The 71777-nt window shown below is 44.1% G+C and overlaps 1 protein-coding gene, 1 long non-coding RNA gene and 1 pseudogene across 5 annotated transcripts; 1 reads left to right on the top strand and 2 right to left on the bottom strand.

The window, feature by feature from the left end:
* Nucleotides 1–41174: 41174 nt before the first annotated feature.
* Nucleotides 41175–44852, bottom strand: LOC308567628. Its single transcript, XR_014000351.1, has 2 exons — nucleotides 44584–44852; nucleotides 41175–41982 (listed from the first exon to the last, which is right to left on the bottom strand). It is a non-coding gene; the product is annotated as an uncharacterized lncRNA (long non-coding RNA).
* Nucleotides 44853–45025: 173 nt separating this feature from the next.
* KBTBD8 (kelch repeat and BTB domain containing 8) lies at nucleotides 45026–56815 on the top strand. 3 transcript variants are annotated; one of them, XM_081159854.1, is made up of 4 exons: nucleotides 45055–45093; nucleotides 45697–45907; nucleotides 49556–50670; nucleotides 53528–56815. In XM_081159854.1, exons 1-4 carry the CDS (start codon nucleotides 45078–45080, stop codon nucleotides 53989–53991), a joined length of 1806 nt encoding a protein of 601 aa, XP_081015980.1. In that variant the 5' UTR covers nucleotides 45055–45077; the 3' UTR covers nucleotides 53992–56815. The 3 variants fall into 3 exon arrangements, with proteins under 3 accessions (XP_081015981.1, XP_081015980.1, XP_081015982.1); XM_081159855.1 differs by lacking the exon at nucleotides 45697–45907 and having other exon boundaries at nucleotides 45026–45093; XM_081159856.1 differs by lacking the exons at nucleotides 45055–45093; nucleotides 45697–45907 and adding an exon at nucleotides 48033–48090.
* A 6173-nt stretch (nucleotides 56816–62988) lies between these two features.
* On the bottom strand, nucleotides 62989–63436 carry LOC308568167 (U1 small nuclear ribonucleoprotein C pseudogene; annotated as a pseudogene). The gene has a single exon. The product of its transcript is annotated as a U1 small nuclear ribonucleoprotein C pseudogene (transcript).
* Between the last annotated feature and the right edge of the window lie 8341 nt (nucleotides 63437–71777).

Genomic DNA, 71777 nt, shown 5'->3' with positions numbered 1-71777 from the left:
CAACTGATAGGATCATCATCAATTTTTTTTTATCGGCAGTTTTGACTCATACCTAACTTGTAGAGCTGATAGAGTAGGCAGTTCGACAGGAACAGAGCAGGATCGATGCGCCAGGTGCAGAAGGTCTCCAGGGCAGAAAGCCCTGGTGCCTAGTAAGGGGCAAAACTGGGAACACAAGTATTGTAGTGTGGAACCTCACCCCCAGGGTGACCTTTCCTCCCCTGGCATGTCTCTAGTTGTGTGGTTTAGCCCTCCTGAGAGGAGGAACAGAGGGCTGGAGAATAGCCTCACACAACTCCCATACAAGCCCTTCCATACCACTCCCTTAAGCATTAAGCCTTCAGAACAATGAGCTTCTGGCCCACATCAAATAATCTTAGGAACAAAGCTGAAGGTCTGTTGACCACAGAGACAGAGTTTCCATCAAACTACAGACAACATCCAGGCCTCAGTTGTGTTTCGGCTCCAGGCTCAGAGACAGCAGAGAAACCAGATGAACAGACACCATGGCTGACGTCAGACCAGCTGCAATGACTAATCACCCCCTACCCTAGCTCAGACCAATCAATGGAGACCATGACCCTGAAAAAATAAACCTGGGAAGCTGATGAATATTCTATTGAGGTCCTCCTCTGAGACCTCCCCTAAAATCCCTGCTTTTGGAAACAGATAAAACCCCTTAAGATGAAGGACCCAGTGAAGCTCACTCCCTCCTTAGAGCTCGCCCATACCTTTCCCCTCCCTTCTTTCCCCAGGGCTCCTTTCCTCCTCCCTTCTCCCAGGCAGGTTTCCTTTGCCTGTCTTTCTCCTAAGCTCCAAGGGCCCTCTTTTGCCTCTGTAACTTGTTTCCTGGACCCACGCAGCCCAGTGGGCTCACTTCTCCCACAGCTCACTTCTACCCTGTGACTTTCTAAATAACTTTTGCTTGTACTTGAGTTCCTTGGCTCTGAATTCTTTTCTCAGCCTAACTCAAGGACCGAGGTCTAACATCTGGTGCCGTTTGCTGTAAGCGGAACGTGTGTACAGATATGCCTGAAGAAGGAAAGTTGTCACCCACGGCCAAATAAAGATCTTTTTTTCTCTCCAAATACTTCTGTCTTTCTTGCTTAGAAGAATAAGAGGAGAGGAACAAAGGGAATCTTAATTACTTTCCATGAATATGCTGTTATTCTGCAGTCAGCTGCCTCACACTGCAAACCCAAGTTGAGGCTAAACAAAGATACTCATTCATTTATTGTAGTTCCAGCTATTGAAGGGAAGGTTAACTATGAGATGCTGCAAGATTGGCAAAGTTCCACTTGAATTTTTATGAGGACTCTCAGCGAGTTGTAAATGGTGTAGAGCCTTGAAACACTCAGTGAGAGTGTTTCAAAAACATCACTATTGAAAATCATATTGCAAGAGCAAAATCATACTGCAAGAGCAACACTTAACAATTATGTTGAAAGAAACACTCCCGACTACAACATAAAACTTCAGCCAGACAAAGATAAAATTGTCAAATGAAAATTTGGTCATCTAAATAACACTGTACCATGTAGAATACTTCACTTTTATTGAAAGGGACAGTGATGCTGGAAGAAAGAGCCTTTAGAAGCTGACAGACTGCATTTGAACCCTAGTCTCACCACTTCTCAAGCGTTTGACGCTGCTTAACTTAGTAATTTAGTGAGTTTTCCGAGAGCCAACCTGCTCATCTATAAAATGAGGCTAATTAAAGCTCCTTACTCAGCAGCACCCTGTAGATGCTACGATTTCTTCCTTTCCCTTTTACATTAATAAATATATTTACACATAGCAGCTACATATAATAAATAAATTAAATATAGGAAAGATTTGGGAAAGACCAGTGAAATATTTTTCTTCTTTATCCATTAAAAAAACATGGAAGATTGGAGAGGTTACCTGCCCTGCCCAGAGTCATGGCCAAGAAGTGGGTCAAGGATTTGTCCTCAGACCTTCCCTCTCCCCAAGTAAAAAGCTCTTCTCATCCATTTTCTAGTAGAAAATGGAGCCAAAGGACTTGTACAATTCCTATGTGATGAGGAATCTGAAACTCCTCCAACAAAATACTTTCCTCTACGTACCCCATCCCAAAAGTTTATCAGTTTAGTTAGCACTTTATACAGCGAGCTGTTACTCGTCCTGTGCAATCTTACTGGTTCAGAAAACCAGCTCCTGTGCACCAATGAGAAGGTCTGCTTCTCTTTAGGTAAAGTGGGTGTCCTTACACCCGGTCCCCAGGTTCTAAAACCCTCTGCCTCCTGTCTAAAGGTACCACCATTGGCTCTTTAAACAGAGCTGAGGAGCCCGCTGGGTGGTACATCCAGGGAGAACCTTTGACCCCCGGGGTCAGACTCTGGGCAGTGTGTCAGGCAAGGGCACAGCAGACTCAAAACCCAAAGAACGGCTGAGAGCTCGAACCCCTTCCTTGTATGTTTCAAAGCTCAGGAATATGGGAGGAGGGGCGTCTGCAGTCCTACGGGCCCCCTTCCTTTCTCATCTGCCCTCCCTCACCCTGCGTGCCCTCACCCCACTCCCTTTCCCCCCAAAGCAGCCAGCTTTCTCTCCCCCAGTCCTCCGTTTGTGCCTTTCTCTGGCCTTCATCATGTAGATTTACAAGGCACTCTTTCCTGCAATGACAGGGTTTCTCTTTAGGATGTCACCGGAGCTGGGGATGTGCGGAGGCTGAGGAGCCCTTCGGAGCAGGACGGACACCAGCCCCTCTGCGCTGCCCTGAGCATCAGCGCTCGTGGGGAGGGTGAGAAGGGAGCTCTGGGGACGAGCGGTTGGGACGGGAGGCCCCCCTGAGCAGTCACTAGTCAATAAGGGCGCAGGCGGAGAGCGGGGACCTCGCCTCTGCTGCCACATTTGGGGAGAAATTATTCAAGATACGGAAGTAATCGGGCCAGTTGGTGGCCTTTCTTTCGCTTGGGGCCCCTCCCTTGGGGAACGAAGGCTCCTTTTGATTTTGAGTCCCGATTTCTCAAAGCTAGAAGCCGTGCCCCCCGCCGTGTGGCTCCACGGTGGGCAACACCCCCGGGAGGGGTTGCAGCGCCCCTGGTGAGGCCGAACCACCTCTCCTTCCTCTTTTGGGGTGGGATTAGGACAGTGAGCATGCCTGGGAGGCAGAGTGGTCATCAGAAGCGCTGAGCCGACTGGACGTGGCCCCTGAGTAAGGCCGGTGCCCTGGAGGGCGGGCAGGCAGATGATGGGGGGGCTTTCTCCAGGGGCTGGCTTCCTTCCTTCCCTTTTCTTTGAGAGGGACGGAGCCCGGCCGCGCCCGGAGCTGCAGGCAGGCTTCCTAGCTGGTAGGTCGCAGGGACGCTGTGCCCCATCAGCAGTGACCTGACAGGGACGCTCCTTTGAGGCCCAGATCCGCACCCCACGGGGCGTGCCAGCGAGAGCAGGCGCCGCTTCCTGAGCAGTTGCTGGCTGTGGATCTGATAACCAACAGCCGGGTCACCCACCGCTCCCGGGCGTGTCTGCTGCCAGGCAGGTCAGCGGGGCCTCTGCTGGGCCCTCCCCGTCCGGCCTCATGCAGGGTAAGTCACGCTCCCACCCCCCGCCCATCCGAAGGGCAGCGCTGCGCGGGTCTTAGCGTACTCACGGGCCTGTGCGGTCACCACCACCAGGCTCAGAGCTCCTCGCGGCCCAAATGGGACCCGTGCCCACGCGGTCCCTAGCCGCTTCCCCGTGACCTCTGACCTCTCAGCAGCCCCTCACTTAGACTTTTTGATGCTGCATAATGGGATCCTTTCAACTCCTGCTTTTTGAACCGATGAAAGGGAATCTGTAGCTCAGTGCGGAGGGCAGGGTTAGGGCAGGGTTAGGGCAGGGTTGGGGCAGGGTTGGGGCAGGGTTGGGGCAGGGTTGGGGCAGGGTTAGGGCAGGGTTGGGGCGGGGTTGGGGCGGGGTTAGGGCAGGGTTGGGGCGGGGTTAGGGCAGGGTTAGGGCAGGGTTAGGGCAAGGTTAGGACAGGGTCAAGCACGCAGGGCAGACGCGAAGCATCTGGGAGGACAGACCCGAATTCAAGCCCTGGCCCAGTACGTACCAGCTGGGTGCTTTCAGGTAAGTTAACCGCTTGGAATCTGTTTCTCCCCTACTGGATGGGAGTGAAGTGATAAAAGCAAGCCGGCTTCATGGGTTTGTTCTTGGTATTCAGTGAGGAGGCATAGCAAACACCAAACTGCTTCCCGGACATCCTAAGTGCTCACTACGTTACGTCACTGTATTTGTTCTTATTCTTCCAGAACCCGCAGAATGGATCCCAGTTTACATAATAACTCAACCGGCTCAGCTTAGCAGTTTCACTTTACCTCTGCGAGGTGACTGGCATTGTCACCTGAGAGGTCAGCTGTGAGAATGGCTTTAGAGCCAGTTCTGCAGGAGCTGGGTGCCAGGCCACAGCGGGTGGGGAGTGACTGAGACCAGCCTGCTGATCAGGTCAGCTCGCGTCCCTCCGAGCCATGAGCCTTCTGCTCAGCTGCTCGTCACTGAGTTCTATTGAAATCATTTCGTGATCCCCAGTAAGTTACTCCCTAACTGTGTGTAAGAAAATTAACTTAAATTCAAAAAGAATTCATACGTTCAAATATATCTAGAGCCCAAGAAATTTTAGTGTAGCCACAGCTATCATTTGTAGCTTAGTTTGACTATTGAGCACTTGATGTGTGGCCAGTTCAAGTAGGTGTAAGATACACCTGGAATTTGGGAGATTCGGTACAGGAAAAAATATCTCCTGAGTATTTCTTATATTGACTACATGTTCAAATGATACTATTTTAGACACACGGGGTTAAATAAAATGTGTTGTTACAATGATTTTCACCTATTTCTTTTTCATTTTAAAAAAATGTGGCTCCAAAAAAAGTTAAAATTGCAGACATGTCTCATGTTATGTGTCCCTAGAATCTCTGATCTCTGGCACCTTTCCCAGACTCTCATTCTTTTCCCCAGTCAGGCACTTCAACTCTCAGCCCTGTTCCTCCTAAACACCCCCGAATGTCCCTACCACAGGGCCTTTGCAGTTTCCGTCTCCTCAGTCTGGAACGCTCTTCCCCTCATTTCCCACCGGTTACTTTTTCCTGTCATTCAGGACCTCTTGCCATGACCTAGCCACTCCCCGGGGACAGCATCACCATCGCTCTGCATGCCTGGGCCCTGCTTTACTCTCCTTTATAACAGTTCAACTGGTATTGGCTCCTCGGTCATTGCTCTGTTTATATTAAAGTGAAATAAATGGATTGCTGAGTGAAGGGGGTTATTGTGTATTTTGTAACCAACTTTTTGGGTAATGCCCAATTTTTAAAAGAAAGTTTGCCCCCCTAGTTGGACCATTTCATCTCTCAGCCTTGACATTTCAAACCTGCCTGAGCTCCCTCCACATTTGTGCCCCGTCTTTGTTAGGATGAAGGGTCAGCTTGTAGCTGAAGTGTCATCACAAGGTCTTTTCCCGCAAAAGGGATGTCCACTGTTCCTGCCCCGCGCTGGGGCTCCAGTCCTCTCCCATCTCAGGTGCTGAAGTCTCCTCTCCATCTGCGTCCTTTGCTGTAAGTGACAGTAGAGGGCAGCAGAGTCCTTTCCAGGGGGCATTTTGAGCAAAGACCAACTGAGATTTCGGGCTGCGCACAGTTAAAGAAATTGCAGGGAGAAATTGCTAATGAGTCCCGTCAAGTGGAGGATGACTGGCTGCGGCAGCTTCCTCCATCTCTAATTATATAGATGGTGCAAACTTCTGAGGGGACGGAATTTGCATACCCAGAAGTTAGAGTATTATAACAACCTTGTCTGAAAAGAACTGTAGTCATTATTATTTCTTTTTCTCTTCCCCGACCTTCTTATTAAACATTTATTTTATCTGGCTTTTTATTTCCTCCTTTCCATTTTATTTATAGTTGAAGCGTTGGCTAAAGGGTTGTGGAGCTAGACTAAGCTGATTGGTGGACTCAGACTTATTTGGTCTGTATCTCATCCTGGACTGCCCTTCAAGAATGAAAACCAGCTTCTCGTGGCACGTCATTCCCGTGTTTACCCGCCAGGACCACGCTGAGGAGCAGACGATTTAACTCTGACTTTCCACATGACTGAGAAATGTGTCTTCACTAACCATTATCATTAAACATTGAAAAGTGTTGCCCGGCCGGGCGTGGCTCAGCGGTTGAGCGTTGACCTGGGATCCAGGCGATCAGGGTTCGATTCCCGGTCAGGGCACATGCCCGGGTTGCGGGCTGCAGCCGATCAATGACTCTCTCATCATTGATGTTTCTGTCTCTCTCTCTCTTCCTTTCCTCTCTCTGAAATCAATAAAGACATATTTAAAACAACAACAACAACAACAAAACAACATTGAAAAGTTTCAATACAAAGCAAATATGTTGGACAAGTGATGAATAACCCTCTGGGAGTGGGGCAGACACCATGCTTGTAGATTTTTCAGCCCTGCTAGTCTGTTGGACTGATATGCTTCCTGAGAATATAAGAAGAAAGATCCAACTTCCCAAAAAGTATTTTTAAAGCCCAATAGATGCTGAAGGTGCCAGTAAAGAATTACAACGTGTCTTGGTCAGTAGTAATTTTAGAGTTAATTCTTAGCTAGAAACATCAGTAAACCAGCAGCTTACCTGTGTTTTGCCTGCTTAATTTCTTTTTATCTTTACTTTTTAACTTTCATTATATTTACTAAAAAATAAAAATAAAAAAAATCACAATTATTTCTTCATCTCTGTATTTCATGGACAAAAAATAGCTTAGAAAATGTCAGTTGACCTTGGCATGTTGGTCGTGAAAGTCATCAGCGAGATGTGACAGGAGCTTCCTCCACTGGCTGTACTCCTTTGGATCCCCCCTACATGCTAGTTTGTGTATCTCAGTAACAGAATTTTGACTCATAACTGAATCTATTCTCAAATCGAGCCCCACTGTTTTGATACCTAGTACTTACATGGGTATCTGTTTTCATGTTCTGGTTGCTTTTGTTATGAATGTTACATTCTCTAAAAACTGCTGAGAAAAAACGGCTTAGGGCAGGAGGAGAGAGCCTTGGCTTTGCTAAGCCATAATCATAGTCACTACGCCGATGGCCACTGGGAGATTCTGTCGCTGTTTATGGCCACACCAATCAGTCTCAGCCTGGATTGTCTGGGCTTTGTTTGAACTTGAGACTTAACTTTGAGCTCTAGGTTTTGAAAATCACTCAGTCTCAGGAACACAACTTTAGGAAACTGGATTCTCAAGAGATGGCAATAGGTAGTGCTGATGCCTTTTAGCTGGAGAGAGGGTTAAAGAGTTCCCCCCGCTGGGAGTGTGTACCGTCGGAGCCTCTGAACCTAAAAGCGCTCCCAAAGGCAGGGAAGCCATATGAAGGAGGCTGAAAACAGGTTTCAGTTATTACACATATGAGCTGCTGAGAGGAGAAAGCTGCAAGGCAAACAAAGTCGTTGTGAGATAAGCATCCTGTTCAGTCGATGAAGATCCTGTCAGGGAAAAACTCTATTTTCACTTATAATAATTCTATGCAACACACATAAACCAACCAGCTCTTGTTCAAAAACCTAATCCAGGGTTTAGCAGTGAGAAAAAAATCTGTGCATTCTGAATCCGCCCAGGGGGCGAGAAGAACCGAATTGTGGTGTGAACCCTATTGATGTGAACCCAGGACACTGAAGCAGGTACCCAGTGAAAACCCAGCGGCCCCGCTCTGTCGCAGCTGTGGCCGCAAACGGAGCCAAAGGAGAGAGGCTGCCTCGGGCCTGGCGGAGTTCAGAAAGGTCAGGAACACGGAACAAAGAACTTAACACATTTGCTTAACCAATAATCACAGCACAGTGTGGTAGGTACAAGAACCAAAATACGGGCAAACCGGTTCAGGAACAGGAACAAGGAGGAGACAACTTCTGAAAATAATCTCGCAGAACTACCCCCTCAAAGCAGCTCGACCTGGAAATCAACCAGCGTATCGACACTCACACAGAGTGGGCGCTGTAACTTCAGACCAGTTTCGAGCGCGATTTTCTTTATAATGAAGTCCCAATAATTTAGTTTTTATGGCTCTTTGGGATTCCAGTTTTATGAAGTCAGTATATGAGTTCTCCCAGAAGACATCTTATTATTTTGGAGTTCTTTCACAGCACCTAACACAGGGCCAGCACGCGACAAAAATTTTGGAGCTAAATTAAATTTAAATATGTCCTTATAAGTCAGATGAAGTGAAATGTTAGTCATTGGTAATATTTGAAGCAAAACTGGATAGAGTACTAAAAAAAGGAAAATTGTATATGTCCCATGTGCCAAAACTGCATTAAATACGCTATTTAGGACTAAAAAGATAACCTTACAATTTCCACCATTTGATACAGATTTATTGTATTTTGGGCAGAAAATATGTAACAGATAACTAAAGATCAGAAAACTCTGATGCAAGAGATGAATTTGTCATTTGTTTGAGTAATTTTTTCCTTTATACAAATAGGACTAGATCGCAAAGCATGGATTTATCTAGGATGGTCTGGTCTTAGGTTCAAATGAAGCCTGAAAAGATTTCAGTAATGAATTCTTTTTCTCTTGTAATGAATGTATGACTTTCAGAGTTGCAGCTTTAGGCTTTGCTTAATTGGGGTGAAAAATGCCCCGTCTAAAGCATCAGCTAGAGGATGGGGAATTCATGTGGGGTGGCAGCGGTGGCTCCCCCTCCAAACCCTCTCCCAACTGACATCTCGTGGATTCATGCCAACGACATCCAACTGAGATTGGGTTTTCCAGATGGTTTTCTGTTCTTTAAAACAGAAGCTCTTAGATCAACTGTTCTCCATGCAAGGAGCTGCCCAAGCCACCACGTAAGCACCCCTCCGCTCTGCCAGAAGCCCGTGTGTCTGCGGTGGGATCCCAGCTCCCTGTGCCCTCGCCGTGCAGTTAGCACCTCATTCGCCCTGAGTAGCGTCACAGCAGACGTGCTGGGTCTGCACTCCTCAGATACAGGGCAGCTTATAGAGGCTCCAAGACGTGAGAACACACATGAAATGCACAGACTTAGCTCCTCCATCAACTAGTGATACCGGTCTCCCCGTGTAATTTTTCCGCTCCAGGCATGGTGTTTGCAAAAGCTGAAGAAGATGCTGTTTCTTTCCTGCACCTGCCCTCTGTGGGTACTTTAAACTGCTGACTCTAGCGAAAACCATCACCCATTCAGACTGGGCACCACCAACAACGATTCCCTGGGGGCACATTACAGACAAGATTTGAGAGTGTTCTGATCCTGAATTCTGAAACAAACATTTAAGGAGTGTCTACTGCCCTAAAGATATAGTAGTCAAAGCACGGGGCAATATACATAAATTTACAATCTTCTTTCAGAAAACTTACAATTAGGTGCAGAGACAAATGATACACAGAAAAATGTAACCAGTGTTTTGGGGCATATTTCACAAGTACTGGCGGCAGGCGTTGGACCTCAGCTCTGGGAGGGCAGGGTGTGTGTTTGTCACTGTCTGTCCTTAGCTCCTGGAACAGTAACAGGCACACACTTATGCTCACTATAAATATAAATGTTTTTGAGTGAATGAGCAGCACAGGCTACAGGGGACAGTGCAGTTCATGGGAGACACCTGTCTGGAGGGAGAGGTCCTCAAAGGCGCTATGGCAGAGGGGAGACTTGAGCTGATCCTTCAATGACAGAGCGTTTAAAGGCGGGCTTATTAATTGTAGTGCCCTATTTATTCAATGTCTTCTACATGCCAGGTACTGGGGCAGGGCAGAGCAAAAAGCAAACCTCTAGGACGGTCCCAAGAATGTCACTCACAGTCTAAACGTCTGTCCTGTGTGCTAAATATTCCCTATAATTCAGAATATGTATAGAAAGGCAAAACTAGAGTGAAATAATTAACAGTCACTCTGAAAACAGATGGTGCAGCTGCAGAAAAGGAGGGTGCAAAGTGCCTTTCGCGCCGGCCACTCCCTTTCACTGCTTTCTAAACACTGTCCTGGGAAGGAGTGGAAATTTAGAAGGACAGGCGCCGCCTTCTTTGTCACTGCCTGTGGAAGGGTCCCTCCGCCTTTGTCTTGCAGCCTGCAGGCGGGTCCCGCATTAGGCATGGTTGTCTGGCCTGGCTGCCTCCCACGCCTCACCCATTCCCAACCCCCACCCCAAAGTCAATGAACCGCAACATCCACACACGCACTGGCTGTTCGAGCTCCTGCAAAATCGACTTTCGTTTGTTCTTAGTCACTTATCTTGCAAATCTAAAAATTACCCAGGTGGCTATGGGCTTTGGCGATTTAGGAGGTAACTGAGAGGCCAGAAAAATACAGATACAGAGAGGAGGTCTGAAATCTCTCCACCACTAGCTCTGGAAGTAGGAAAGCCAGATGCGAGGTGCCAGATTTCTGATGGAAGGAACCTCTCACCATTCTTAGTGCTCTAGGCAGCTAAGCGTGTCATCTGGCATCTTGGTTGTGGCAATTTAATGCAGATTGTTTTTCCATGTTGCTAGACTCATGCTTTGAAAATATATTTTACAATATGTAAATGTGCATGTATGCACAATATGTGTGTATGTATGTATATAATATGTATATCTTTTGCTCTCTCTGCCTCTGCTGTTTGGCTTTACTTGGAAGCACAGTGAACTTGGGAAGCCTGGGTGGCACACTGTTAAGGCGCTGAGCTTGAGAGTCCAAAAGATCTTGGTTCAATACAAGTCTTCTGAGTTCTACAAGCGGTCAGAACGCCTATGTTCCCATCTATAGATGGAGGATATCAACACAGCCCTCAGAGGACTGTTGTGACAACTAGGGGAAATTTAGATGGGATCACCCAGGGTGCTACTCACAGTCCCCAGGTAGTGCGCATGCTAACAAAAGTTAGCTGGTATTATGATTGCTCTCTTTTGTTTCCCAGTTTTGAGCCTGACTTCAAATTAATCACCTTAGTCTGGGTTTCTTGGTTGTTTATCCTAACTAGTTAGACCAAACACTTTAGCAGGATTTCTCAACCTTGACATCTTGGACCAGATCATTCTTTCTTGTGGGGCTGTGCTGTGCCTTGTAGTCTTTAGCAGTATCTCTGGTCTCTACTCACTAAATGCCAGTAGCAATCATTCCCCCAACCAATTGTGACAATCAAATCTGTCTCTAGACACTGACATGCATCCTTTGCAGGTCAAAATAACCCCTGTTTGAGCTCCACTGTGTTGGAGTCATACTTGACTCCTCCCTTTTGTGCATATTCTTTCACCTAATCCATCAACAAACCCTGTTAGCTCTATTTTGAAAATGATCCTTTTCCTGCTCTTTCCACTGTTTCCACCTTAGTCCAAGCCACCGACATCTCCCCTCCGAGTTACTGCCTTCGTCTCCTGCTGGTCTGCTCGCCCCCTAGCCCACCCCTCCACCTTCACTCATTTCCGGCCATACTGGCCTCCTGACTGCTCCTTAAACCCAGAGACAGGCTCCCACTTTGCTGAGAACCCAGTAAAGTTTTCCTAGTAGGAACGGCATTTGAATTTATAATCTATTCCATCGTATCCCCTGCTTTACCTCCCCTGGGAAACGTTACATCCTTGGGTAATCTATCCACTCATCCCTCCCTCTTTCCCTCTGGTTCTTCTCTGCGTCCCCAGCATGCTACCCGGCACACTGAAATTCAGAAAATGTTTGATAAATGGATAAACAAGTGAGTTATACGTGTGTAAAGGTGCAATGAGCTCAAACAGTAAACTGCTACAAAAATAACTTCCATTTAGTGCTGGGACGTCTTAGGCTTTTAGGCTTCTCCTGCCACCATCCCGCGCCTCGCTGACCTCACGCCTCCCTCTCGCTTGGCCGGCCAGCTGCTGCCTTGCAGCGTATCAGACGCAATGGATATAAAGGAGTGAAAACTCAAGAAGCTGCTTGGCGGCATCAGAATGGTTGGAAAGAAGCTCTAAAGTAAGTTGAAAAGAGAACTTTAAGAGAAAAATGCTTAAAGTTACATGGAAGCACCCTGAGCTGAGCAGAACAACTAGCTACGTGGAATGACACCTGAGCCACACAGAGCAGTCATCCAAAGCTGTCACCTCTGTGCCTGTGACGCAGCTGGAGGTATCCTGAGCCGGATGTACACTCAGTCAGGACCTCTGGCCGAGACCTCTTAGTCTAATTCATAGTAAAATACTGTTGTTTATTGAGCAACTGCCCTTAAACCACGGACCCTCACATAAAGCCTTTATACAGAAAAAAACCTAAGATTCAGAGAAGATAGTGACTTGCCCAGCTGGAGGCGGGGTTGTCATGCTGTTTACTGGGCAATGTCTCTCACGAACAGTAAGTAAAAGCAGGTACAAAGCGTTGTGAGAACTTAAAGGAGGGGTAACTGAGGGAGAGTTGGGGACGTCTTCTTGGATGGCTGTTACCTGGTATTTGCTCTATTGAAAAAATTGTAATATCCAGACCTGATGACAATATTTTCTACCATCCTATTGTGCACCCGAAGGGGCAGAGGTGCAATCTTACTGTTTTGTTTCATGTGGGAACCCAAGGCTGTATGTAGAAATGATTTGGGGGTGACATTTCCAGAAGAATTTATTCACCCTAACAAAAGTCTGTTTCGTGAGACCTCTCTTTTATCCTAACACAATAACAAAAATGCTTGGTGCTCAAAGTTCACTACCGATTGCTACAGAAAACAAAGCCAGGGCACTGAGGAAGACGGGCCCATCTTTTCTCCTCACCAAATGTGGCTCAACTGATAGAAACTGGTTTATTTGCGCTGGGTTTGAGATCAGACACTTGAGCCTTACGAGGATGAAAGGCAGGTCACAATGCCCCTGGCCTGGATAATGAGAGTCGTTTGTAACGGCTCTTCTAAGCCTTTCTGTTAAGTGTGAAGATAAGCTTTTTCTTTTTTTCTTCCTTAATCACAGCTCACTATGACTCCCCTTTGAACAGTCCCCCAAACTGGACGGTTCCACTGTTTGATTCCACACTGGGGGCTTTGGAAGGCGGTCGCTGTGAGTCTTAGGCCTACTGTGCTATTCAGCGCCGCCCTACTGATGACAAGGTTGAAGCCTAGGAGGCTATTTCTAATTTCTGAGGGGTCTGTTTACCACTTAATTTCCTTTTCATCAAATGTTATTTACTGGGTAAGTCCAATCAGCTGCTTTGGTATTGCAGCTTGCTGTGATTCTACAGATAATAAATGTCAGCACGGGGAGGCTAAGAGGCCTGGGCCATAAATTTAATAATTTTGTTTGTTTGAAATTGGCTTCACTTTCTTTCATCACACTGTCTCACAGCGGGCAAGACCCTTACTCGGCCATCGTGATGAGATTCTTGGGGTCCCTGTTAGTGTCTCTAGGATTTGTCGTGTTGCAAGAGAAGGAAAGATTTGAAAGACCTAAGAAACAAAGCAATCTATTACTTGCCCTTAAAATCATATTAAGTTTTGTGTTTTACAGGTACAGTAGGCAAATTAATGTGCACTCTGTCAAAGACATAGGAGCAAAGATGCTAAATTAATATGTCACATAAAGCTTAGCAAGAAAGAATCATTTCTACTTGGAAGGTAGGAAGATTAAAGTGGAAGTCACAGAGGGCAAATATGTGAAGGCAAGTCACAGTGGCCTCCTCTACACCACAGGAACCGTTGTGCAGGAACCAAGCATTCTTGCACCGGAGCTCAGACACAGCTCAGAATCCTTCTCAGCACAGCCCACCAGGAGGCCACTGCCAGTCTCGAGCTGCCGTGCCCAATGAAAAGTTCACCCATTTCTGATCTCTTAGGTCAGTTATCCCGAAATTCAGGGACAGTTCCAGGTCAATCCAGGAAGCTGCCTTAGAGGTGCCACACTAAAATAATCTAACAGAATGGGGAATTCTAAGTAATTGTTTCAGTGTTGGTGGCATCCAGACTCATAAATACAATGACCACACACCCTGGTTCTCCTGAGTCAGACCCGGTTTTTACCTGCTGTCCTGCATTATCTGTCAACAAGAGAAGTGTTCTGGTGTGGCCTATAGGATAGGGCTGCCAGACAAAATACAAAATGCCAAATATTGCATGGGACATACCTATACTAAAACTTTTTTCATTGCTTATTTGAAATTCAAGTTTAATTTAGTTTCCTATATTTTAATTTGCTAAACCTGACATCCCTATTAACCCTATGCAATGGCATTAAGGGTCACGCCCCTGCCTACCACTCTGTTGTCACCTCTCCTAGCCCCCTCTGCCCCAGCCCCCCTTGTCCTCATATACCCTGAACATTCAGGCTCATTCCCTCCTCTGGACCTGCACCAGCTCTTAGATCTCTCTCTCTCACCTTCTCACCTTCAGATCAACTAGGTTTCAGTAGATGTCAGAAAGACCTTCTCTGATCTCCCAGCAAAAGAAGCCCTATGCCTTCCTTTCTTCTGTCACTATAGAAAATAGCCTGGTTTTTATGGCCATCTTTCTTTCCCCATTAGGGTAGATTTTCTATGGGATCAGGGGACCTTGTCTTCCTAGACCCCTGCTGGGGTGGCGCATATATGCCTAGAGCAATGTTTGGAACACAGAAGATACTCAATAACTAACCATGGAATGTTAAATGGACACATACATGTGCATCAAAACGCAGTGTCCTGAGTGTCTTGGGCTCAGGACCATTCTTTAGAAGGCCTGAGTCTGAGCTATTTGCAAATGTGCAGTGTCAGTGCATGTGGTAATGGTTTCATAACATATGTGAATGAAGGAACCACAGAAATCATTTCTTTCTTTTTTTTTTTAAACCTATCTTTATTGATTTCAGAGAGAGGAAAGGAGGGGGAGAGAGAGAGAGAGAGAAACATCAATGATGAGACAGTGACTGATCGGCTGCCTCCTGCACGCCCCCAGCTAGGGATAGAGCCCGCAACCTGGGCATGTGCCCTGACCGGGAATCGAACCCCGATCTCTTGGATCCTAGGTCGATGCTGAACAGCTGAGCGACGCCTGGCCGGGCCAGAAATTATTTCATCTAGGAGGTTTCCTCACCACCATCAAACGCTGATTATATTTACATAGAAACAGACTCAATCCATGCAGCAGGGGGAGAGCCTGCAGAGGTATACTTGCCAGGATCTCCAGTTCCAACTGCTGACAGGAAATAATCTTTTTTAAAGCTTGCCACACAAAAAAGGGACATTCCTGCATCGTCATATCTCCTTTCCCTCTAGCAGAAGCAAAGATTAATAAAGTTAATAAAAATATTTAAAAAAATAAAATGTTAAGGGCATGGAAATGTGTGGTGATATATGTGTGAAAATGTCTAAAACAGGAACTAAAGTCATTGTGTAAGTTTCTAAAAATCTACTTGGGTGGGTGTTAAGCTGTTAAAAAACATTTTTAAAAATGGGGACTATGAGATGATTCCACGCATCCTTTAGATGGATATGTATGCATGAAGCCAGTCTCTAATTCTACATGCAAATGAACACACGCAGATACACACTCTTGAAGTAAAATTCCGCTTCCCTTAAACAAAAGTATGAAATGTATATTTAAAACTTCAAGCACCATATTCTCCTCTGATTTGCATTCTTCTGTGTGTTTTATTTTAAAACGAGCCGCCCCCTCCTCACTGATGCTGCAGATAATTTTAATGAGCACAAGCCGCCCTGCGGATCCAGGCTCCGCACTGACCTGGGGCTGAAACCAGGACCATCCTGGGTGCCACCCTGGCCTGGCCCCCGTCAGGGCGCGGACCCTCTGGTGACAGCTATAATGCGGACACAGGTGAGCTCCACTCCACGCGGATCTGAGTGGAGCTAAGTTACCACGCTCCCTTACTGCAGAAAACATTTTGAGTTAGGACCTAAACTAATTTCTATAGTGCAAAAATTTAAGTGCTATCCAGTAAGATTTTCAGACTTAAGTGAAATCGATATAGTGGTTAATTTTATGTCTTCTGATTTACTTCTCAATTTCACTCACATACATGTGAAGTTCCTAGCTAGAGAGACCATTTTGCAAGTGATTTGCTAATTATAAGTAATCAGCTCATGGTTCTACAAAGAGAGCTCTGCACACCCTGCCTTCAGTGACACCTAAATCTGCTGCAGGGAAGGTGCAGCGAAGCGCAACTGGAGGCTGGTGGCGGGAGCAGCGGGTGAGCGCGGCGCCTGCTTCCCTCGGCTGCGGGGACCGCTCGCTCGCCCAGAAGGGCCCTGCCCCGAGCGCAGGGCCTCTGCTTGGCCAGGCCACGGGGGCGCTTCTGTCCGCGCGGCTCTCCAACCGAGCGCACCTCTAGCCTGCACTGTCGCCAAGACTGGGCACGGATTCAGGACGGCACCGCTCACTTTATTCTCAGGCTGTTCAGCACTGTAGTGAAATTCAACACGAGGGCCGCAGCCGCAGCGCTCAGGCGCCGCAGGAACGACGGCCACCGCTAGTCTCCGCCGTCCTCGGTCTCGGCGGGGAGGGAGCGTTAGGCGGAGGCGCGGAGCGACGGAGCCGGGCGGGCGCGGGCGGGGGCGGGGAGAGACGAAGCGGACGCGGGCGGGACGGAGCCGGAGCGGGCGGGCAGGGGCGGGGAGAGACGGGGTGGGCGCGGGCGGGACGGAGCCGGAGCGGGCGGGCAGGGGCGCGGAGAGACGGGGCGGGCGGGACGGAGCCAGAGAGGGTGGGGCGGGGGTGGGGCGGGGGTGGGGGCGCGGCCTCGGGCGCGGGCGGGGAGAGACGGAGCCTGGCGGGCGCTTGCGAGGCGGAGCCGGAGCGGGCGAGCCGGGGCGGGGAGAGACGGGGCGGGCGGGCCGGGGCGGGGAGAGACGGGGCGGGCGGGCCGGGGCGGGGAGAGACGGGGCGGGCGGGCCGGGGCGGGGAGAGACGGGGCGGGCGGGCCGGGGCGCAATCGGGCCGCGCAGCCTCGCGCCTGCAGGCGGACGCGCTCGCGACGCCTCCGGCCGCGCGCCAATCGGTCCCCAAGCGCGCAGCGCTCTGCGCAAAGGCGCCCCGCTTCTCAAGGGCGTTTTCCCCACCGAGTTGAGCATATTACAGTCTTGTTTTAATACCGAATATTGGTCTTTGGCAATTTTTGTGTGCGAAATCGAAATTTAGCATTTATTTCTCCAGGCTTCAATCATTACGATAATTAAAATAACAAAAGACCGTTAACGGAAACATTTCTTTTTGGTCTATGTTTTTACTTATAAAGATTTACATAAAGTCCAATTTAATGAGTAATTCCAAAGCTTACAAAAATAAGCATATATTTTTGCGGCTTTATTGGGACATGGTGGGGACGCGGCAGCGCGAGGTGAGGGCCCCGGGCGCCTGGACCCCGGCTGCAGAAGGACCCGCCGCAGCAGAGCCAACCCCTGCGTCGCTGCGCTCAGCTACATTTCTTTTTCATGGTGAGAGCATTTAAGATCTACTATCTTAGCAATTTTCAAGTATATCCTACAGTATCATTAACTAAAACTCACTCGTCTTTTAACTGGAAGTTTGTACCTTTTGACCAAGATCTCATTTCTCAGCTCCAACCTCTTGTAACCACCATGTTAGTATTTCTATTATATGGGCTTTTTAATACACATATAAGTGATAGTATGCAGTATTTGTCTAAGGAGTACATTTTGGTCCAGTATTACACATTATATTTCTTTTTTTAAATCCTCACTGAGGACATTTTTCCCACTGCTTTTCAGAGAGTGGAAGGGAGGGAGCGAGAGAAATCCACGTGAGAGAGAGAATTCCGCGTGAGAGAGAGGAATCCATGTGAGAGAGAGAATTCCACGTGAGAGAGAGGAATCCATGTGAGAGAGGAATCCACGTGAGAGAATCCACGTGAGAGAGAGGAATCCACGTGAGAGAGAAATCCACGTGAGAGGGAGGAATCCACGTGAGAGGGAGGGATCCACGTGAGAGAGAAATCCACGTGAGAGAGGAATCCACGTGAGAGGGAGAAATCCACGTGAGAGGGAGAAATCCACGTGAGAGAGAGGAATCCATGTGAGAGAGAGGAATCCACGTGAGAGAGACACATCCATGGGCTGCCTCCCGCATGCGCCCTGACCGGGGCTGGGGATGGAGCCTACAACGCAGATAGTGCCCTTGGCTGGAATTGAACCCGGAACCCCTCAGTCCGCAGGCCCACAATCTAACCACTGAGCCAAACAGGCTAGGGCCATTTTTATTTTTAAGTTTTATTTTAAAACGAATCCAAACTTTCAAGAGTTGCAAGTACCATAGAAGGAACTTTTTTCTCTTGAGCCACTTGAGAATAAATCACTGGCCCCATGGCCTCAGAGTGTACTTCCCAGAAACAAGGACATGCTCCTATATAATCATAATACACACAAAAAACTGGGACATTAATATAGTCATATTACTACCCTCTAATCCTCACACCCTATTCAAGTTCCTCCAGCTACCCCAGTAATGACCGTTATTGCAAAACAACCCAGTTAAGAATGGAACTTTCCCGGCCGGGTGTGGCTCAGCCGTTGAGCCTCGACCTAGGATCCAGGAGATCGGGCTTCGATCCCCGGTCAGGGCACATGCCCGGGTTGCGGGCTCGATCAATGACTCTCTCGTCATTGATGTTTCTCTCTCTCTCCCCCTCCTTTCCTCTCTCTGAAATCAATAAAGATATGTTTTTTTAAAAAAAAGAATGGAATGTTATATCTAGTCATATGTCTCTTTAGTTTCTCTCAGTCTGAAACAGTTCCCCTGCACTTTAAAAACCTTTCTTGACTTTGACACTTTTAAAGATTACAGCAGCTATTTTGTTGGCTCTCCCTTGGTTTGTGTTTGTCTGACGTTTCCTCATGATTAGATTCGAGTTATGAGTCTTCAGCAGGATCTGGGATGTTGTACTGTTTTCACTGCACCCATCAGAAGTCACATGACTTCTCTTCATCTCATTACTGATGATGTTGACCTTCATCACGTGGATACGGTAGCCTCTGCCAGATTTCTCCACTGTAAAGTTGCTCTTTTTTTCTTTGTAATTTGTAACTATTTGGAGGAGGTACTTTGAACCCATTAAATATCTAATTCTTCATCAAACTTTCAATTCATTCACTTATTTATGTCAGTATGATATCGGGTTTCCTGTTTTATGCAATGGGTTATAATCTGTCACTGTCCTTATTTATTTTGGTGGTCACTTTATCCCAGATTTGGCCCTCAGAGCCCCTTCAGACCACACGCCCCATTACTCTTTGAGCACTCCCTTGTTTCAGCACAAAGATGTTCCAGGCTCACTTTTTACTTTGCCTGCCCCAGCCCCAGAACCAGCCAATCCTGTAGGAAGCCCTGGTTCATTTGAGTGGGGAATAGTATAAAGATGCCAAGGTTCAGGCGCTAGCTGTGCTCAGTGCTACTGGGGTGTTGCTACTTGCCAGACTTCTCAGTGGACAGAGCCAGGGAACACGAACAGGTAAACACACATAAATTCACATGTGTACCAATGTAAGTGTGTATACATAGATACATATATTTACATCCATCTATATGTATGTGTATATTTATATCTACCTGTATAGATGATATTTCTCTATGTATGGATTTTATATGTATCTACATGTTGAAATCTACAAATTCATATCCATACATTGACTTTTACTCCAATATCACAGGATTCATTCTAGTCGTCTCCATTTCTATATCTGAATTTTCCTTTTTAGGGTGTGAGAAACCAGGCTTCCATAATACTCATTTGGTCCGTGCCCCTCTGCGTAACTAATTTCATTGCCACCCCGCCAACATCATGTCCTCACCCAGCATGGGCTCTGACACCCCATGCCAGATCACCCTGTGTGCAAACACCTTCCTCACCCCACGTTAAGAAGCCACCCCATTCCCATGGGACCCATATCTTCTTCTACATGGGCTCTGACAACAGGCTGACCCTTGGCAAGAATCCCTCCTCACCGCACTTGGGCTTCACACCCTGTGCCAGGCCTTCCAAATCCGTGGATGCCACCTTCACCCTGCCGGGCTCTGACTGCCCCTGCTGCCCACACCCACCTGGCGGCCTCTTCACCTTGCTGGTCTTCCCTGTGCGAGGCCCGCCTTGCTGTGCCTGACCCACCTGCCTGCAGCCTGGACCGTCAGGGGAGGGAAGAAAATGGAAAGAAAGGGAAAAGTTAGAGCTACTAGATTCTTTAAAAAGTTTTTAAATTAAAATTTCCTTTGTAATCAAGACACTAGCAAAGAAGTCTTTGTTACACACTTGCAAACAACAAAGTAATATTCGCATCTAGTGAAAATTTGGGCAGCTCCAAGGACCTCAGTGTCCCCACCCCACCCCTGGTTCCACTTGTGCACACACAGACCTACGAAAGCACAAAGGGGGATTATACTGTATTAACTGGTCTACCACTCTTTTCTCCTCTCATTACATAGATCTTGGAGATATTTCTATGGCTGCACAGCACACTTATTTTAATGCTTGCATAACATTAAGCATGTTTGAATTATGAGTGAACACCAGTCTCCTATGGATGCACACACATCCTGCTGTTTCCACCCTTGCTTCCCATAAGCACTGCTGCGCTGTACAGCCATGTGGAAATATCTTTGGGTATGTGTCTATTTACATTTTCAACTTTTAAAAGCTTATTTAGTCTTAAAATAAAGTAGCTTAAATAAACAGGAACATGAAATTCAGGCTACTTAAAAGGTATTGTGTGCTATCCTGTGAATTCACTTTCTGATCTCGAAAAGGGCATAAAAGATCATTCTGTCCAAACACCAGATTCTGCATGCATCTCCCTTTACAACAGAGGAAGGGGGCTCCAGGCGAAAGGTCAAAGCAATGCATTGACAAAGCCAGTGCTGGCACCCGGGGGTCCCCACGCTGCACCCAGGAGTGAGCACCCAGGAGCGAATGCGCGCTGCGCTCGGGAGGGCACGGTGCCCCATTCTAGAGCCGGAGTCCTCTGCGCTCCCCGCCTGCCGGTGCTCATCACCGGGGACCCTGGAGCCGAAATCAACTTCAGCTTCTTGCACCTGCTCCCTTCACCTCCCGGGATAAATCAGTGGCTGTTTGCAGCACGTAGTTATCACCATTGTCCCCAAACACGTCACACGTAATGAAAGGCCAGATCAACAGGAAAGGGAAAGATCGGTAGAGACACAACCGAAGCCAGGGCCTTACAGGTGAGCCATCCAGGGAGGGGGTGAAAAATGAAACAAAACAAAAGAGGCACCAGTGGTTCAAAGGGGCAAATTGCCTCGTAAGGACTGAGAGAAAAGTCCTCCGGGGTGCGGGAGACACAAAGGGACCTGGGGGCTTCTGAGATACGTCCAGTTCCTAGACAGGATCTGGAATTAGAAACTTAGAAACGCCCAGCGAGAAGCGAAAGGTAGACGGCTTCTCCTCCTCTCCCTGAAACATTTCACCCGCGCGTCAGGTTATTTCCCTCTAGACCGTCTCACATCTCAAACTGAGCAGTTCCAGTTAATTGCATTAATTAACCCTTAGCCTAAATCGTTATTCATTATGTGTTCCTTTCAGCTAAAAACTGAGAAAGAAAATAACATAGGGATAAAGCACAGGGCATATCCTCACAGGGAAAACTCCCATCACAGCAAAACAATTAGTTAATAAATTGAACTAAATTACCATGGTCCCCAACCTAACTTATGAAAAAGGAAATACATCTATCTTTAAAACGTTTTTAATACACATCAGAAGTTGAAGCTTCATGTCTCGTATCATAGAAATAGTAACCTGCAGGAATTTTTAAGTACATTTTTTTACAACTCTAAAATATACCAACTCAAGTTTTTGATGTTTCTTAGGGTGGTAACGGCCTCCGGGGGGGGGGGGGGACTGCACTGTTCCTTGTGGTTTCCTTCCATCCTGCCCACACATTTATAAATAGTTCCTTTATTAAACACTCCTCAAGTTTTTTCCTTTATTAAACACTCCTCGAGTTACCCCAATTCCCAGTGTGCCACCTGTCTCCTGCTGGGACCCTTGCTGATGCAGAATGTGAATGTGGAATGTCCTTCTAGGCAGTGTGGCTGTAAAGGGACAGGCAGTGATAGGTAAGAGTAGAGGAAGCAACTGGGTGAAATAGGTTTTGTGGGGTTTTTTCTTTCAATCTGTTAGAACGTGTGCATCATATCATGTTACTTAGAGTGAAGAAACAGAAAGCCACCTTTTAAAAAATTCTTAAAATGACATCTGGCTCTAGCTTTACTTGCCAAGGTTAGGAGAAGCTCTTTAGAGTTACCCTGGGCTTGCAAGGTCCAGGAGAAAGGGGCAAACCTTGAATTTCTGTCCCTGGGCAATACTAAGGCAGTGGTTCCTTCCCGAGGGCTTCTCCACCCAAGTCCTGCACCTCCTGGGATGGACCGTGCCTCAGGCGACCACCACACGCAGGCAGGGCAGCCATCCTCCTGTTCCCAGCAGCTGGAATCCATTTCTCGCCATCTCTGGCCTAGGCAACCAAAATGGATTCTCAGTGGATTCCAGATGGGTGGACAGAACATCCAGTATTTTCTCTCAGACCATCTTCCAGGGAGCCCCAAGATCTAATTCTAACAGCGGGTCTGATCATATCACTCTTCCCCTACTACATTAACTCACATTGACTTTAAAACAGAAGTTTGAAAGGAAAGGTTGCTTACCCCCTGCCTCCAGCCTCTCGTTCTTGCCTTACCTTTGGTCCTTCCTCACCAACAACTGTCTATATTTCAACTTTACCAAGCTGCTGACCATCCCTGAATGCCTGAGTAACAGAAGAAGCTAAACATGGTGAGCGTCTTAATGTGTTACTCACTGTGCCCTGAGTTTGGTATGTATCTCATTGAATGCACACGATCGGCAAGGAGGTGGAGGTTCAGGGGCATTAGTGGTTCACCCAAGGTTTTCTTACCAAGCCTTGAATGCCAGGTTCTTGAGCCATAGAAATGAGCATTGAATCAGCACAAAATCAAGCAGATAGTGTCCTGGAAAGAGCTTGTGCGCAGGGAGTGCACCAGGAAAGGGAGGTTGCGCTCCGCGAGGGGTTCCTGTGGATGGACTAGAGAGGCCCTCGGGTGGGGTTCCTGTGGATGGGCTAGAGAGGGCCTCGGGTGGGCTGGGGGCTTGGGAACCAGGGCGAGGTCAGTTGTCCCATCACTGTCATCGGCGGTGGTTGATCCCAGGGTGATCATAAGATGTCGTCCATGGTCAGTGGGTCTGTAAAATAATGCTTGTGAAATAATCTAGTTACCATTTAATTGACAAAACAGCTATTTTGCAGAACTTGATGCTAAGAAGGATGTCATCTTTATGCATTCTTTCCTTCAAGGATGTGGTTAGGTGAATTTCAACTATGAAATTTTATTGAAAGCAAGGAGTCAGGCCTCCAAGATGAAGCTCTTTTAGTCAAGTGAAGTCCACCGTCTCAGCTTGAGAGCCGGCAAGTGGTGGCGCAGTGCTGAGTGGGGCCCAGGCTTTCTGACACGCTGTGACCGCCAAGGTTCAGAGCCACCCCGCCGAAGCTCTCTGACCCGAATGTTCTTTCCCCCCTTTCTCCGCCTGGCAGAACCTCTGCTTCCTTAGAGCCAAGCCTGGGTCCCATCTCCCTGGATCCTTCCGTGGCCACTGCAGGCAGGGCAGGTCCCCCTCTCCCTCGGGCCCCACGGACGTTCAGCGCCTCCCTGCCGCAGTTTCGTCGCACGGCACCCTTGTTACCTGCATTTGCGTCAGTCTGTGATTTCTCATTGCAGGGGCTTTGGGCGAATCAGCACTGAATGTGTAGTAGTCATTTTCTGTCCTCAGCTCTTGCCCGGGGCCTGGTGAGTATAAGATGCTCCATCCATATTTGATGAGGAAAGAAGGAATGGAATGGAGAAAACATGTTTGCCCAGTAGGAAATTTTCCGACCATGCACTACATAATCATGCTAAGTAAAGGGATGGGCCATATGTACATGACACTGGGAATAAAAGATTTATTAAAATGTCGGTGAAAATAACATTTAATGAAAATAGTATTAAAAATAGTGACAAAAAGTACATCATGCTATATGGTTTTGAGATATTAACTCTATTTCCCAAAATTGACCCAGAATATAGAATTCCTGAATTAAGGTAAGAAAGCCTAGCAAAAGAGATAATTTTTTTTTCACATAAGGAAAAAGATAAGATATGAGAAAACAAAGAGAAGAGACTTGTGAAAACAAAAGACTAAAAGAAGGATTAATTATTTAAGATCAGAGCTGACTTCTCTAAGACACTAAAACTCAAATCAGAATTTTAAAAATTGGATTATAGTGATTATATATTATTTTTATGATGATTGAGATGAATAAGAATTAGCAGAAAATAACAATTAGAGTCAAAATTGTTATTTTCAGTGTTCTAATCTAAAATTAAAAGAAGAAAGGAAATAAAATATATTAACAACTGTGTATTAGAAACTCAAAGTACGTAGTATTAGTAAAATATCACTTGAGAAGTGTGGAATAAAATGATTTCTTTCTGAGGGGTAGAGTAAAATTCACTTGCTCCTGAACCCAACATGAGCCACGGTATAAAGAAATGTCCCTCTGCTATCTCTGTGAATATTGAATGAAAAACTGCAGCACTGAGAAGCTAATGCCAAATCAAACCACTAAAGTAGTCATTATTACAAAGATATACTATTCAAAGTTCAATACACCGTCTTCCCACTGATTGCATTAAGTATGAAATAAAAACCAACAACCCTCAAAGCAGAACTGTCAGTATCGGAGGTTTGTGAACAGCAGCCCAGCAGTTAGAAAACAGGAGTGCTGCTGACCCCAAAACAAGATCTGCTTAGGAAAGAACATGAAGGTGATAATTTGTAAAGTTATTTTTCACTTAATTAAGGAGTAAGAGAATCCAGGACAATTATTTTAACCTTGCATATATGTATTCGGTTGATTTCAAGAATCTTCTTAAAAGTAACCAAGTACAAACAGGCATATTTTTACCTCGAAGCTGAGGCCCTGAGCTAATTACCATAAAGCGAGTGTGCTCGATGTGAGTGTTTTATCCAAAGAGAGCTGAAGAACCTTTGTCTGTGGAACCCAGCTTCCGACTCCAGGGCTCTGAATATGTGCCACGATTATAAAACAAGTGCATTCAGGGTGGCGAGTGACTCCAGTTACTGATTTTGTTCACTAGGACAAAACAAGACAGCTTGGTTCCAGGGGCAACACCAACAAAACTGTCACCAGGTAATTAATGCTCCATTTGGGGAAAACATTCTGTTGCAAACTACTTGATGAGACCCAGTCAGGTCAGGGTAGACTGCGTTGAACAGGTCTTGTTTGTAAACCTTTTTAATAAGGATGTTGTAACACACTTCCCTATTCCTGCTTTAAAATCCAGGACCTAAAAGTAAGATAATTATTTTAAATGCTAATCACGCATTCCCCCCAGTATATTCACTAAAATCCGTCTTGAGCTTAACACCAAATTTCTACCGCCATCCTCTTTAGTAAAGATTAGTAGCCTAAAAATATGTGGTTTGAAAAAGAAGTGAAATGTTTGCTTATTTATGTTTCTAGTTCATTGTTTCACTGGTTTTTCATTCAATTCCTATTTCTTGAGCATTCGCTGAGGATGCAGGGAGCGTGCTAAGGACAGAGGACAGAGCTGTGAGCGAGACAGGCTCCATCTCTGCTCCCCTGGAGCTTACAGGCTGATGGGGCAGGCAGATGGGAAAGGGTATTTGCACAAAGATCCATTTCTCCCCTGCAGGATGGTGAAAGAGAAACCTCTCAGGATTTGGAACCAGGCAAACCTGAAATAAGATCCTGCCTAGCAGTAAGCTTGTTAGCACATTTACTTCCTTATTTTCAGCAAAACAGGGACTGTGACCCACCATGGAGAATTCTTCTAAGGATGAACCGGGCTAGTGCCTGGGGAAGGCCCGGCAATTAACAGGTATTCAAGTCATCCCCTGTTCCTCCCTTACTTGCATCCCTTCCCCCTAATTTTCTGTCCACATAATACTAAGTAACAAAAATTTGACAGTGAAAAACCTTTTCCTCTATTAAAGTTGAGAAGTTATTTAATTAAAAAAACTCACTTCAAAAGTTAAAATAATTTTCTTAGTTAATGAAAAAGCTATCTATATTGAGAATAAGTGTATATTGAACTTTGTTATCAAGCTCCTTGTCTAGTCTCAGTGCCATTCAATTTCCTGACAATTGAAAACTCTTAAAAAAAGAATTAAATTTTCACTGCCTTAGGGAAAACTAGGTTTTATATTCAACACAACAAAGCTCACAGAAAGCAAAGAATGAAGTACATACACTCTGCACTATTTCCTCTTAGGTATAAGCAAACCAAGTTTATGGAATTAGAATTATTTAGGCTATGCAATCAATATAAATTTGGACAAAGACAATGCATTTAATGCATTTGAGGCAATTATTAGTACTTTATAATAATAACAATTTTTGTTTGTTTACAGGGTTGTTGAGTAAAATAAAATATTAATCTTTATTAGAAGTGTTCGTGTATATTAAATATTCTCCAGGGTTTTCTTTAACTGTATCTTTAAGACATTAAGCAGAAGGCAATCTTGCAGGTTATATTATAAAGAATGACAACCATACTCATCCTGACCTCTTTTCAGGCACCGACAATGCTTTCCTACACCTGTAAACTTAACTGAGCATTGTTGTCATAACTAGTTAGCAAATATTAATAATAGGAAGAGAGCAAAGGGAGGCCAGGCATAAGCACGGTCATTGGGCAGCTTCACCAGGGAGCTGCAACTTCACCCTCCCCAGGGAACCACTGGCCCACTCCCTGCCAATCACTCAGGGAACACAAAGGGGGGATGGGTGCATGCACAGTGAAGTCGGGGTGACATAGAGAAGGGGCTCGTCTGGGAAAAAGATAGAAAAAAAGACGGTTGGCTAGGGGGTAGAGCCACGGCAAACGCGGGAAGCCTTGGAAGGTTAAAATCCGAAGACAGAGGAGCTCTCTCTCGCTTGCTCACTCATGCACCCCTGTTCCCCACTTGCTCTGTGACCCGCACTGGCCCGTGCGCTAGCCCGCCATGTGAACTTAGCAGCCACAGGCCCGTGGCCACGCGGACCCCACACGCAATGGACTGCAGCTGGGAACACAGGCTAACCTGGCCAGATGCTGGACTGGACTGTGCTTTAATATGGAGCAGAGACTTCGGCAGTGGCCTTGATCTTAGCCCTGCTGAAGAAAGCTTGGACTTCTTCCATGGCCGGTGGAGGGAAATGGGACCTTGGAAACCAGGGGTTTAATTCCACACAAATAAATATCACTCATTCTTCCATGGGGGCCTCAGGAAATTCTTTTCCCTGTGGCCTCCACTTCCACCAGTAACAGGTGGGGACACAGAGGGCACCCCACCAATAACATGAATATTCAACTTTATTACAGTTCATTTTGAGATGACCTTCCCTGGAAGAAGGCTTAGCATTTTGCTCATAATCTAAATTTCCAGTGAAGAAAAGAATCCTCTGCCTTTTCTTCTTGAGATATAAAAAAAGAAAACAGATGTCATAACTTCAGGAAAAGAGCACCCTGTTATAGGAAGGGAACTTTAAGAGATAACTCAGACCAATTCCCTTTTATGGTGATGAGAAAACTCAGGATTAAGGTCTTAATTCAAGTCAGTATCAGAGTCAGGGCTGGAGCCCCGTCTGTGGTCCAGATATGTGGGTGGCTCTCAGAGTGTGGTGCGTGTGTGTGTATATGTGTGCATACGTGTGTGTGCACACACATGCACGGGAGGGCAAATGTGTGTGTGCAGTCTTGTGCGTATCTACTTCTTTTGTGTATTGAATATAAACACTTCAAAATGTCTGCTTTAATTAAAGTGGGAAGAGAATTTCACTATTATCTCAAAGTAGTTTTGAATCCAAGTTTTAGGGCTCACACGTGTGCTTCTGGCATCCCACAAACACTTTTTAAAATTTCTTATATCTTTTTAACAATGTTTAAAAATTATTTTAAATTGAACAACTGTGTTATATATCAAATTTTAACACATTAGAAACTGTTAATGCATAAATATTTGCTGCTCAGTTAACTAGCTTTTCTGCAGACCTTAGAATAAAGCAGGTGTCACAAAGCAAATGACATCAGGGACCTAGGAGGTCATGTGAGGGACTGGAGGCAGTGAGGACCCCAGTGAATTGGAGCTCGCAGCCCTGGCTAACCCAGGCAATGAATGGACTGTTGCCTGAGGAAACAGAGCCAATGTTGCCACATCTCAATTCTTTCAAGTAAAGAATAGAACTCCATATCTTTATGAAATTATAAAAACAGAAAAAAATAAGTAGTTAAGAACCCAATCAGTGACCACTTTCATTATCACCTGCTCTAGGTAAGTGGGTTACTAACCATAAGGTGCAAAAGGCAATCAAAGGAAGGAGGACTCCAGAAAGTCCTGAGTCTCAATGCATCTCTGTCATGTAGGAGCTTCCTGACCACCTGCAGTACCTACATCAAAGGAGACTCAGTTTGCACCTGCCGAGTAGAGAACCTCAGTGCCAACTCAGGGACCGAGTGCGAAGTAGGTAAGACAATGCACGCAGGCACTGTGGCAGAGCGGCACACATTCAGTGAGCCCCTCGTTATCATTGTCATTATTTATTTTGGGACTGTTTCTTCAGGGCCACACTGAATTGAGTCGATGCACTATAACCCCATAAGCAACAAGTGAACATTCTATGTGAAAAACAAGAAAAAAATCCTAAATAAGTTCATATCTTTGGGCGTTTAATACAAATGGTTTTGTAAAAAAATTTAATTCCTTTAATGTACTTGGAAGTTAAAAGTCAATGCTTTTATAAACATACTATGCAGATAATATAAAATAATATATCTACAGAAAGAGAAATTATATGATGAGATTCCCAGCATGGAAGTTTGAGTGGCTCTGGTCACTTAGGTAGTAACTGGCAAAACCTGCCTGAATTTTTTTTTTTTAATATAATTTATTGATTTCAGAGAGAGGAAGGGAGAGGAAGAGAGAGAGAAAGACAGAAACATCAATGATGAGAGAGTCGTCATTGATCAGCCGCCTCCTGCACGCTTCCTGCTGGGTATCGAGCCCACAACCCGGGCATGTGCCCTGACCGGGAATCGAACCTCAATCTCCTGGATCCTAGGTCAATGTTTGACCACTGAGCCACGCCCAGCCTAGTTCTGCCTGAATTCTTGAAGCTGCAAATGCTGTTGGCCCTTCTAGACTCTGTAAAGCTATCATTTTCAGGTTAACTTTTCTGGATATATTTGCATGTGATTTTAAAATTTTCTTCAACATCAGACTTGAATAATTTGGGAAACTTTTCTTTCCCCCACCAAACTACAGATAATCATCTGTTTCAACAAAGTTTCTCAATAAAAAGTTTCCCATTTGTAAGAAGTGACATTGTTAACATTTAGAAGACCCATGGCCTATTAGAGTTTTCTGTTTCCACCAGCCAGAGGTGCCCAGGCCAGATCCACTGTGTCACGTGGGGTAATCAAAAAAGGCACCCCCATTTCTCAAGGAGTTTAGAGTCAACATAGGAAAATGAGTTAGAAGTTATAAGAAAACTTTGTAAAGCCACTATAAATATAAGCTTGTGCACAAAACAGTTAATTATAATAGTAAGTGAGGCGTACCAATTTAAAGTGACTTAAAAGAGAGATTTAAAAGATGGGGATTTAAGCAGTGCTTTTGCTGTTTAGATTCCAGCCCATTTGTAATTTTTTAGGCATGCTTCCTTAATAAATATAAATATACAACAGTAATCATCACAGTAATTATACAGAGGTAAACCCTTTCCTCTGCAAAGCTCAGCAGTCAAAGAAACACACCTGCAAAGACCTGAATGACACGTACAATAGTCAGAAGCTCGAGGAGACTCCAGTGGGATGAAAATGAGAAGTTAGGGGCTTCCCTGTATCTGTAAAAGGGACAATGGCTATATTCTCTGTATGTCCCCCAATGAAGGACAGAGCATCATCTTTTCCTCAAAATGTTCACTGAACACTGGTATCTAAGACTGAAGGCTAAAATGGCCCTGGAGCTTTCCCACTTCCTTTTTGTCCAACATAATGCTTATGGTATAAAAGGACCAATTTCTGAGCAGCCAGATGACAGAGAACACAGGTGAGATTCTTCCGAGAAGCCAGATGACAGGGACCACAGGTGAGATTCTTCTGAAGAGCCTGCATTGTGTTGTCAAAGGGCTGACTCTGAAATCGAAATTGATTCCAAGGAGTTCATATTTATACAAATATATCTGAAACCCACCTCAGTTTAGTTTCATTCCTTGATTCACTGGAGTATCAAACTCATTTTCCAAAAGTGCAAGACCTTGACTATTTTATCATCTTATCTTATCTTATCTTATCTTATCTTACATTATCTTATCTTATCATCTTATCTTTATTGTTGAGAGTATTACAGGTGTCCCATTCCCCCCCCAATTGACCCTCTCCACTTCTCTCCCACCCCCTCCCCAGGCCTTCACCCCGTCATTGACTGTGTCCATGGGTTATGCATACATGCATATAACTTCTTTGGTTAATCTCTTCCCACCCTCCACCCCCCTGATTGTCTGTTGCCTGCGTCAATGTCTCTGGATCTATTTAGTTCATCAGATTTTGTTCATTAGCTTCTTCTTAAAAAAGACCCTTCAACATTTCCTGTAGTGCTGGTCTGGTGGTGATGAACTCCTTTAGCTTTTTCTTATCTGTGAAGCTCTTTATTTGACCTTCAATTCTAAATGATAGCTTTGCTGGGTAGAGCAATTTGGTTGTAGTTCCATGTTTTTTATCACTTTGAATATTTCTTGCCACTCCCTTCTGGCCTGCAAGGTTTCTGTTGAGAAATCAGCTGACAGTCATATGGGTGCTCCCTTGTAGGTAACTAACTGCTTTTCTCTTGCTGCTTTTAAGATTCTCTCTTTGTTTTTAATTAACCTTTGGCACTTTAATGATGATGTGTCTTGCTGTGGGCCTCTTTGGGCTCCTCTTGTTTGGGATCCTCTGTGCTTCCTGGACTTGTAAGTCGATTTTTTAAAAAGGTGAAAAACCCCCGGAGAGGACTAACCTTTAATACTACATAAAGAATAAGCCTTGCAAAAGACAACCAGCTTCCTAGTGTACAGAAGAGAAATGGTTTTCCCAAAACTTAGCCAGTTTTATCAGTGAACGTCCTGCTTCCCTGGAGAGCCCTCAGTCCCAGGCAAACCAGGACTGGCGGTCAATCTGTGCCACTACACTACACACTGTGGCATTTGATGAGGTCACACCGAGCCCCTCTCTGGTTCCTGCACACAGCCCTTCCTCCTCGCTCCTGGGCTTTCCCCTGGCCTCTTCTCCTTCTCCAGTCTTGTGTTCAAGTCCTTCTCATTTTCAGTGTCCCCATCACTAAAGCTTGATGATGATGTCATCTGTTTTTAATCACATTACTAAAAGCTAACCTGTACTGAAACTACTGAAGCACGGGTGGGGTTTTCCCAGCTGTTTTACCAGTCCCAGGAGGGAAGGGTGGCTCCCTTCAGCTGAGGCATCTCCAGAGACACACTGGCCTGAGGTCTGTGGGCCCATTTCCTTCCAGCGAGTGATGGTGCACCCACTGTCACATGTGTTTTCAGAGGTGCTACCTATAGTGGAAGTTTGTATTTTTAAGTGACATAATTTTAAATTTATATACATTGTTACCTTACTGTGTACACTCCCTATTATGTCACCTTTGGCTAATTCTTAATCACTGACATCTATTTAATGCTGCCTATCTTGTAGCACTTTGATGGAGATTAAAAATCACGTATGTAAAGTACTTTGCAAAGTTCCTGGCACATAGCAAATGTCTGGTATGTGTTCACTGTTTTTATTAAGAGAAGGTCTAGAAATACAGAAGGCCTCTGATAAATGAAGACAAGGAAGCTGGGTTAGGATTCTGAAACTTACAGATGGGCCTAAAGGACCAAGCCTGTCCCTGGCAACGTTTACACTGTAGGGTTTGACTAGTGGGCGTCTCAGTCTAGTTGCAGGTCAATACTCAGTGAAGGTTTGGGTTGGGCAGCTAGTGGGGGTCTCAGCTAGACTGAGCATTCGTCTCTCCTTATGAGAAAGAAAGTTGAGGATGTTAGAATTGCCTTCTGTCCATTGATGAAAATGTAAACAATGACAACAAGCAAGGAAGAAAACCAAGATACAATAAAAGATCTAAATTCAAGACACAGGGTATTTATCTCCTAACTAAGTCATCATACCAGCTAATTTTCTAATATTCATCATCTCGCCTGAATCCTTAGAGCATGTGTTCTCTTAGACAGAGACTACATTTCTCTAACTGCTTTTAATTCACTGAACGTAAGATTGGTACTAATGCACAGAATGATCATGTTCCTTTTGTCTGTGTTAGTAAAAGGAATGGCCATTCTTAATGTATTTAAGAATGTATTATACATTGTTAATGTATTAATGTAATTAATACATTAACAATGTATTTCATGTACCTATTTGTAAAGATAGACTCAAAACTAAGGCTTCCTATTATCACTAGCTTCTACCCCCCCGCCACTCACTCTTAAAATAGGGTTTAAATGCTTATTTGGGGATCAGAAACTATGTCTCATTCTGACTTTGTTTCATTTTCAAGTTACTTTTTTCTTTCATATCTCTGTGAAACTTCCTTTTATTTATAAGACATGTCAGATGCCTTTTTAAATCATTCCTCATAGTTCTGAGGTCACTCTTAATTATATAATTAATTCCACATTGATAGAGAAATGAGAACAAGAACAATTTTATATGGTAATTTTACTTATAACCAGTCTTGGAAGTAATATGTTAAAAGATTTAAAAGATAAAACTGTTTTCACCTTTTTGTACAAATTTACATACAGACGTACACATGTATAATATTTTATGCAAGTCCACACTCCCCCAGTTAATATGATAGTTTTAACTTTCTTTTATTATTGAAATCTGTAGAACATTATTTCACATTAACAACATGTTGCATTTTGAATAATTATAACGTTATGTGGTCACTTATATATTATTTTAAATGTATTTGCTTTCTCACCATGTCCTCAGATGGCAGAGAAGGAGAGCTACCTCTCTGGTGTCTCTTCCTATAAGGGCACCAATCTCACCATGCGGGCCCCACCCTCATCACCTCATCTAAGCCTAATTACCTCCCAAAGGCTCCATCTCCCAGAATCATCACCTTGGAGGTAGAGTGTTAACATATAGAATTTTGAGGGGACCTAATTCAGCCCATAGCATCAATCAACAAGGAGGTCTGCAAGGTACAGTCCACTACAAGGTGTTAGGTCTCATAAGCACTTTTTCCCGCAGTACAATCTGTGGCTAGTTAGCCCAGCAGCTTAGAACCCAGTGTTGATGAATCAAAGTCAACTGAGACTAAGTCATCACAAAAGAGCAAACTTTTATTTTCACCACCCTGAACATGCCCCTTCTGGGAAGGAGAGAAACCAGTGGACACTGTGTGGTTCAATCTAGAATCATCCGCCAGGGTGTTGAAAAATCGCTCTGGGAGAGAAGCATCATCAGCCTCAGCTAACAAAGACTTACACATGTGTTCCCTCACATCTACACATCCCCTTTTACTTCTGCCACGTTTCTTTTTAAGAGAAAACCTAAAGCAATTTTTGTCGCCATGTCATTTCAAGATTTCAAGCTTGGACGGTAGCACTTCCTCATTCCTGTTTCCTCACAGGTCAGGGCTGTTTGTTTGTTTTTACTTTTTTATTTGAAAAAGTTTAAACCTGCAGGGGTAGTACAATGAATTCCTGTAAACTTCACCTCAAATTACCAAAAAGGTAACATCTTGCCATTTCTGCTTTATTTCTGTGCGTGTAGATACTTTCATTTATTATTTTATTTTATTATTTTATTTTTTTGTATATACTTTTACACTTATTATCGGTGCCAAACCATTTGAAAATATGTTTCGGGAACCATGACCCTTCTCTCCTAAAGACTTGAGCCTGGATCCTCTTAGAACAAGGGGATCTACTTAATAAACAGAGCCCAGGGATGTTAGGAAGAAGGGCTGGCATTCACCAAGAGCCAGTGTGAAAGGGGCCGATTTATTTTTGTTTTGGTGAATAATTTGCATAGCAATTAAATTTGGCCTGTGACTGCAGGAGCCCAGTAAATAAAAGAATTCCAACTTGGATTTAGGCAAGCTCCTTTGTAGCGTGTGAAGGGAACAAGAGTTTTGCCACCCCAGAGCTGCTTTTTGGGATATTGATTTTAAGCTGTATATTAAGAAACAAGACTTAGAAAGAAACTTTGACCCTCACCCCTTTCTTGCCCAAGAGATTCAGACAAAGAAACCTGCTTGAGGAAGAGGTTAGGGTGCAGCCTCAGCCTCATTAAATTAAGCGTGGTAACGGAGGGCTTCCCGGGGGCCTGTTAGCCCGAAGCCCCTGTCCCACTGCCCTGAGCTGTCCAGAGGGACCTCCTGCCATGGGCGGTTCTTCCTCAACTGCCTGCAAACCGCCTGTCCTCACATCGGAGATCTCAGGCCCCGGTCCCCTCTTTTCTCCTTTGTCCAAAACTGTCTTCTATACCCGACGATGCCTCACCGTCCTCGGAATTTTCACGTCCAGGAGAAACTTGGATTTTCTCCTGTAACTGCACATGTGTTAAAACGTTCATTTTCCCTGTAAATCAGGCTCTGTAATTTGATTTCCCCCAGCCTGGGAGAACGAGATTGGAGGACAGGGTTCCCTTTTTACCCCCGCACCTGAGTAGCCACGGAAGTGTTGGGGTGTATCTGCCCTGCAGGCTCCCCCCCGGAGCCCCCAGCTGCGCACCCTGGAAGCAGCAGCCTGCCCGCTCCCCACATCCAAGCACGCGAGGCTCCCTCCAGCTGCCTGAGCCCCCAGCCCGGGCGCCTGCCTGGGGACCACCGTGCTGGCTCCTGGCTCCCGCCGCCGGCAGGGTTCACAGGCTGCGGGCCCGGGGTTGCCTGCTGCTTCACAGGTCAGCAGCCCACAGACATCCCCGGCCAGGTGTCGCACCTCCCCTTCTGCAGCCAGTCATTCTGCAAGGCTCAGGTCTGAGGCTCACGCTAGGAAACAGAACTTGCCACCTGGTAACTCACTTTCAACCCAATCGCTCACAAGTTGATTCTGAAGGTCAACATTTCCCCACTGTGACTTACTTTAGCTCCCAACCTTTAGGTATAAACAGTTGCTTCCACGTGCCTTTCTTGCCTCTGCACTCATTGGGGTTTGACAAAGCTCTTCTCACAGACTCAATTAGCATCACTGAGCCTAACCACACTCGTTTTCCCTGGTCACTTACTGTACATCGTTTCCCGGCTGCTCCTATTCCCGTAGACTGTTCTTAGAGAAAGGTGCTGCCGCCCAGGTCTCACAAGAGCACCCACATAAAGCTCGTTCGTGGTCAGCACCTATGTCACACCACAGTTTCTTTTCTTGGTACTTATGTTATCAGATAAAAGTGTGGTTGGTCTTTCTCTGTTGCTAGTGGGAGTGGGGTTTTGGGGGTGTCACTGGAATTAGCATTTCCGCAGGCCCCCACAGGAGAAGGAAATATGGTAGGAAGCTTTATTTTCATGGGATGACATCCCTCAGTTTCCAAAGTCTCATTTCCCTTAATCCAGTCCTGGAAGATATGCAGCTGGGGATTCAGCAGAGCTGGAAGCAAAGCCAGTGCCCAAAGTTTCCTTTCCATGGTGGAGTGGCGTCAGGTACAGCATCAGGCTGGTTGCAGCCCATTAGTCCATTGTATGGCGTCCGCATGGCCGTGGGCCCTGTGGGAAAATGCAGGAGAGCAGGAGCATGGGAGCCCCTGAGAAACCAGGAGTGCGTAAGGGCAAGAGTGCCAGGGAGCCAGCTCCTTTGTTTAGAAGATTATATACCTCAAATTTCCCCCTCGCAGTGGCCACACCTACTCTGGCCAATGACCTGTTCCCAGGTGTGACTGGCAGACAGGTACCTTCCTTATTTCACCCAGACTCTACTGGGCATCAGTCTCTTCTCCCCCTACCCAGGCTCTTCCCCCAGCGATTCTGGGGGAATAGGCCGGTGGTTTCCCCGGGAGTGTTAAGCTGCAGCTTCCTGGCAAGGTGCCCAAATGACATGCCTATGATATTTGGGCCTCCCTTTGTTCCTTTCTTGTTATTAATAACTAGGTTTAATTACAACGGTGTCACTTAACCTTGCTTAATCAAGTTGGCAGATAGGTTTGTGGCACTATTTTGAAGAGCAATGTTTTAAATTTGAATTTCAAAGTCTTTTTGAAAATATAGTCAACTCTCTCATGTGGCTCTCAAAGTGGATGTAGCAGATCCGCACTTCTGCGTGAAAGTACTGTGTACCCACCTGAGCACAGCATGTGTGGTGGTGGAGCACACCTGGGCTTTCTGTCATGAGCGTTGTACATATAGTCTCAACTGCAGACATTTCAAAGGTATAATTTTCATGTCAGTGGATTTAGGAGTATGTGTGTGAGAAAAGTGTAAAAATTACAGTACAGCAGAGCTTCTCAACCTCAGTACTATCACTATTTGGAGTTAGATAATTCTGTTTTTGTGGGGAGCTGGCCTATGACTTGTAGAATATTTTTGCAGCATCCTGGCCTCTGTCTCTTAGGTGCCAGTAGCAACACCCACAGCCTAAAATGTGACAACCAAAAATATCTCTAGACATTCCCAAATGTCTCCTGGGAGACAAAAATCACCCTGGTGAAAAAGTCCTGCAATAGATGCCTTGGTTTATTTTTTTCTATGCGATTGGGGTAAGCTGATCTTAGCAAGTGCTGGTTTGTTTAAAAGTCCTGTAAGTATATGCCACCAATTGCCTTCTTAACATCCAGGTCACTAAGAGAAGGTATAGTCTTTGTTTATTCCTGCATCACTAACGTTATCTTAGGGGAGTGTGCCTCGTCTCCCCTGTTGCTTGTGGAAGTGGGGCTCTTGGGGTACTGCTGGAATAAGCATTTTTGGAGGTCTCTGCGGGACAATGAGAGCTGGTAGTGAGACAGGCCACTGAGCCAGGACAAGTGGAATAGTAAAACTGAGACCAATAGCTAAACAAACTGGCAGGGGAATTTACAGCAGACACAGAAGGTCATCTCCCTAGAGATAACATCTAGGCCTCAGTTGTATTTCAGCTCCAGGCCCAGAAAAGCAGCCAAACCAGGTGGGTGACACCAGGACCAGCTGCAATGACTAATGACCCTGTGCCCTGGCACCAACCAATCAGTTGTAGAGACCACAAAGCTGAAAGAGGGCACCTGGAGAGCTGATGAATATTCTGCTGAAACCCTCCCCTGAGACCTCCCCTAAAATTCCCACCTGTAAGAAAGAATAAAAGCCTCAAGACAAAGGACCCAGATTGTGCTCTCCCTCTGGGGAACAGCCCCCTCCATGCCATTCCCTTCCCCCTCTTCTTCCCTCTCTTCTTCCTGCACAGGCCCGCATCTCCTGAACTCTACAGGACCCCGGGAGACCTGCAACCAGGGGAGCAATGGGCAGCAGCAGCTCGGCCCAGGCTAACCCCCTGAACCTGTCTCCAAGGCCCCCTTTTTTCTGACTTCCCAGAGAGCCAGGGCAGCCTGCCAGGCTCTCCCGTTGCTGCTTCTATGCTGAGCCCTTTCTTGTTCTCCGTCCCCAGGTTTAATAAACGTTCCCTCATAGTCACCTGGACCTGTGTTGTGAAATTTTTCCTGCACGAATTCAAAACCCCACACACTACCAGGCCAGGTCCCCTTTCTGAGAACAGTAGAAAGCTTTATTTCCATGGAATTACACCCCTGGGTTTCCGAAGTCCCATCTCCCTTAGTCCAGTCATAAAAGACGTGTAGCTGGGGTTTCAGTAGAGCTAAAATCAGAGCCCGTGTCCAGTTTCCTTCCCATGTTGGAGCCGGGTCCAGTTCAGCATCAGGCTAATTACAGCCCATTAATCCATTGCGTGTGTGTGGGGTCCACATGGCCGTGGGGCCTGCAGGCAGGTGCAAGAGAACCAAGAGAACGCGCCCCGAGCAACAAGAGTCCAAGAGTCCTGAAAGCACAGGCGCACAAGAGGGCGAGCTCCTTTGTTCGGGGGGTTATGTATTCCAAATCTTCGTGCCCTTGCAGTGGCCACACCCATTCTGGCCAGTCATCTGTCTCCAGGTGTGACTGACACACAAGTACCTTCTCTGTCACCCCAGCTTTCCCGGAAATGTGTTTACCTTTCCTTTGTTGGATCCCTCCCCAGTGTTTCAGAGGGAACATGCCTATAATGCCTGGCCTTCCCTTAGCTCCTTTCTGATTATTAATAACTAGTTAATTACAACAGCATCACTAAGAGTGTCTATCATGGTCCTTATGTGGCACGGTTGTCACTTTTGCCGAATCCCAAATATTTTTGGCTTTCCTCCTGAGAGCAGTAGAATTGAACTCCCCGTGCTATTTGCAGTTCGGAGCAGCTACAGGACTTTTTCTGGCCAATAAGATTCAAATCGAAGTCATTCCTGTCTCTCCAGGTGGAACCTTTAAGAACCAGCACAGGATTTCCCGCACACTTGCTCACCTGACGTGGTAACCAAGGACATTGGAGAGTTCTATCCTCTGGGCTCCTGAGCGATGGCAATGAGCAGAGGCCCCTGCTGGCCCAGGTGAGACATATCATGAGTAAAAAGAAAATTTGGGTGATTTAAGCACTGGAATTATGAATTTTTTTTGTTATCACAGCATTTTTTACAGGCTGGTTTTTTACATGACACATGCATGCTGGTTTCAGTGTCACAGATATTCAGATCAGGTATCTATGAAGGGGGTTGGGTTCCTCTTAAGGTTGGCAAAGCTATAGATTCCTGAGGAGCTTCTGCCATGGAACTGGGCTGCAAGGTAGGTAGCTACACCTCAGGCTTCTGCCCGGGCCTAACTTTAATGTAAATTGGCTAATATGCCATGGAAAAAAATATTAATTATAGTAATTATCTGAAAAGTTGAACTGAGTTTCACTTTCATAACAGAGTACTATCAATGATATTTACTGAGTATGTTCTCTGTGCCGGTCACTGGACTAAGTACTTCACACAAAAATACATAAATTATTTCCTTCATGCCCTATAAAAGTTATCTGAGATAAATGCTCTTATGAGTCCAATTTTAGAGTTGAGGAAACTGAAGGATCAAAGTTTTGCCACCCTAAAGCTGCCTTTTTGGGATATTGATTTTTAAGCTGTTTGGTAAAAAACAAGACTTTGAGGGAGTCTTTGACCCTCCCACTTCCTGCCCAAAAGATTCAAATAGTGAAACCTGGTTCAGGAAAGAGATCTTAGGATGTAGACTTGCCTAATTTGAATTAAGTGTGGTAAACAGTGGGTTTCAGGCTGGTGCCTGGTAGCCAGCTACCCCGTGTCCCAGCCCCACTGCCTCTGAGCTGTCCGCAAGGATTTTCCTGCCCTGGGTGCTGGCGCTTCCTCCACTACCTGGAAACCGCCCATTCTCCCTTCTGAAATCCAACGCCCAGGCCCCACCTTTCTCCTTTGTTTAACAGTGTCTTTTATACCCAATGTTGCCTCACTGCCTTAGAAATTTTCTTGCCTATGTGAATTCCCCATGCTCAAGTATTCAACTTGATTTTCTCCTGTAAATCAGTCTCTGTTAATTTGATTCTTCCCCCAGCCTAGGAGAACTTAGAAGTTTGGAAGAAAGTATTAATATATTTTTTAGCCCCCACAAAACAAAAGCATGAAGAAGTTACCCACTTGCTCTAGGTCACAGCTGGAAAGAGATTCAACAATAATTTCAACTGGGGTAGTCTGAGTTCAGAGCCTGGTTTCCCCAGAAAACCAGGTCCCTGTGCACACGCACACAGGTTAGGGTTACACATTCTCTATCGAAGGGCCATTGAGAAATGGTTAGGAGAGAGTCACATGTGAAATGATACAAAAATCAGTTAAAACGTGGCGCTTCTCTGTGGGTTATGATAAACCGAGTTGACCAAACGTACTCTATTTCAGTGACTACATTTCTTTCTTAGGGATTGAGCTAGGTATGCAAGAGAGCCCCATGTAAGACATCTGTGTCCTACATCTGAAGTGCCAAGTGCTATAATTTTCGCTCCAGACCTACAGAAAGCATTCTGCCACAATTACGAGGCTTGACGTCTGTCATATTAATGTGCTGCCTTTAAGACTTAAACCCAGTAAAGTAGCTGATCTCTAAAGATGGCCCCAAGGACCCATCCCTCCTTGGGCTGGTCCCTCTCATATCGAATCTCACTCACTTTCCTCACAAGATGACCCAGTGACCCTCACTGTGGTCAAGTTTAATGGATAGACTTGGGGTCACGGTTTACCTCGCAATTTTTTGTTTACTAGTCTTTCCTTTAAAGTATTACTCAATTGAGTTCCTTTATATTTTGAGATTCTCTCAGTTTTTATTAATATTAAACACTTGGTGGAGACACAAGGAGGAAAGAGAGAAAAGTTCACCTGTTGGAAAGCTTGCAAACTCACTTATGTATTAATTCACGAGTTACCACAAGCTTAGTGGTTTCAAACACTAATTATCTTACAGCCCTGGACGTCAGGAATCCTAAAAACAGAAGTGCTGGCACCATCCATTTCCACCATCGCATCTCCCTTTTCTGACTTTGACTCTTTTCCTCCTCGTATGAGGACCCTTGCGATTGCATTGGGTCCACCTAGACCATCCAGGCTACTCTCCCCATCTCACAATCCCTAATTTAACCACATCTGCAAAGTCTCTTCTGCTATAGCAGAATACCATATACTGGGAGGCTTATAAACAACAGAAATTTCTTATACTTCTGGGACTGGGAAGTCCAAGTTCAAGGCATTGGCAGGTTTGGTGTCCAGTGAGGGCCCACGTCCTGGTTCAGAGGCTGTCTTCTTGCTCGTCCTCACTGGGTGGAAGCTCTCCAGAGTCTCTTTTATAGGGGCACTAATTCCATTCATGAGGGCTCGCTCCATTCTCAACCGAGTCACTTCCCTAAGGCCCCACCTCCTAATACCAACACAATGGGGTAAGGCTTCAACAAGAATTTTGAAGGGACACATTCAGTCTCTATCTCTATTTGTATCTATCATCTATACCTATTGTTCTTGGTATCAAAAATATGGCTTTATACAGTACCTGCCTAGAATACAGGGTGGGAGTGGGGTAGTAAATATTTTTGAGAAATAGAATATCCCTGCCACAAGTTTTACAGTCTCTTTTTTCACATGTATGCTCAATTTCAAAGACTTAAAAGACAAATTAATGTATTTTTAATATCCATTATGATCAAATTCAGTTATTCACAAAATGCAATCTTCTATTTATCTCCACGTTGAGTCTTTACATCACCTCAAAGGGAATAAAAAGTAAAATACAACAAAGGTCAGTAATGTCCAATCAGTGAGCCTGATGTTAGTATCTATTTAGACTTTTGTATTTAAAAGAAACTAAATCATATGCAATATGCAAGGTTCTAGATAGTAAAATGAAAAATTTTTAAGTATGTGACGTTATATTAAATTTACATTCAAGTAATCACTTTTTTCCTTCATTTTAGGCATACATTCAGGCAATACAAAAGTCTTCAGCAAGGAAAAATATCGTATTTTGTTGTAGCTGTAGCCTGAGAAAGATAAATAAATATACAAGGATGTCACTTGCTGAAAGGTAAGAGTCACGGGTGTTCTCTTTGCTTTCACTGTATATAGCGCTAGTACTTTCACAGCCCACGCTGGTGCTGAGCAGGGAGACTGGAAGACGGCGAAACCAATCTGCAGAGGTGACGTCCTGTTTTCTCCCACACCTTCATCGGAGTTGCTGTCATTCTTGTGCGGGGTGGTAACAGCGACAGCAGCCTGGGCACAGCTGGTAATTGCTAAAAGCCATTCCCCTTAAAGTGGAAGTGGAAAAAATAGCCCAGCAAGGCCACTGTGCAATTTTCGCATTTTCCTCCAAGGATTACGCTGCTTTCATCACCCTTCGTCTGCGCTACGATTTAAACGTAAAGGCTCTTCTACTCCTAAACAACCACGAGGACAGCAATCTCCTCTGCTTCGGGTTCCTAGATAAGAAATGTTACAGGAAGGAAGCTCTAAATGTCTAATCTGAGCTAAGAATAATCCTTCAAATGTTCTGGTCTGCTTTTTCAATTTTCATCCTTACTAAATTTTACTCTAAACTGTAAATACATGAGAAAGTTACTTCAGAGGAAAATCTAGTACTTAATACCTTAAGAAGAAAACGGGTTTACTTTTGTTGCTGGATTGACAGGTTTTTATTAAATTTCAAATTAAATCTATTTGAAAACAAAGCTGTAGCCTTTAGCTATTTAGTATTAACCTGGAACTAAACTATTGGCTCAATTTTTGTACTCTTCTACTTTGTCTGTTTTTTAAAAACGCATTTCTGATCATGAAGTCTTTACTATATAATGCCACCTGACAGTAGGATGGAGTCAGTTACTGTGCCATATAAATGGCAACCTTGTAATGACACAGCTTCACTTCTTTTCGATTTACATTCAGATTGGTCTTTGTTCTTTATATTCTGTCCACCCCCAACTTCAGAAATTTTTGTCGATCAAAGAATCAGAAAACTTTCTTTTAGTTAATTAAATAATATTGCCAACTCTCTATTAATTAGGGGAGAATTAAAAAGAAAATTGGCCAACTTTCTTAGACTGAGATAGGCAGCTTCAACAAAAAACAAAACACAGAAGAAAATCTCTATTTTCACAGGTCTGAATAGGTTGCAAGATAGCATATAGAACACCCAATTAAATTTGAATTTCAGATAACGAGTGATATTTTACTTTAAGTATGTCCCAAATATTGCATGTCCTGTATTTTTATTTGGTAAGTCTGGCAACCCTAAGGACTGATGCCATTTTTTTCTTAATACCATCAATATTGTGAGTGAAACCCCCACTATTTCTATTAGTTAGAAAGCAACTCATATAAAAGGAACAAAAGTTAAATCCGTTTATGGGTGTCACCCACGCAGGGCTGTGCAGACAGGGTATTCATTAGCAGGAGTTTACAGGTGCGCATCACAGCCACGCATCTCCCCTGAGGAAACACCGATTCTTGTGAACTCACATGGAATTAGATTTTTCTAAATATAGCTCTACGTTTTTTAGCAGATCTAAGGGACAGAACTGGATTGTTTTTCATCATTTTCTCTCTTTCTTCACGACAACTTAAATTCCAAGATGCGTCATCAAGAAGTTCAACTGTTTAATCTTTTCTGTTAGAATAACTAGGCGCATGGACTAACTATATCTCTGCTGGAAATTTCTTCCCAGTTCACTGATGATACTTCCTTACATTTCAAAGGGCTAGAAACAGCATTTCCGACGTCCGAGCATTTGTGCCTGACACTTACTTTTAAAATATTATGTATCTATGATGTGCCAGTCACCCTTCTGGATACTAGAAACATGAGACGAGCACACCAAAACGTGCCAGCAGTAAAACTGATGCTTTCTTTGAAAAGGCCTGCACCCTGCGAGGCAGCGAGACCAGGGGCTGCCGGTCACAGCCGCAGGTGAAGGAGCCGAGGGCGCTGGAACGGAAGGGTCAGCGAGGGCCCCTCGCAGCGCCCGTCCCGGTGGGGCGCCAGGCCCCGGCCCACACTCCTTCAAGGGAAACCCCAGCTATCCAGGGCTTACCCCACCTGCCCCCGCCCAGGCTATCCAGGACCTTACCCCCCCACCCCCGCCCAGGCTATCCAGGACCTTACCCCCCCCAGGCTATCCAGGACCTTACCCCCCCACCCCCGCCCAGGCTATCCAGGACCTTACCCCCCCCAGGCTATCCAGGACCTTACCCCCCCACCCCCGCCCAGGCTATCCAGGACCTTACCCCCCCCAGGCTATCCAGGACCTTACCCCCCCACCCCCGCCCAGGCTATCCAGGACCTTACACCCCCCCCCCCCCCCCGCCCAGACTATCCAGGACCTTACCCCCCCACCCCCGCCCAGGCTATCCAGGACCTTACCCCCCCACCCGCCCAGACTATCCAGGACCTTACCCCCCCCAGCCCAGGCTATCCAGGACCTTACCCACCCCCACCCCCACCCCCTGACCAGGCTATCCAGGACCTTACCCCCGCCCCCAATCCAGGCTATCCAGGACCTTACCCCCCCCCCGCCCCCGCCCAGGCTATCCAGGACCTTACCCCCCCCCAGCCCAGGCTATCCAGGACCTTACCCCCCCCAGCCCAGGCTATCCAGGACCTTACCCACCCCCACCCCCTGACCAGGCTATCCAGGACCTTACCCCCGCCCCCAATCCAGGCTATCCAGGACCTCCCCCCCCGCCAGGCTATCCAGGACCTCGCCCCCCCCCCCGCCCAGGCTATCCAGGACCTTACCCCCCCCAGGCTATCCAGGACCTTACTCACCCCCCCCCGCCCACGCGCTGCTCCGCGGAGCGGGTGCCCCGAGCGTCCCGGGCGGGCGCCGGGCGCGGGCAGCGGCGCCCCGACCCCTCCTCTGCGCCGGGCTGCGCGCCCGCAGCGGGCTCGCAGGTGGCTCGTTGGCGGTGGCTGCTGGGCCCCTGGGGCCTTCCTTCAGGTGACGCGTCAGATTTCCTTCGCATCCTTCGACCCCAGCACTCCGTCCATTCCCAATTTTCTCAGGTTTCGCAGCCTGCGTTCGTACCGGAAGCCAGTCATGCGCAGGAGGTGTGGGGAATGAAGAACGAGGTTTTAAAAAAAAAAAAAAAAAAAGAGCCGGGGACCTGAGAGAGGCCTACACCGGCAAAGGTGCCCTGCAAGAGCTGTCCCGGCCGTGCCCCCGGGATGACAGCTCCCCCGCTGGAAGACCACCTCCCGGGCCGGCTCCGCGCGCCCCAAGGACGCGCGCCGGCGGCCTCGGGCTCGCCTCCTCCGCCCGAACCAGCCAATGGGAACCCCCGGCTTTGGCTTCCACGCGACCCGGACCACGCGGGAGCGGGGCCAACGGAACTACATCTCCCGAGGCGCCTCGCGCAGGTCCTGACCAATCAGCGCCGGGAGTCCGGAGGCTAGGGGCGGAGCCGCACGCACAGGCCACCCCATTGGCTAGGGGCAGCTTAGAAGAGCCGGAACCCGGGAGAGGGAGAAGCGAAATGACATTTCCTCTTTAAATAGCTGGAGCCGGGGCCCCGTGGAGAAATGGCCGCGTCGGCAGGTGGGTCGTATCGTGGCGAGGGAGGCGTGTTGCGGGGGAGGCGGGCCGGGGTCGGGCCAGGCTGCGAGCTCTGGAGGTGGCGATGAGGGGCCGGGGAGAAAGATGGAGAGGTGGAGAGGGATGAGGGGAGGGCGGCTGGACGGCGTGGAGGGCGGTGGGCGGCGCGGCCGGACCGGGATGGGGAGGCCGGGGACCCGCCGCCGTCCCGACCTTTCGGGAGGCTGTTGGAGCGGTCCTGGCGGCCGCCACCCCTCGCGCGTCCCCCGCGAGCCGCTCGCCCTGGCGCTCGGCCGGGACGCTCGGGCTGCCGGCGGAGCCGCCGCGGACTCCGCGCCCGTTGCGTCCGCGCGGACCGTCCGCGAGCGCGGGCGCGGGCGCGGGCTGCGGGCTCGCCGGGCTCCGAGGAGCAGGCTGGCGCGGGGACCGGCGCCGCGCTCGCCCCGACCCTGCCCGCGGCCCGCTCGGCGGGGCACAGGTGCGTACGTGCGCCTTCCTGCGGGAAAAGCGACCCGGGCGAACAGAAACAAACAGAACGAGCGAGCCAGCCGGCCCGCGGCGCCGCGACCGGCCGAACTTCTTGTGGTTGTACGATTTTTCTCCTAGATTTAAATAAGCCTTCCCCAACACCGAATGGGATTGCGTCTCCAGACACAGCCAGCGGTGCCATGGACCCCTTTCATGCTTGCAGTGTCCTTAAGCAGCTCAGGACAATGTTCGATGAAGGACAGTTGACAGACATTGTAGTGGAAGTGGACCACGGGAAATCATTTTCCTGTCATAGAAACGTTCTTGCTGCCATCAGCCCCTACTTCAGGTATGACGACGGCAGAGCCCTCTGTCGGAACCGCGCCACCTCCCTCCCCGGCCCCGGCCGGTTCTGCACGCACTCACCTGCTGCGACGAAATGAAAACAGATCACAGGCCCCATATATATATATATATATATGTATATACATATATATATATACACATATATATGTACATATATACATACATATATGTATATATATACACATATATGTATAATTATTTTTTTCCCTTGTTTTTGACTTGTTGGGTTCTTCTAGAATCAGGTGGTTGTGTGTGTGTGTGTGTGTGTTTTTAAGTTAGTGAATATGTTTGTGTTTGTTTCAGGCAAATGTCCGGGAAATCTAGAATCGTGTTGCCCAATATGGCAGCCATTAGCCACACGTGGCATCGAAACTTTATTTAAAATTAAACAAAATAAAAAATTCAGTTCCTCAGGCACACTAACCACATTCAAAGTGCTCAGGAGCCCCATGTAGGTAGTGGCTGCCGCATTGCACAGCCCAGGTACAGAGCATTTCCATCACTGAAAATGTTATTGGCCGGTGCCGGTCTAGAATTGGCTCCAAAAATTGATCCATGATGCGTATTTCTTTAGTGCGTGTAACGCTTTTAGAGTTTAAATCATAATAGACTGTTCTTTTGAAAACAAATTACTGTTAATAGATTGTTTTAATGCCTTGGGGATAAAAGCAGTGAAATAAAAATAAGTGAAATACAGTTCTCTGTGTACCTTAGTGATTATTTCCAAGATTTCCAGAAGCATTTTTTAAGCTACGTTTTGTATAAAACTTTGAAAAGTTAAATTTTAAAACTGGAGTCTAAAAAATAATTTCATACTCTAAGACATACCCTTAAGAAAGGACCAGTAATAAAGGCAGCTTCTGGCTTGAGTTTAAATTCTACTTTTGTTTCAGGTGCTCATTTTTTAAAGCCTTTCAGTGTCCAGTAATGGTGCACGAATGAACAGGAAATAATTTTCTCGACCACACTCTGAGTGTGCTGCTTCCTCTTGAAGGTGCTTACCTTTATAGGGCATATATAGCAGTGTAGTGTTCCACACAGTAGTTTCTGGTTCCTATTTCTCAAAACACTGAGTTAAATGTAGTCACTTCAGCCTGATCCTTGTGATGCAACCAGTTAGACTTGCTAGAATAGGTCATTCGACTATTAAGTGTTAACCGTCATGAGGCAGTGAGCTGGAAAGGAAAAATAAGAAACCCACGTAGTACACAAAAAATAGGAAGTTTGGCCTGGTTATGGAAACTGCTGGTGAGATTTACTTATCCAGACTATCCATTTGATATGTTTAGGTTATTTATGCATTAAAAAATATTTAGATATATGTCATAATTAAATGCTTATCAAGCTCTGGGCTAAGCTTACTTTGCATATATTGCTTTATATAATTTTTAAAATTCTGTCTCTGAGCAGTTGTCATTCATATTCTACATGTGATAAAACTGAGGTGTGGGGGTGGGGGGTGGAGATCAAGTGGCCTGTCTAAATCATCTGACTAATAAGTGGCAGAGGTTGGGTTTGATTCCAGAGCCAGGCTTCTTAGTCACTATATGACCTTTAAGGAACAGGAGTGTTGGTTCTCTTTTAAAGTCACCTTGCAGACGTGTTTATTATATAAGGTTTGAAGAGTTTAAAAACCCCAAAACACTGAATTTCAAAGTGAAAATGTCTGTGTCTTACTGAAATTTTACACTGTCTTATATCATTGTCATAATTAAAATTCATTTTGAAGACCTAAACAAGCCACTTTGAAAGAAGTATGCTATAACAGATTTTCTTAATTTCCAAGAAATTAGATATCTGAATTCAAATGAAGATACTTGTCTAGAAAGTGTAAGGATTGGATTTTTGTCTCTTGCTTGTCATGTTTGTACAGAAGTTTCTTGGCACGGTGCTGTTGCTTGTGTGAAATCTAGAAAGTCATACTTAATCGTTTCTGAGTCTTGCATCACTGGCGGAAGAATTAGAATAGCTTGGAATCTGGCATAGCTATTTCATGCCCCAGTGACTTCTCAGAATTAAAAATTGTATTATTACAAACATTTTACTGCTCAGGGTTTTGTGTGATGAAGTGCTCCCACTTTATATAGAGTTTACATAAGGAACCTATCAGAACCGAGAGCTCATCAGGTGTCATACTGTTCCTGTGTGTGAGACCAGCCTATTCAGGTGAGTGGTAGTTCCCATGATAAAGGGACATGTGGCAGTGTTCTCTGTTGGGAGCTAATCTATGACTAATGAAGGGCTTTATTTTTCTTTTTAATTGGTAACTGTATCGCTGAGTTTTTCAGCACCTGAATTGAAAACCAGCTCATACATTGGAATATCTAGTTTACAGTCATCAAAAAAAGCCTGTGTGATATTAGACTTAGAATTTACATTGTAGAAGTAAAAATAGGACTCAAAGATGGTTAACCCAGGTATCAAGCTGGGTCTTTGTGATACCTGTATACCTCCAGTATTTTGAGAAGATTTAATTTTTAAATTAATTTAATGGAGACTCAAAAGTGATTGAAATCTCCCTATTTAAGGATATTTTTTGTAGCATCACACTTAAAAATAAAATGGGAGGTGTCTGGGTCTGTCTAGTTAACTTTATCATCAGTGTTAGGTCACTTTCTTCAAGAGACATCTAGTAAGTATTCTAGAGCAAGCAGTCCCTTTCTGGAAAGGCTTTTAAAAGAGCTTTTGATTTAGTTTTTATATTTTAATTTTAAGAACAGCCTTGAAAGAAACCTTAAATGAGGGAAAGAAATACAAATAGTGTTTGTAAATAACTAATACTTAAGAGCCAGGCTTTGGCTATTTAATGTGTTGTCCAAGAAAGGCCCGTAAGTGCACAGATATTTAAAAACAAACAAACAAACAAACAAAAAACTTGGTTTCAAATGTGAAAGTTTGGGATTTAAAAACCATTATCTCTAAGAATCAGTTAATTCCTAAATTTTCATTAGAAGTAGACATTATTATCAGCCTACTGTAATCTTTATTTATACACAGATATGAATAGGTAAAATATGGTAACTTGGAGAATATTAAATATATTTTTTTGAGTAAAGGTTTTCAAAATGTCCAAGGATAAGTGATGTTCTTTATGTTCCTTATAATTGTTAAGGAAGCACTCACGAGATAGTTTTAAATAGAAATAGGTAGAGAATAAGAACTTATGAAGAATGTTTTGGTTTTCCAAGATGAAAATTTTAAAGATATATTTTGGGCACAAGTTGCCTTGTAAATTTCCACTGGGATGTGAAAAGTTTTATTAGACAGTCTCTATATGCTAATGCATCACATTAACACCTATAGGTATTCTTAAACTTTCTGACTGGCCTGGTGATTTAAGATCTTAAGTCCCTAAGGCAAACTGACCAGAAGCCTGGATGGGGGCTCCAATGAAAATCAGGTGTCCTGGAATACCTTGTCTCAGAGTTGGCACAAAGTGGACTCGTCCTGATGAGGTTTTTGAGATTAGTCAGACTAAATCCTATCCCCATTCAGAGTATCAGGAAACACATTAGGAAATATTTTTCAGTTTCAAAGGTTATCTTTGTGGTAAATTTATACTTTTAAATATTTGCCACCATAACTTTTATTTATAGCACGCATATAATATTAAGTACTCTTTCTTTCATAGGTCCATGTTCACTAGTGGCCTTACAGAAAGTTCTCAAAAAGAAGTTCGAATAGTAGGTGTTGAAGCTGAATCGATGGACTTAGTGTTGAAGTATGCCTACACCTCCAGAGTTGTTCTGACAGAGGCCAATGTTCAAGCTTTGTTTACCGCAGCTAGCATCTTCCAGATTCCTTCCATCCAAGACCAGTGTGCTAAGTATATGATCAGTCATTTGGACCCACAAAATTCTATTGGGGTCTTCATCTTTGCTGATCATTATGGTCATCAGGAACTCCGAGATCGATCAAAAGAATACATTCGTAAAAAGTTTCTGTGTGTCACCAAAGAACAAGAGTTTCTCCAGTTGACAAAAGATCAGCTGATAAGTATACTAGACAGTGATGATTTAAACGTAGACCGAGAAGAGCATGTTTATGAAAGCATTGTAAGGTGGTTTGAACATGAACAGAATGAAAGAGAAGTGCACCTTCCAGAAATTTTTGCCAAATGCATACGTTTTCCTCTGATGGAAGATACCTTTATAGAGAAAATTCCACCTCAGTTTGCACAGGCTATAGCCAAAAGCTATGTAGAGAAGGGACCATCCAACACTAATGGCTGTACACAGAGACTTGGAATGACTGCATCTGAAATGATCATATGTTTTGATGCTGCCCACAAACACTCAGGAAAGAAGCAAACAGTGCCTTGTCTAGATATAGTCACAGGAAGAGTATTTAAATTGTGCAAACCACCAAATGATCTAAGAGAAGTTGGGATTCTTATCTCACCAGATAACGACATTTACATCGCAGGAGGATACAGGCCAAGCAGCAGTGAGGTGTCCATCGACCATAAGGCAGAAAATGATTTCTGGATGTACGACCATTCCACCAACAGGTGGCTACCCAAACCGTCCTTGCTTCGGGCCAGAATAGGCTGCCGGCTGGTGTACTGCTGTGGTAAGATGTACGCCATCGGAGGGCGTGTTTACGAAGGTGACGGGAGAAACTCGCTAAAGTCTGTGGAGTGCTATGACAGCAGAGAAAATTGCTGGACGACTGTTTGTGCAATGCCTGTGGCCATGGAGTTCCACAATGCTGTGGAGTACAAGGAGAAGATCTATGTCTTACAGGGTAGGTGCCTAAGGGATTTAGTTCATGCAAGGGTAGAGGTCAGATTGTGTTTCACTTATGCTAAGACAGGTGTTTCTTCCTGTTAAAAGAGGAAGACCTCTGGGTTTATTATCATGAACTTTAGTGGAACAGTGTGCTCTTTAAAGGCCCTATAAAGAAAATAAACTTTTAAATAAAACAAGGCAGATATTTTTAAGTTACTAAAATAATCCTGTAAATTTTTTATGTTCTTATTGTGTTTTGACATCATGTGGAATAAGTATTTTTGAAAGCATTCTTTAGTAAGTAATAGTTTAGTATTTTTGGAGAACTATTTCAGAGCTGTTTTTAAGACTTTAAACAAGAAAGCAAGGTTGATACATGACCTTATTTTGCTCTTCAGTAATAAATAATCAAGAGATGATGTAGCAGCTACTTTTCTTATGGAACTTAAGGATTAGTTTCAAAGAGAAAAACAAAGCATTAACTAAAGTTATACTAATCAGTTACCCAAGGATTTTGGATAAGCTTTATGATTGCAAAGGTTACAAAAATTAATTACAAAGATTTTGAAATTATAGCCCTCTGATTTTAATTTCAGTGCAGTTATGTTACCTTCCCTAATACATTGTTTTCAGGGTTTTTCCCACTGGAAAACTTTGAGATGTCACCTTTTTCTTACATTATAAATGAGAGGGAATATTCAATGTACTTAGCTTTTGAAAAGATTTTAAATGATACAGTAGAAGCAGAAAAAGTGACTGGGTGAGAATAAAAAAGACCTTTGTCCCAAGGTTCTGATTTGAGATAACTACTGTTTTTCTTGAGTTTGGTTTCATACATCATGGGTGGTTGAATGTTGAATGCAATGTTGATAATACCACCACCCTTATTTCTCTTCTGTGTTTCTTAGCTGCTTATGTAGAAATGTTTTCCTCACTTCCGACTTTAATGAAACAGGAAAAAGGACAACGTCTGTGTAGCTACACAACGCACATGAGTTCGTAGTTCTTGTTCTGTTGTTCTCTCTAAATTATGCTCTTGGCTGTAGTCCTTTATTTGACTTAAAATTTCTCAGCAGAGCTTGAACCCATGTATTAAAGTTCAGTAAAAGTTAATTTTCCAGAAGGAGTAGTACTCTCTGGTGCCTTATTGTAGTTGAATAGAAACACAGGCATGATTTAGGTTTGTTTGTTGGTCTTGCTGAAAATTGGAATATAAGAATGGACGTATAATCCATAGAGTATGGTTGGGTAGGTTGTAGCATCCAGTATGAGGAAGCTCTCTACATATATTTTGGTCTTACTAGCTAACCAGTTAGTTGATAGAAATAGAGTTAATTGTAAGACACTCAGTTGGAAGGTAGAGGCTGTGTATTAATATAAATACTAAAGCAAAGTAGCATTGAATTAATAGAACTTCAGGGCTGGAATGAACATTGTTTAATCCAAGGTTGTATTTTATATAAGGGGAATCTGAGGCTCTGAGGGTTTTCTTGATGACCCATCATTGCTTTTAATTTATTAAAGTGGATTTTAGATGTTAAAAATCAACTTTCTATTATATATCATCTTTCCTTTCCATAAGAAATTTGTAGAGAGTTAGTACACGTTAGAAAGTTTTAATTTCTCTATTCACTAAGAATCTTGTTACAAGTTCATCATTTAAGGGCAGGTGATGCGCAGGCGAAAGCTGGAAGTTTAACAAGCTGTTTTAAGAAAAATTGAAATTACAGCGTCACTGTTAAGTAGGCGGTTAATTTTGTAGTTAAGAGTAAGCCTAGTTCAAAACAGTTTTCAAGGAGAAGCTCAGTTTAGAAGGAGATATTTAGGTATTTCTAATCTAAACAAAGCCTCTTTATATAAATAAACTTGACATGAGTAGTCAGAAGCTTATGGTATACTCTCTGTGTATCATTTATTCTGTTCATAAAGGGTTCAGATTTTTATATCAAGGATTTTATAAAAATGTTATAATTAACCAAACTCTTGAAAGTCTTCACTAATTTAATTCTTTTAGACATTTTTATGTTAGCAGTCTGACTCAACACACCCTTTTATTGTTAAAAAAAGAATTGAAACCGACTCAAAGTCAACTTCATAAACTGTGTGTGTTTTATATTAAAGAGAAATATGTTTTCACCCTTTGAATATTTGTCTTTTCATTACAGCAACACTAAAATAAACACATAAGTGCACCATTGACACAAATCTGAACAATTCCATGTACTATCTTCTAATTAAATAATGAGCACATAAATTTATAGTGGCTTATTCATGATGAAGCTATAAACACACTTTGACCTCACTTGCTAACCATTAGTAAATAATGCTTTTGTAGAGCTGGCTTAAAATAAATTTTCTGAAATACACAATTGGGTACAATAAATGGAACCAAGGTCATTTTTTTTTCTTTTTAAATTTTTATTTATTGATTTTAGACAGAGGAAGGGAGAGAGAGAGAAACATCGATTTGTTGTTCCACTCATTTATGCATTCATTGGCTGCTGCTTGTATGTGCCCTGACCTGAGACTGAACCCACAACCTTGGTATATGGGGACGGACGACGCTCTAGCCAACTGAGCTACCCAGCCAGGGCTGACCCAAGGTCATGACTCTTATTCTGCCATCAAGCCAAAGTAACTCCTCACCTCTCATTACAAACACCCCCAATTCAGGTTGACTATAATATTATGGGTTATATTGTGCCATGGAACAAAGAAGTTTTAAGCTATTTTATAATTACTGTATCTCTGGAGATTATAAAAGCAATATTGTAGAAAGTGAAATATTTGAAAAGTTATGTTCTTTGGTCTTCAACATACAACCAAAAAGAGACATGTAAATGTACATATTCTTGTTTTTCTTTTTTTTTTAGGAGAATTTTTCCTCTTCTATGAGCCTCAAAAAGACTACTGGGGTTTTTTAACCCCTATGACTGTGCCTAGAATCCAGGGCTTAGCAGCTGTATACAAAGACTCTATCTACTACATAGCTGGAACCTGTGGAAATCATCAACGCATGTTTACTGTAGAAGCCTATGACATTGAGCTAAATAAATGGACTCGTAAGAAGGATTTTCCATGTGATGAGTCCATCAATCCATACCTTAAACTGATACTTTTCCAGAATAAACTCCATTTATTTGTTCGAGCTACTCAAGTGACCGTTGAAGAACATGTCTTCAGAACCAGCAGAAAAAATTCCCTTTACCAGTATGATGACATCACTGACCAATGGATGAAAGTGTATGAGACCCCAGATCGGCTCTGGGACCTTGGCCGGCACTTTGAATGTGTTGTTGCTAAACTCTATCCTCAGTGTCTTCAGAAAGTACTTTGAGTAGCAGGCCTTAGTGAGTTCATTGACATCTAGTGCTTGAGGAAACTTAGTCTTTTAATGATACAAGAAGTGCTGTCAGTATTTTAGAAAGCTGAGAGAGTTTGTACACGGAAGTGTGTGCTCTGAAAGATTACAATGTAGGGAGTGATGTCTTTTCATCCTTGTGATGTTTTCATTTCAGTAAGCAAAAGATAACAAAGTGCAATTATCAGCATTTTTTTCTGATACAAAAACAATCATTTTCATGCTAGAATTTTGTGATAGGCTCTGACATAGCAGATGAATTAATAACTATGCAGTCTTATAAGAGCAATTAGGGTATTATTGGTTAAAGTCATCCAGACTAGTTTGATGTGACTTTTTATTTTAAATACGGGTAAAACTCTGAGGCAATATCACTAGAACTTTAGCTGTGACCTCTCCAACACAGAGAAGCACTAACTTAGATTTTTATTCTTAATATATATATATATATATATATATATATACACTTATGTACTGTTTTCAAGTGTACTGAGATTTAAATGTGTTCTGTTAGAATAGATTGAAGGAAAAACAAATCATCTCAGAAAGAACTTTTTTCAGTCTAATTGTTTAATATTTCCCATATAACTTTAAATTAAGCTAAAATTTTAAAGTAGCTGTTTTCTGTTGGTAACTTTTTCAAGTGCTAAGACTATCTCATTTGAAAAATCCTGAGAAGGGCTCAGATTCACAGGTGGCTGGTGCTAGTCTAAGTTAATTCATGTATATAGTAGATGGACTTAAATCGTCTGAGCCTATGCCTACCTTTCAAGTTGGTATGTTGGTTTTGTGGCCCTCATACTTTACCTGTCAAACTCTTGTGATTTCACAAGACTCTCTACTTGGTTGAAAGCAGAATATGGCCGGCTATTGGTCCAGCTGGACTCCGTCTTAAGACAGCGAGAAGAGCAAACCTGGTTTGCACTGACACGGGCCATTTGTCGTCTCACCTCCCTTTGCATCCTCTACTTGTCTAGTCTCGATCGGTACAATGAGAGGTAACTTACTCTGTTCTGCACAGAGCATAATGTGAAGTTTTACACCTACTTTTAAAATTCTGTTTTACAGAAACATAGAACTCCTGCAGTGGTTGAATTTAATGGCTTTTAAGTTACATGTGACCATTAAAACCTCATTTTCTTTTTAATTTTTGCACTTAACAATGATAAATATTTTTACATTGAAAACCTTGTTCTAGCTGAAGGTGACTGAGAAGGAAAAGAGTGAGTGACTAGAACCAGAGCATTATAGGTACTAAGTCATGTTTCATATTTAACTGATAAGTTTTTAACAGTCAGTTAGGAATATTCACATAAAGGACAAACCAACTCATTCGTAATACCTTTGGTAGATGTTTGGATCAGTAACTTATTTTTACTATGCCTAGAATAATCAATAAAGGGTACAAGTATAGTCCAGAGTCTGTCCTCAACTAGAACATTTTGAATTTCTTAAAACAAACTGGCATGGTTTGTATTAGAAACTCATACAGATTGTGATGTGATACTGTGAAACAAATTTAAAACATTGCCTCTGCATCACATACCTCGTCCTTCAGAAACTTTCCAAACTGCTTGTCTCCGACCTCTATGGTAGGACGTTTTCTGAAGAAGACTTCAAAGGAGACGGGATTTATAGAATTAACATTTTAAATCTAGTCTGTGAAGCTACATATGTGGGTTTTTTCTTACATGCCTTGAGAGAGTGTCTATAATCTCTTTATAAACTTTGTCAACCAGTAACCTTTTCTTCTCCCCAGTTTTTCCTTCTCTTCATCTTCATGCAGTTTGGGGGCTATTTCTGTGAGTTTTTTGAAGCATCTTTAAAGTGTTGCAGAGGGAAGGAAAAAACAAAAATAACTAACTTTTGCAAGCGATATTCATGTAATTTATTTTTGAAAGCTTTGTTGAATATCTAAGATTTTCCGATGCTTTTTGACAATCTTCTGTATTTATTTAGGAAAAATGTGTTACTTGAAAACATGACATAGGACATTGAGTTAGTAATTACATGTGTCGTATGGCCTGTAGGAGTACAGCATGCTGTGCTTCCACAGTAGATTTTTTTCTGTTGATCTGCACCACAGTTGATCCTTTCACTATAACAGTTTATATTGAGGGTATGATCTAAGTATGTATAGTGTTTCAAAGCCAAGGGTTAGAATTTGCTATCGGAGTAGAATATGTATTGAATTTTGTATGAAGAACTATTTGTTTAAATTATATAGCTGGGATACTTTGCCACTTTTTAAATGATTTGAGAAGCCCTAGAAAACTAAGATGAGTAATATGTGTGGATATATGTTTAGATAGTTAAAGTACATTTGCATAGTATGTTGAGAATATAAGTAAAAGGCACAATGGGACTGCGGAATTGAAGGTCTAAAATATGCCCGTCCCACTTTAACTTTGTTTTTGCATTTGAAGAATGTATGTAGCACTTTCCTATATATTTTTTAGACATTGAAAACTGGACTTGGTGTAACTATATTATAGGAGAGTTTTAATTTTATTCTTTAGTTTCCATTTTTATTTTTGTTATCCTGCAAAGTCGATGCATAAGCATCAAGCTCATCTCATTGGTGCATGAGAAAAGTGGGAGTGATCCCCAAGGAATCAGATTCCCTCTGTGAAGCAGTTTAAGTGTCATTCAATGTTCAGTGCTCAGGTATGTAGTAAGTACTGTAGTCCTTTGGGGGCAAATGTGTAGATATTTTTAAACATTTTGCTGTAATTGCACAGTTTTTTGCATTTTTACATCATGGCATTGTTTCTTATAATAAAACCTTTTTCTGATTGAAAACTTCCATTGTTGTGAACTGACCTTTGACTAGTGAATTTGCAGAATGAATATTTGTTGAAAATCATAAAATACCTTATGTCATGGTGAATTAGAATGAGATTTAGTCTATCAAATATTTGGCCTCTGGTACAAAATAAACTAGTTAATATCACCTTATATAATGCTCTTTAAATTCTAAAGCAAGCTCACTTGTATTGGTAACACCTTTGTTCCATTTGTTCTGGCCTAAACTCATTATTCCACTCCTCTCTCTCACATTTCACATCTAATCCATCAGAAAATCCTATTGCCTCTTCTTTCAAAATATATCCAGATTCTTACCAGTTACCACTTGCACCACTACTACCATAGTCTAAACTAGCCTACCTTGTCTGCCTGAATATTTTGCCTGGTCTCCCTTTTATCACCTTTGACCCCTAGTAATCTATTCTGTTCTCCACACAGTATCCAGTGTTCCTGTTGAAACCTAAATCGGGTTATGTTCCTCTTCTGCTCAGACCCCTCCAGTGGCTCCCCACCTGCCTTTGTGTGAGAGCCAGACTCCTTTCTTACATGATCTACACCTCCAACCCCACCTCCTGGACTTCATTGCCATTCCACCAGCTTGTCTATTCCAGCAACACTGCTGTTCCTCAAGCATGCCAAGCCTTTCCAACATCAGAGCCTGAAAACTCATTTACTTTATTCAAGTCTCTATTGATATTCCAGGGAGGCTCCATTGACCACCTTATGTAAAATAAACACCTTTCTCCAGACTCAGCCCCCGCCCATGCCGCCTGTGTTTTATTGCTTTATTTTCTGCACACCTTCTCCCATTGAGATGTAAGCCCCACAAAGGCCAGGAACTTGTTTTATTCATTGTTGCACCTCAGACCAATGCCTAGGACATACTAGGCAGGCAGTACATGTTTACAAAAAATGAATTTTCACTTAAGTCTTAGGGCAACCTGAAAACTGGTAGGATTGGTAATGTCATCTCTATTTTATCAGGAAACACGAAGACCAAGTGAATCGCCAAAGGGGGCTCGCCTGGGGTAAGAACCAAGATTTCCACTTTCACCTTCACCTGCTTCCTGCATGCTACCCTAGTTCCAAACAAAACTGATAGAAAAGGTAGATGCTCTGTATCTTGGGTTTAACGATTGCCTTTTTTGAGTCCCACCTTTCCCCCTACACTATTATTTAAAGTATCTACTGTAGTTTATGGCTATGATTGATTCTCAATGATGGAATAAATGACACAGGAAAGTACTTTCTCTTTGTCAACCACTTGCACCCCACCATCGTGGTCATATACCACTGTTACGAGTTCTGTCCCTGAAATAAGTTGAAGAGAAACAAAAAGAAAAGGCTTGAGAAATACTAATTTAGGCTAGCCACGCATTACATCACGATGTTTCAGTCAGCAACGGACTGCTTATACAGCAGCATCCCCATACCGTTGTAACGGAGCTAAAAAACCCCTGTCCACTAGTGACGCAGCCGTTGGAACATCACAGCCCAGCACGTTTCTCAGCTGCTTGTGGTGATGCTGGTGTAGGCCTGTGACGCCAGGCACATAAAAGTATAGCACAGACACTAATGCACAGTACGTAATACTTGGTAATGGTACAATATTCTGTTACTGGTTGATGAATTTGCTGTCCTAGACTTTTATTGTTATTTTAGAAGGTACTCTCTTACTTAAAAATGTGCGCCGTGGAGCAGCGTGCCCTCACACCAGCAGCAGCCTCATGCATCGGCGCTCGCCTTGTCTCTGGATGGCAGTATTTTCTCTCGTGCTTGGTGAACCTGGTGTTGTGTACAGTTACCTGCTGCACGGGCTTGTAGCCCAGGCGCAACCAACCAGCCACATGGCCTAGGTGTGTAGGCGGCTAGACACGCTGGTCCGTACGTTCTCACAAGCAAACCTGCTTTTATCAAGGTCTCCAACTACATTTACGCTGTGAATTCACGCTTCATTTTTCCGTTCTCATGTTACTTCACAGAAGCGTCTGGCACAGCTGACCACCTCTCCTTCCTGAAGCCCGTGCCGGGCTCCTGGACCCCCACGTTCTGAATGAAGCTGCCCTTTTACTGTCCTCTCCTTCTTACTCTCCTTTACCGGCTCCTTCCTGCCCGGGCTCTGCTTCTCTTCGCTCTTCGTATCTGTCTTCTCTTCGGACCTCACCCATTCCCATGGCATTAAGTGTCCTTTGCGTAATTCCAACTTCCACATTTGTGTCTTCAAACCACACCTCCATTACCTGCTCCAGACTCATGTCCAACTCTTGTTTGGTTGGCGGGTACATCTCAAGCTTAACGTTCTTGAATTCTCCATTTCCATCACCCCCAAAAGCTCTAGTATCTGCCCACTGCTCGCCATGGCCACTACCTCCCTCTATAGCAGCCCCCGTACTTGCAGTTTTGCCTTCTGCCGCTTCAGTTACCCATACTCAACTGTGGTCCGAACATATTAAATGGAAAATTCCAGGAATAAACAATCCATAAGTTCTAAATTGTGTTTGATTCCGAGTAACATGATGAAACCCCTCCTCATCCTGCTGCATCCCACCTGGGCCATCAATCACGCCTTTGGCGCTGTGGATGCCACCCGCGCTCAGGGCTCCTATGTTACGGGCTTTGCTCATGCTGTTTCCTGTACCTGGAAACGTCTTCCCTTCACCTCTGTTCTTTGTGTGACCATTTGATTCTCATCTGTCAGGTCTCAAAAAAATCTCCCCTGACAGTCCCAGCTGAAGCACTGCCGCTCTCATGCTGGATCGCACCACCGAAAACTGTTTACCCCACACCGTGTTTGGTTGTCTCCCCACTAAACAGTAAGTTCCGTAAGGGCAGGGCCCAGGTCTCTTTGCTATCCAATGTGTCCCCGTTACCTGAAAAGGTGCCTAGCATAGAATACTTTTTTAAAATTAACTTTTTATTTCAAAACAGTTTTAATTTACAGAAGAGTTGCAAAGATAGTTCAGAGAGTTTCCATATATGCCCACCCAGTCTCCCCTATTAGCATGTTAATGAGCCAATACTGATTTATTATTATTAACTAAATTCTATACTTTATTAAGAAAGTATTTTGGGGATTTGACTGCAAAGATTTGTCTCTGCTCTAATTTTATTTATACAAATCATGTGTTTATATCAGTGTGGACTCATTTATACTTTGGGTTATTTATATATATATACACCTATATTTATACACACATATAATATATAGGGTGTCCCAAAAAATGTATACACATGCCTTGAATAATTATAAAGGCAGTGTTTATTAGAACACATTTCATTTTCAAAACTGAGCTGTTACAGTGTGTGTACATGTTTTAGGACACCCCGTGTGTGTGTGTGTGTGTGTGTGTGTGTGTGTGTGTGTGTGTGTGTAGTTACAATCCACCTCTCCTAATACTTTATCTTGTAGCTCAGATTGTGTCAGCTTTGCCCGCTGGGAGCTGTTTTAATTGGCTCCTGTGCCCCTTTGACATGTCCCACCAATGGCAGTGTTTTTACTTTCTTTTCAGCCACACCTATTTTCTGGCCCTACAAGATGCTCCAGGCCCAACTTGTCCACAGCAGGGCATAAGTAGGTTCCTGGTTGTGAGTTCGTGAAACATAGAGTTTATTCTTGTATTATTATTTATTAATTGTATTATTTCTCATACGAACAAGTGTAAATCTACTTTTGCCGCATGCCGTATTTTTCCTTCCCCAGTCCAGAGATCAGCCATTTCGCTGAGGATCTCTGGTTCTCATCGGAGAGCTGGGCAATAGATGTGCTCGCTGCTGGTTGCCGCTGTTTCTAGGCACGCTCAGCTGATTGAATAAGGAGGTCTGTGTGTGTCCTCTAACTTCTTTACATACACATATCCAAAAAATTTCTACATGTAACTATGTCAATATGTGGCTGAACTTCAGTTCATATTGATTTTTCCTACTCTAATCCACTGCTGCATGTAATATTCTGGCCTCCTCTCCTTGCTCACTTGTAACCTCCCGCTCCAGAAACCTAACTGCCACTCTCCATGGTCCATTTACTTAATTGTTCACTTCTCGTACACACATAATGGTGTCAGAATTGTTAACCCATATTCCAGTGAAAAACAACTTTATCAATGAGAATACAGTACTAGGTAGAGTTCTTTGCTTTTACTTTTACAGGTTCCACTCATTTCCAAAGTTATCTAGATGAGCACCTCCCCCTCCCCCAACTTTAGTGAGTTTTTTTTCATACATTTAAAATAATTTATATGATGATACCATTTTTCTTCTTTAGCCTGTGATATGGTGATTACATTGATTAATTTTCAAATATTGAGCCAGCCTTACATAACTAGAATAAAACACACTTGGTCATCATGTATAATTCTTTGTATATATTGTTGGATTTGATTTGCTAATATTTTGTTGAGGATTTTTATATCCATGCTAATAAGAAATATTGATCAATCGTTTTCTTGCAATGTCTTTATCTGGGTTTCGTGTTAGGGTAATGTTGGTTTCATAAAAAAATTTGCCCAGCTGGGTGGCTCGGTTGGTTGGAGCATCACCCCATATGCCAAAAGGTTGGGGTTTGATTCCCAGTCAGAGCACATACCTAGATTGCAGGTTCAATCCCTAGTCAGGTGTGTAAGGTGGGCAACCAATCAATGTTCCTCTCACCTCGATGTCTCTCTCTCTCCTCTTTAAAAATTATCAATAAAAACATATCCTTGGGCGAAGATTAAAAAATAAACTATAAAATTTTCCTCTGATTCTATTTCCTGGAAGTGATAGTGGAAAATCGGCAGAACTTCTACCTTAAATGTAGGATAGCATTTATAGGTAAAACCATCTGGACCTGATGCTTTATTTTTGGAATGTTAGTTATTACTAATTCAATTACTTTAATAGATATTGGGTTAGTCAGGTTATATATTTCTCTGTGAGTGACTTTTGTTTGTGTCTTTGAAGACGTTGGTTCATTTCATCTGCATTATCAAATTTGTGGGCATGGAGTTGTTTGTAGTATTCCTTTATAATTCTTCTAACATACATCAAATCAGTAGTTATTATTTCTCATTCATTTCTGATGTTGTAATTTATGGCTTCTCTCCTGTTTTCTCGGTTAACTCAGCTAGAAGCTTATCAATTTTATTGGTCTTTTCAAAGAACCAGGTTCTAGGTTTAATGAGTCTTCTCTATTGTTTTGTGTTTTCAATTTTATTGATTTCTGCTCTTAGTTTTATTATTGTTTTTTTTCTGTTTGCTTTAAGCTTTAAATACTCTTCTTTCTTTAATTACTTAAGGTGGAAACTTAGGTTACTGATTTTAGATTTTTCTTCTTTTTCTCACTTATGTGTTTAGTGCTATAAATTTCCCTCTTATCACTGCTTTTATAACATCTCACAAATTGTTATATGTTGTACTTTCACTTTTTTAAGTGCAAAATATTTTTATCATATCTTCATGGAGAATTGACCCTTTCGTAATTATGTAACGCCCCTCTTTATTACTGATAATTTTCCTTGTTTTGAAGTCTTCATGTCTGAAATTAATATAGCTACTCCAGTTTTCTTTAAATAATGCTAACTTGATGTAACTCTCTCCATCTCCCTCTTTTATTTAACTATCTGAATCTTTATATTTAAAGTGGTCTTAGAGACAATTTATACTTTGTACTTGTTTTTATGTCTACTGTAAAATCTCTTTTAATCTGTATATTTAGACCATTTGTGTTTAGTGTGATTATTGTATAGTTGGATTGATATCTAGTGTATTTATTACTGTTTTCTACTTGTCCTATGCTTTGTATCTTTTTTCCTTCTGTTTTACTGTCTATTTGTTTTTTCTGATTTTTATTGAGCATTTTATATGATTCTATTTTCTTTCTTAGCTCATTAATTACACATCTTAAAATTTTCTTCTAGTTGTTGCCCTAGATTTACACTATACATTTGTTTTAAACTAAAAGAGTTGTCAATTTTATTTTCACATTTCACAATACAAATGAAAATTGCTCTTTTTGGGCCTCCTAGCCCCCTCCAAAATTATTCTCTGTTTAATAGGAAAAGAGAGGGAGTCTTCCTTGTCATGCTGTTAGAAAACACTCAAAGTCACAGCACCATGATCTCCTGGTGAAGTAGAATAAGTAATATAAGAGTGATAGAAAGAGGCTCCCGTCTCTCCTTATCTGTCTGGTCAAGCCATTCCTGGCTGAGTGGGCACCATCATGGGATAGGTGGGAGGTATCATCATTGGGGATCCAGGCATAATTGGCATGTGCGACATCATTCCAGGAACAGGTCCCACTGGCATCATCCCAGGAGGAGGAAGACCCATCATTGGCATCATGAGAGGGGCCCCCATATGGAGTGCTGGCATCATTCCAGGTTTAAGGGGACCCAGAAGACTGGAGGAAGGTGGGATCATTGCCCCTGCAGGAGGAAGAGCAGAGAATGGAGTAGGAGGTATCTTTCCTTGCTGAAATGCTACAGTTGTTTTGTGAATCAGGCTCTGAACCTGCTCTTCCATCCATTTCGGATAGCAGTCTTTTGCATTCTCTGTGTTTGCTAGCACTGCAGCATGTCTTTCTCACAGATGGGGAGTCATGAGTGACAGATGGGGAGTCACAATAAAACTTGGGCATGTTGTTCTGCCTGCAATATGCATTTTTAAAACTAAGTTCACCTTTAAACAACACTGTGCTGCTTCACGTGTAGTGCAGGTATCTTATAAGAGAGTTCTCAATTCTTCCTTTTCATCCCTTGTGACATTGTTACTCATTTCACTTATCCTTTTGCTATAACCACTCAATATATTTTTACTATTTTTACTTTAAACAGTCATTCTTTTAGATTAATATAAAAAAATAAAATATTTCCTTTTACCTTCGTCTGTTCCTTCTCTGACACCGTTTACTTCTTTATGTAGCTCTAAGTTTCTGACCCATATCATCTTGTCAGTACCTGAAGAACTTCTTTTAACATTGCTTACAGGGTAGGTCTGCAGGTGATGAATTCCTTTGGATTTTGTCTGTCTGAGAAAGTCCTTATTTCTCCTTCATTTTTAAGGATAATTTTACTAGATCTGGAATTCTAGGTTGGTGGGGCTTTTGTTTCAACCTTTTAAATATTTTATTCCACTCTCTTGTTGTTTGTATAGCTTCCAAAGAGAAGTATGATGTAATTCTTATTCTTGCTCCTCTGTAAATAAGGCATATTTTTCAACTAACTTCTTTCAAAATTTTATTTCTCTTTGGCTTTCTTCAGTTTGAATATGATATGCCTATGTAAAGTTTTTTGTTATTTATACTGCTTGGTGTTCTCCAAGCTTCCTAGGTCTGCAGTTTTGTGTCTGTCATTAATTTTGAAAAATTCTCAGTCATTATTACTTCAAATATTTATTCTGCTTCTTTCTCTTCTTTCTACATATGTTAAACCTTTTATAATTTTCCACAGTTCTTGGATATTTTGTTGCATTGTTTTCATTATTTTTTCTCTTTTCATGTCAGTTTTCAAAATTTCTACTGACATATATTAAAATTCATGGATTCTTTCCTCAGGCATGTCCGTCTACTGATGAGTCCATCCAAGACATTTTTCACTTATTTTACTGTGTTTTTGACTTCTAGTATTTTCTTTTGATTCTTTCTTAGAGTTTCTTTCTCTCTTCTTAATTACCCACCTGTTCTTGCGTTTGTCTGCCCTCTCCATTAGAGCCCTTACATGTTAATCAGAGTTATTTTAATTCCCACTCAGACAATTCCAAGATCTCTGACAGGCAGCCCGGATCCATTGTGTCCAGTTTCAGTATGGTATGGGTGGGGGAGAGCACTGTCAAGTTTTTTGATTAAGTCTCAGTGTTTCGATGGGCCTGTGTCAGGGACTGTGACTGTCACAGACACAGCTCAAGTGACATAGCTTTTTCTTTTCCCTTGTCCCATCTTCCCTTCCCTGCTGCAGCATTCCTAATTAATTTCCTTGAGACTTGACCCCTATTGACTGTATTTTTTCTTTTTCCTTTTAGGTGAGACAGGAAGGCTAGCTCTTCCTCTAGTCATTTATCAGCTTCATTCATAGTATTTTCCCCGGGACAGTAGATCTTTGTATTCAAAAGGCTCTGGGTATATTTCACAAGGATTACCCCTCCCCTCCTGACAGAGGCACACTCAGATCTTCTCTATGAGAATCTAGTAGGGTTGCTGTAGGTAAAGTCCACACAAACATAGTGATTCCTCTAAGACTGTAGTTCCCAGGAGTTCTCTTATGCTTGTCCAAACTCAGCCTTCAGAAATTCATCAAAATTACTATTTAAGTGTCCTTACCAATTTATGGCTCTTGAGACTTCTGGTCTGAAAGGTTAACATCAGTGGTGCGTGAGCAGGCTAAATAGCCATCTCAGACAGTGGATAAAGAAAAATTGCATTTATTTAAGGAAAGGGGGCGGGGGATATCCAAAGGGAAGGGCTACACAGCACTGAGTCAAAGGGTATTGGGTTCATGATGGCAGCAAAAATATACTTAGGACAGTGAGACAAGGAAGGGGACAGAAGAGGCAGCAGGAGAGCCTGGCTAGGCAGCTTTGGCTCCCCTGGTTGAGAGTCTCTGGGGTCCCCTTGGAGGGAAGAAGGGGGATGGAGATGGCACTGGTCTGCTCCCCTGGTGAGGAGCGTGCACTCAGTTCTTTGTCCTGAGGGTATTTCTCTCTTTCTTGCAGGTGGGAGTCTTAGGGGAGGTCTCAGGGGAGGGCCTCAATAGATTATTCATCAGCTCTCCAGGTGCCCTCTTTCAGAGTCGTGGCCCCCACTGATTGGTCGGTGCCAGGGCACAGGGTCATTAGTCAATGAGGCAGCTATGGCATCACTTGTTTGGTTTTGCTGCTTTTCTGGGCCTGGAGCTGAAATACAACTGAGGCCTAGGGGTTCTCTTTAGGGAGGAAACGCTCAGGGCATCTGAACCACATGGCCAGCGATATGCTGGGGGAGGACAGGTTACCCTGGGGACAAGGTTCTTGTTTTCCCAGTTTTGCCCCTTACTAGGCATCTGGGGCTTTCTGCCCTGGTGAGTTTCTATACCTGGCCCATCGTCTTTGCTCTCTCTGCTCACGTCTGTCTAACATGGTCCAAGTCAACAGATTTTTTTACTGGAAGTGCCTGGACTCACTGATACTCTAGATTTCAGGGTAACTGTCTGGCAACCTAATTTCTCTGATGGGTACAAGAAAAGTCACTGATTCTCAGTCTAGCAGCTTTTTCTTGCTGCAAGTGTGGGCAAAAAGGGGCCACATGCTAACCTGACAAGCTCAGAGATGGTCTGTGTGGAGACCTTGCAAACTCAGAGCCCTAAAATAACCACAAAGGACGGCCTGAAATTAAAACTTTTTAACTAAAAGCAGTTTATGGTGGGTAGTCATGTTCTAGGCTAGAAATCTTCCCTGACAAAGGTCAATTTTTACCTTAATTAAGCCTGCCTACTGTCTTTCTGTATCTAAGATAATGTACCTTTGGAATGTCAAAGTAATTTCTTTTCTCTGGACCCCTCAAAGCACAGGCACTGCTCTGTGGAGACCACAAATCCCCGCATTGTTATTGAGTTCATTGTTGACTGTTAACTATCCCACACCCACACCTATGTAAAAGAAATATGTGTCTGTCATTTTGTTTTTTATCCAATCCCAAAGGTTTCCCCACTTTGCTTTCTCCTGCCTCCCTAATCTAACACCGATGGACTTCATGTAACCCACTTGTGTCTTCTCTTTTGATTGTAATGTATAAAATAAGATGCAAAACTGCCATCCTCTGCAGCATTATCTCAACCTGTTGAGATTCTGCTTCCCAGAAATTGTCGACAGTTTGGCTCAAATAAACTCACAAAAATTCTTTACAGGTTTGAATGTTTCTTGTGTTGACACAAGGTTTACAGTGACAACTTTCGAGCTCTTTACATTTCAGTGCTGAATCTGAAAATCCCTCTAATAAGCTTCTAATATGTATTTGTGTACTAAGTGAATGAGTTATTCTTTACTTCATAAGTAAATATTTTTTCTCCTCTTTTATAGGTATGATATATTTCACAATAAAAAATAAGTTAAACAGTTAATCTCACTTTGTAAACATGTACAAACCTTAATCATATTTAGGTATCTTTTGTTTATAATTTTATGTGGTCATGGAATTATTTAACATACAGTGCAGTGATTATTGACTTTTAAGTACCTAATAACCAGCTTTCTAGGACCAAATTAAAATCATATGATTTAATTTAATTAAAATCCATCATTTCAAGATATATTTTTATCTTACAATGAAAACCAAATTGAACATTATGATGTAACCATTTAAAATTATCCTATCATGTATATATAGAATATTTTCTATTGTTTGTTCTGTTAGAAGCAAGTGGGATTTGATAGATAACTTTCTTTCTTTGCTCTTCTACAAATATGTGCACAACTGTAAAATTTGGTGAAAGAAACCTAGATATTAATATTAACAAATAGAAAACATATAACACATTTTCTAAGTATTTTATATTGGTCTTATGAACAGGAATTATAGTGATTTTGATGACTATAAGCAGATTGCTTAAACTCTCAGAGTTTCAGTTTTCTCATATATAAAATAGGGCTAATAATATAATCTACCAGATTTTTGTGAGGATGCAATAAGCTTGAAAAACTCTTTTCGCATGCCTGGCACATATGAACACTCTATGAGTATTTATTGTTATTACCATTAATAACTACACTGCTGTCTTGGATATACTGGGAACATAGCCTTAGTTAACAATAGTTCCTTAACAGCTAACCTGAGTTATATGCTGAAGTGGAGGGTAAGCATTTGAACTTGTATTAATGAGATTGTGCTCATAATCCACCCATGAAAACAATTGTCACAGTGTTACAGTCACACAGTTCTCACTTTCCTTTCTGCATGTGCATTTCTGGAGGATTGAAACGAAACTGACGGTACTTAAAGCCTTTTATATAAAGTTTGTAACCTCTATGTGCAAAATAAATATAAGGGTTTTGGGGGGAGTTTCTTTGCTTGTATTTAAGAACTGAAAAGGGTCTGCCCTTAGAGTTTACCTTGTCCTCTCTTCTCATTTAGAGAAAAAGCTCTAACAGAGTTTAGGTCACACAGCTCAGTTCTTGAAACATGCGATTCCAAAGATCCTTTCAGGATACGGAGATAAGTTCAAAGCACCTCATTCCAGCCCTCAGGTTAGGATGCCTGAGACCTGGCCGTGAATCAGGCCACAGCCACGTTTGAAAGATCACAGGAGGAACCCGCACAGCACAGAGCGTCTCCCTGGAGCCGGCGAGCAGCTCGGGTGGCAGGAAGCCCACCGGTGCTCCCTGGCAGCCCTCAGTCAAAGTCAGCAGTGGAACGTGGGAGTCTTGGTTGAGTTTGATTGAATGGATACGGGAGCTCAAACATATACTGTAAATGAGAAGAAAAAGTAGCTAAGAACAGAATCTGAGAAACCCAGTTGCAGGGCAGGGGAAAGGCAACTGAGAAGTTGTCGGGGAAGAAGGGAGCCGTGAAACAGGAGAGAATTTCAGATGAGCCCTAGAGAGAGCAGTGAGGCGCAGGCGGCGAAGGGGCTCCTGACCTGGCAGTGCGAGGACGGGAGAGATGTGGCAGTTCCAGCAGAGGGCCAGGGACAGGAATCATCAGACGGCTGCGAGGTAAGGTGCAGGTCCAAGGTGTGAGTGGGTGTGAGTGGGTGAGGGCGCAGGTATTTTGTCTAGGAAGCCTGGAGGAGAGAAATTCCAAGGCATGTAGGTGCCGAAGACATGGAGTTAAAAAAATCAGAGCACTCAATACCTTTTCAGTAGGAAACCAGAAATATCCATGCAAAAAGTCATGCCCTATCCCATTTCCAGACTATCCTGAGTTGAGAATTCGGCAGTACCCCCATCCCACGCAAAAGTAATGAAAACTACAAAGATACGGACACACAAAAACCTACAGGCAAAGAGTCTGGACTGACAAAAAACAAGCCCCTACAAATAGGAGCAGAGTGAAGAAAGAGAAAAATAGTGAGCCAGGGAGAAACAGACACTTTTTGTGGCCTCTCAGGTTTTGCAAGAGTGCAAATGTTAACAGTTTTTGCGACTTCTTGCTACTTTGCCTCACAGGCCGCATGAAATTCAGTTGAGAGCCAGCTCTGGTTCCCACCCCTGACCCAAAGCATCTGGTTTGTGATAAAGACTGGGATATCCTGTGTTTTCTAAAGTATGTGGTGGGTGTGGTGATGGCAGGAGTCGCAGGCAGAACAGCTGAGCTAATCAGAGCCTACACACACGAAGGTGGGGAGGCCGGCCTTTCCCAGAGCCTGCAAGGCTGCCGAGGCCAGGGAGATGGTACCGAGGCCTGGCCCCCAGTCACCCTGGATTCCTGGGTTTCATTCCTGGCTTCTGGATTTTAACCCCAGGGTGCGTAGTATGTGCCTGGGAGATTTAGTCCTGGGGCAGTTATAGTCCTCAGTTTATAAAAACAGAGTAGATCTACAGCCGGGAGTTGGAGAAAGAGGGAGGCAATTCTGGCCTGCGGTTATATGTGTTTACGGTCACACGTGAATGTGATATGCAGCTAGTATGTGCATCTACACATGTATGTCTTGCTTGAAGCGCTCTGAGAGACAGTTAAAATTAACTCTTAAACCTACATTTCACTGTTCCAAAAAGTAAATACTCCCCACACTTTCCTGGGTACTGAGCTGTACAGATTTGATTTCGGGTTCAGCACGACACAGTCCTGGTTCTCACACTTGTGCATATATGACAACCTCCCACATGAAAAATATTTTAACGTTTATGAGCTACTGGCTAACATCTCATTTTTGCATGACTTTCTACTTTTCAAAATGCTTTTGTCTATGTTATGCTTTTGGATCCTGCTCTGGGTCCTGCAGCCAATTGTCACTGCCTCCGTTTGTATGTCGGGGAACCACAGAACCTGAAAGGGAACTCCACTTCTGGGATCAGCTGCAGCTGTAAGGAAAGGGGGCGTCTCAGCTTCTTCCTGGGTGGGGGCCCAGGAGAAAGCGGGCTGGCGCCGGCGCGGCGGGGCAGGGGAGCCAGGGTGGGATGTGCAGCCTGAGCTCACCGCCGCAGGGGCCGGGGCTCGGTGGCCCTGGGGCGACCAGGTGGAGCGGGCTGTGCGGAGAGCCGGCTGGGCCTGGAGACGGGAAGCCGAGGGAAGGTGCTGGGTCCGGGAGGCGGTGGGCTTGGCCACCTTCCTGGCGCTGACCGGAGCTGCGGCCGGAGAGGGGCGGGAGGGAGCGCGGCGTGGCCAAGCCTGCGGGGCCCGTGAGGCGCGGGAAGGGACGACGCCCGAGGGGGAGCCGAGAGCAGAGGGTCCCGGGGAGCCGGGAACAGCACCCAGCACCGGGAGGAAATAGGCCGCGGCGTCCAGGGAAACTGGTCAAATGACCACGGCCCCGGCATGGCCCGAGAACTCAGGAGCACCTTTTGCTCACCAGCTCACTGCTACATTTTAAATTCTGACTCTAACACTTGCTTATTCGCAGAGCATAGGTGGGTGATTCATGAATCGGAGCCCCTCATTCCCTGAGCGTAGGCTCCCAGGGCCTGCTTTTAATGAAGGCCTCCTGCTGCGCGCTCACACCCCTGCGCCCCCCTGCCAGGCCTTCCCCGTGCCAGGCCTTCCCCCTGCGATGGGGCCGCGCGCTGGGCTCGGGGCAGCGAGGGCCCCGCAGGGCAGGGCAGGGCAGGGCAGGGCAGGGCAGGGCAGGGCTGCGAGGGCAGGGCAGGGCAGGGCAGGGCAGGGCAGGGCCTCACAGGGCAGGGCCGGGCAGGGCAGGGCAGGGCCGGGCAGGGCAGGGCAGGGCCGGGCAGGGCAGGGCAGGGCAGGGCCGGGCCGGGCAGGGCAGGGCAGGGCAGGGCAGGGCAGGGCAGGGCAGGGCAGCACATTTCTTGTGGGGTGAAGGCCCAGCGGGGACGGTGCCTGGCACGCGGACGTCCCTTCACCACACCACGAAGGCGTGGATGTCCCCTCCTCCTTACCACGGGGTTACTTTTCCTCTCTGGGACCCTCGGACTCCACGGTTTCCCATTGTTTGGAAAGATATTTTGAGGCTTAGCGGGATTGGCAAACATTTTTATACGGGGCTTGGCGTTTAGCATGTGTACAAGTTGTGAAATCAATTTGCTGCAGATAAAGATGGACAGATGGAAATATCTGGTGTTCTTCTACACATGTGCAGTATACATAATGAGGTCATTGCTGTGTGCTGCCCTGAAGCCTGCTTCACCGGCTTAGGAAGGGGCTGTCTCCTTTCAGAGCCTGAGCAGAGCCGGGGTAGAAACACTGCCTCGGGCTGAAGCCAGGGGGCTGGGCTGTGGGGGTGGAATATTGATCAGCTTGAGTTTCGATACACTTTTCCTAAACAGCGGATCTCTTTGGAGAATTTAGATTTTCATTTCATTCAAACAATGGTATGTTGCACTAATTCCATCTGCTTTATCATGTAATAGTGGGAAGAAGGTAAAGAAAAAATTAACAGAGATGGAGAAGGGGAAGGAAACTAATATATTTTAATCACATGTAGGAGCCCATCTTGGAAACTAAAGGATATGTATACAGCACAAAGCCGGTCGCAAAATTTTAGTGCTATGACTTACATACATGGGGAATATTTATTTTGAGTATATCTAATCCGGCCATCGTTCAGGGTCCCCACTCACTGGGGAGTGGGAGGAAATTAGTGAAATGTCCACATTCAGTTAAAGCTAAGTTTGATCCAGTAAGTTTAACTATTCCCTTTCAGGAGCCTTTCATTTCTTGGGTGAACACACCCAGGTTTATCTCCGCTAGATCGGGCTGTCCCCCAGTCAAGGCCTCGGGGCCCTGGGTCGTGTGGGGCAGCCCCGGGCCCTTACCAAGGATGAGGGAGTGAGCTCTGCTCCCGTTGCCACATCGCTGGCCCAGCCTCTCTTCTCTTGGGGAGGAAGATGACAGC

The sequence above is a fragment of the Miniopterus schreibersii genome (assembly GCF_964146895.1).
Source record: "Miniopterus schreibersii genome assembly, chromosome: 15".
Lineage (NCBI taxonomy): Eukaryota > Metazoa > Chordata > Mammalia > Chiroptera > Miniopteridae > Miniopterus > Miniopterus schreibersii.
This window is presented reverse-complemented; position numbering and strand designations above follow the sequence as displayed.

Excerpts from the sequence above, each read along its gene's own strand:
- KBTBD8 (XM_081159854.1), top strand. Across the intron at positions 45,908-49,555 it reads GCCATCAGCCCCTACTTCAG|GTCCATGTTCACTAGTGGCC; the intron begins GTATGACGACGG and ends TTTCTTTCATAG. Across the intron at positions 50,671-53,527 it reads GAAGATCTATGTCTTACAGG|GAGAATTTTTCCTCTTCTAT; the intron begins GTAGGTGCCTAA and ends TTTTTTTTTTAG.